Here is a 72,089-nt window from a genome sequence, read left to right as displayed (position 1 = left end):
CCCCACCACCGCACCCCCACCACCGCCCCCCCACCACCGCCCCCCCACCACCGCACCCCCACCACCGCCCCCCCACCACCGCACCCCCACCACCGCACACCCACCACCGCACCCCCCCACCACCGCCCCCCCACCACCGCCCCCTCACCACCGCCCCCCCACCACCGCCCCCCCACCACCGCACCCCCCACCACCTCCCCCCCACCACCGACCCCCCACCACCGCCCCCCCACCACCGCCCCCCCACCACCGCCCCCCCACCACCGCACCCCCCCACCACCGCGCCCCCACCACCGCACCCCCACCACCGCCCCCCCACCACCGCCACCCCACCACCGCCCCCCCACCACCGCACCCCCCCACCACCGCCCCCCCACCACCGCCCCCCCACCACCGCACCCCCCACCACCGCACCCCCACCACCGCACCCCCCACCACCGCCCCCCCACCACCGCACTCCCACCACCGCCCCCCCACCACCGCCCCCCCACCACCCTCCCCCCCCCCGCCCACCAACATAGATGTAGTCTCTGATATTGAGAAATTAATCTTATAACCTGAAAAGGAGCCAAATGAATTGATGTATTGTATCAGATGGTGTATCGAGACCACTAGATTTGACAAAATGACAAAAACATCATTCCACGTGTAACATGTTCTGATGCGATTTTGATCCTACTTCTGGGGCAGCTAATGAAAATCCCTGTGAATACCCTCTGGCAGTGGCTCAGTCACCAATGTAAAAAGTAGTGGTGAGAGGGGAATGCCTTGTCGACTGACCCCACGGATATTAAAATTACTAGATCTCACACCATTGACAAGAATCACCACTAGAGGACCACAATGGAGGACCATCACCCACCTAATAAAAACCTCCACTAAACCAAATCTTTCAAGGGTATAAAAAAGATATGGCCACTCGACCCAATCAAATGCCTTTTCTGCATCCAAGGAGTGCACTAATCCCTGAAATGACTGCTGCTGACACACTTGAATCATATTCAGTAGCCTCATGACATTATTGGAGGATCTATGGCCTTTTATAAAACCAGTCTGGTTATCTATAACATCTGAAGACAGCATAGTTTCCAATCTTAATGCAAGCATCTTGGACAAGATTTTAAAATCCGAATTTAAATGTGAGATGCGCTTACAGGAGGCAGATTCCTCTGTGATCTTCCCTTTCTTAAGGAGAAGAGAAATACTTACTTCTCTCAAGGAAGGTGTGAGGAAATCGTGGCTTTATGAGTAATTATACATGTCTAACATCGGCCTCAAGAATATTAGATTAGATTAGATTAATTTACAGTGTGGAAACAGGCCCTTCGGCCCAACAAGTCCACACCGCCCCTCCGAAGCCCAACCCACCCATACCCCTACATTTACCCCTTACCTAACAATACGGGCAATTTTAGCATGGCCAATTTACCTGGCCTGCACATTTTTGGACTGTGGGAGGAAACCGGAGCACCCGGAGGAAACCCACGCAGACACGGGGAGAATGTGGAAACTCCACACAGTCAGTCGCCTGAGGCGGGAATTGAACCCGGGTCTCTGGCGCTGTGAGCCAGCAGTGCTAACTACTGTGTCACCGTGCCGCCCAATTATTTGTAAAACGCACGAGGAAGACCATCAGGAGCAGGCACCTTCCCACTCTGCATCTGCTTCATAGCCTCCTGTATCTCTTGCTCTGTTACAGGGGCATTACGGAACGATGTCTGTTCAGATGTAATATCTGGAAGATCCAGGTTCTTAAAGAAAGATTCCATCTTTTCCCTCAAAGCATTCAGACTGGTACAGTTCAAAATAAAATTTCTGAAATGCAGCATTTATCTTTTTTAGAATCACATGTAACCATCCCAGTCTCATCCCTAATTGAGGTATTTGATTGGGGGGGCATTCTTTCTCCTGGCAAGATATGTTGGATACCTGCCCAGCTTGTCACCATTTATTTCACAAAAGAAAGTTTCTTCTTTGCTGTCTGCGTCAGCACAGAGTTCAAGGTGGACTATAAAGAGCTGTAACCTACTAAAGCATAGCCACTGATGGCCAATCACAATAAAACTTACCTGTTGTTTTTAGCTATGCTTCAAGCAGACATTGCTGCTCCCCCTTCTGTCATTTCTGACTGGCAGAATAACAAATAGTTATCCCCCTGGCATAAGCCTTTGCATTTTCCAAAGAATAGACAGGTGACTGGCCGCATACGAATTGGCGACTAAAAATACTTTAAATTCATTAAAGTAACATTCAATGAACTTACTGTCTTTAAGAATAAAGGGATCCATTTGCCAGTGCCGAGAGCCTGTAACTTTGCCCTTTACCTCAGTCTCTAAATATAATGCAGTGTGGTCAGAAATAGTAATATTTCCAATTGCAGAACGTTATTGAGTCCAAGTATAGTGCAGGGATTAGGAAAAGATCAATGCTAGTATGACTCTATGGTGGATTAGAACAAAATGTAATGTTCCTAACCAGGGGTGGAAACACCTCCAGACATCCACCAATCCCAATTCTGTACATAAGTCCCCCAGTTGCTTAGATTCGAAAGAAGGTATTGAGGGGCCTCTTGGTATTCTGTCCACTGTGGGATCTATAAAACAATTAAAGTCTCCCCCAATAATAATCTGCCATGGCACTAGAGCCACTAGTTTGGAGAATGCATCTATCAAAAATTTAAGGGGATGCGCTGGGAGATAATAAACATTCACAATACCATACCCTTCTCCATGTGTTGAGGATTTGAGAATGACCAATCGCCCATACTCATCTTTAATCTGATCTCGCAAGTTAAATGGAAGCTTCTTCCTAATGAATATGGCCTCTCCCCTACCGCTAGTATTGAAGGAGGAGAAATACACCCGACCAAACCCACCCTGCTGCAATTTCAGGCATTCCTGGTCATCAAGATGAGTCTCCTGCAAAAGGGTAATATCCAACTCTGCTTTCTAAGACTAGAAAGCACGTTTTTGTCTCTGAACAAGCAAAAAGTTCTCTCTAATATTCCAGGCACATCATTTGAGGATACAATTAACCATGACACGTCTAACAACATGTTAACATCGAAAAGGAAGAATTTGACTGATCAATTGCTGAGCTCAAACAAAAAAAAAGACTCATGAAGCAGAAAAAATAGAGAAACTAAAACTACTACATATGCCAAAAAATCCGACAAACTGAACACTTAGTGAGGGGTGTCCCACCTGCCCACAGGGGGCACTTACATATCTCAACAACATCTTCATAACTCCTTCTAGCTTGAGCTGCATTCCAGATTCAAGCCAAAAAAGGAAAGAAGAAAAAGTAATATTAACAAGGAAATTCAAAGTATGCTCTGCACCCATCCCCAAATATACATTAATACCCATTGATATCAGAAAAAAAATTCAACAACACTTTCTTTCAGAAAAGAAGAGAGAGAGAGAGAAGAAGAAGAGCCACTATTGTCCATATCCTTTAAATCATCCAGTCTATTTTGAAGCATCCAAGCATTTTTTCACTTTTTCTGAAGAGTCAAGGAAGTGCAAAGACCCATCATAAATGAAACAAAGGATACCTCAAGGAATACTGAATACCCAAGTTTCTCAGTCTTCTCTTGGCTTCATCAAAGGAGTCCCTTTTATGAATCACAGCTGCAGAAAAGTTCTGGAAGAACATTATCCTGGAACCTTTGTGAGTGAAGTCTTGTGGATCCTTCCACTTCATTCTGGAGGCCTCCATAACTTTAACGTTGTCCCTGTAACTGTGGAGTTGCACGAGGACCATGCAAGAGTGCTTGTCAAAACCGAGCCTACACACCGTGACCTGATGGGTCCTCTCAGCTTTCACTTGGCCTGATGCAACCTCCAAGCCAAAAAATCTGCAATAGTCAGCTTTCAAAGGAGCTCGCTGACTGATTGTCCTCCGCTCCCTCTGGCAACCCGATGGTGTGGATATTCTTCCACCTACCTCTCTTCTTGAGGTCGTCGACTTTTTCCAGTTCGGAAAGGAGCTGCTTCTCGAGAGCTCAAATCTGTTCCTTTGAAGAGTCGATTGCGGTCTCTGAAGCTGTGATCCTTCATTCAACCTTCTCGATTTGGCATCCAAGGCCTTCCACCTGCTCCTCGTGCTTGCCTACTGCAGAACTTCTCCTCGATCAACAACTCGATCATTTCTCATTGTTTCACAAACTCTGCAGCCAGGGTCTGATGGGTGAGTGACTCTGACAGACTAGTGGAGGGGGCTGCAGCTGCAGCCACGGGCATGTCCGACATCTCCGGTGAGTTGCCCGTGTGTTGGGTCTTATTCAAACCTTTACAATTTGTCATATTTCTTTAATACAACAGACTTTGTAAAAATTGGTAGAGGTTCTAAAGCTCTTTAAATGCTGATTTTCACAAAGATAACTTCAGTGGGGATAATGAAGGTGTTACTTTGCCTGAGTTGAGATGCTGAGCTCAGCAAAGCGGACCTTTCTGATCGCCACTATCTTGGATCCCCCAAGGTCCTTTTTCAATCGTTCCCCTCTCACCTTAAACCCTGTGCCCTCTAGTTTTGGATGCCTCTACCCTGGAAAAAAGACCAGGGCTATTCACTCTGTCTGTGCTCTGCATGATTATATAAACTTCTGCAAGTCACCCTCAGACTCCAGACCTCCAGGGAAATTAGACACAGCCTATTCAGCCTCTCCCTACCACTCAAAGCCTCCAATCCTGGCAACAACCTTGGAAAGCTTTTCTGAACATTTCCATCTTTCAATAGCCGTGAGACCAGAATTGAATGTGACTGAATTTTTTTGAAGAAGTAACGAATAGGATTGATGAATGCAGAGTGGTGCATGTGACCTATCTGGATTTCAGTAAGGCGTTCGACAAGTTTCCCCATGATATACTGGGGAGCAAGGTCAGATCACATGAAATACAGGGAGAACTAGTGATTTGGATACAGAACTGGCTTGAAAGTAAAAGATAGAGGGTGGTGCTGAAGGGTTGCTTTTCAGACTGGAGGCCTGTGACCAGTGGTGTGCCACAAGGATACGCACTGGGTCCACTGCTTTTTGTCAGAAATAGAAACGAGTTGAATGTGAATGTAGGTGGTAAATTTAGTAAGTTTGCAGATGACACCAAAATTAGAGGAATGGTGAACAGCAAAGAAGGCTACCTCAGAGTATAATGGGAACTTGATCAGATGAGCCAATGGGCTGAGGAGTGGCAGTTTGAATTGAATTTAGATAAATGTGAGGTGCTGCATTTTGGAAAGGCAAATCAAGGTAGGACTATCCACTTAAAGTTTAGGTGCCGGGAAGTGTTGATGAACAAAGAGGCATCTTGGCAGAAGGCAGCTCAGTACCACCTTTTCTGCACAATTAAGGATAGCCAAGAAAACCTACATTCCTCAATGAATAAAAGGTACCTTGCTCCTCTAAGTTGGTGTTTTGATGAGAGACTATTTCCACCAGAGAAATTGCAAAATTGAAACAAGTAATTTTTCGTGCAATTTCTTTTTCCAACCATGGAAGATCCAAACTGGAAACTGAAGCTGAAGAAACATTTCAGATAGCCAGTGTCAGCAGATTTAGAAATTATTGGGTTGCAGTTGCCTGAAACCATATCCACAGCTTACATCACACACAAAGTACACATGAAATCATGCACATTCTGGCCTCAGTAAATGGAATATTCATGAACGCGCATCCAGATTTATTGACTAATGTATACACTTCCATGAACTTACATTGCAGAATTTCCAAAGAAAAATTCTGTTTATGCAACATTTTACAAATGGGCACATTTGATAGCAGATACATTTCAATGAGTAAGAATAATTCCAAAGGATGGATCAACAACCAAAATTTAACACAAAATTTTAAAGGTGATGTCAAACATACTTAAAACATAGCATTCTTGAAAGAGAGATGACAGGTCGGAAGATTGATCAAAATATTTTTAAAAAGTAAAAAATGACCAAAAGACGAATGAGAAATTACTCCATCAGAGAAAGGGAACCAGAAATACAAAAACCAGAAAGTAAGTAGCATTATAAATCTTTAGAATGGAAAAGTTAAAGTGAGTTTTGGTTCTATAGAAAGTGAGGATGAAGAATTAATAATGGAAAATAAGGAAATAACAAACAAATAGAACAGATACTTTCCATTTGTCATCACAACCTGAGATAAAAGTAACATTGCAGGAGCAGGTAAAAATCAGAGAGGGAGGAACTCAGGAACTCAAGGGAGCAGAGCGATGTGGGGTTGTGGGGGAGAGAGAGAGAGATAGAGAGAGAGTGTGAGAGAGAGTGAGGAGAGGAGAAAGAGAGAGAGAGAGGGAGAGGGAGAAGGGACTGAGGAGAAGAGTGAGGATCGAACAGAGAGATAGGAAGAATAGGTCATTTATTTCCTTTCGGGAAGGGAAACTGCCACCCTTACCTGATCTGACTTACAGGTGACTCAGCACCACAGCAAAGTTGAATTTTAACTGTCCTCTACAACAGCCCCACATGTCACTCAGTTCATGGGCAGTTAGGGATGGGCAACAAATGCTGACTGTTAATGATGCCCACAGCCCATGAAAGAATAGGGAAAGGTAAGAAGCAACCAGTAGGCACTAGCAACAATCGTTCCAATGTTGGACCAAGGAAAAGGTGAATTGATATTGTGTGAAGCATGGTCCTGACGTTTTGAACTGTGAGACCCAGGGTTGATAATTTATCCAAGTGGTAAACAGTGAAACACTCAGACCCACGGAGTGAACTGGATTCATGAAGACAGGAGGATAAATGTCTGCAGGGTCTTCATAAATAAGTAAACATTTGGGACAAGGCAAACGAAGGAAGAAATTCTGTTGGTGCTGCATTCTACTAATCAGTGGACTCCCCACAACTTCAGAATTTGGAACCCTGGTCATTCTCAAGACAATCAAAGGAAGGAAATATGGGATTTCTTTTGTGAATGTATCCATTGTGATTATTACTCCTGGGAAGGTGCACTTCTCGCACACCATTGTTGTTATCTCAGAGCACAATATTTCAGAGAGAGCAGGTCTGTAAATGAACATGTACTTGGAGAATCCCCCTGCACCTCTTCTGCCTCACCTTCACTGTTGTCTCTCTGCTCCTCAACTGCTTTTCCTCCTCATACCATCAACTTGCATCCTCCTCTCCTCTTCCATGTCTTCTATCCAAATATATATCTGTTGTCAGAGCTCTGATTGTCCTACTCATCACACTCACCAGTTCTGCAAACATAGTGGGTTCTCTCCATCATTACCTCTTAGTCCAGCATTTCTTCATATCATCTGTTTTCTTTGTGATCATTTATTTCATATTACCACAATGATTGCATTTCCCCCAGCCTCACATGATGGCTTTCCCCTCCTTCCCACACTGTTTTTGGTGATTCATTATAGTGATCAGCCGAGTTAACTCCACCGCAGCATTTAAGAACTGTTGTGGCAGCAAATTTCAAATATCACACAAAACATAAAGAGGCATTTTCAAATATAATTGATAAAATAAATGATAGCATGAGTATAAATAATTATGTTACGTAAATTGCTAGGCTCCAGTTTATCTGACTTTGGATCTGAACGCAGCAAACCCTTGGCTCATCCTGTCTGAGGTCCGGACCAGTCTAAGACTCAGAAACAAACTACAACTTAACATCCTAGAGAGATTTGTCCTGGGATCAGAAAGATTGATATCAGGGAGATGTTACTGGCAGGTGGAGGGAGAAAACAAGACTGAATGGAGTCTGGAAGTGGTCTAAGGGTCTTTGGAGAGGACAAAAGGAAGTTAATTTAATAGCCGGTGTCAGCATTGAAACTATGCAGCTTTTTCCTGGAAAAGGTTATTTTGCCAACACCACCATCTTCTCGACCCCTCTCATCCCGAAAGTTCAATACCAAAATATTGGCGTTTTCCTGGATGGTGAGAATGGACAGGTGTCATTTTACAATACAGGCAACATGTCCCATTTCCACATTTTCACCTAAACTTTCAATGAGAGGATCTTTCCCTTCTTCAATCTGGGCTCTAAGGAATGTGGAAAGAACTCAGCACCACTGACAATCTGTGATATTCAAGATCGTTCACAGGTCCTGCATGTAATTCCACACCATCTTAATTTTCCCTGCCAACTATAAACTGATGGAGATTTATCTTCATCAGCCTTAAGTAAATACTTTATCTTTTTTGTAATAAACAAACACTGATTGACAACACACTGATCAATGCTGTTGGAAGAGTAAAACACAAACTGTGATAGAATAAAAACCAAAAGAACTGTGGATGCTGCAAATCAGACTCAAAAATAGAAGTTGTCAGAAAATCTCAGCAGGTCTGGCAACATTTGTGAAGATAAACAAAGATTTCTGGAAAGATGCTGCCAGATTTGCTGAGTTTTTCCAGCAACTTCTGTGTTTATGAAACAGTTGAGTTGTTTGCAAAGCCAGCTCTCAGAGGGACTCATAAAGCAACTTGTCGGTTCCTTACTATCAGCTGCCCTTGCATTTCTGGGTTTCAGAAGTCACAGATTTGGGAGGTGCTATCGAACAAGATTACCAAGGACAACCTACAGTTATATAATGCTTTCCATGTAGTTCAATTCATTCTGTACATAGAAGTCAAAGAGTCAGACAGAACAGAAATAGACTCTTTGGTCTAATTTGTCCACACCGAACATACATCACTGTCTGACCTTGTCCTACCTGCCAACATTTGGCCCTTAAAACACTTCCTATGCATAGAACCATCCAGATGCTTTTAAATGTTGTAATTGTACCTGCCTCTAGAGCTTCCTCAGGCAGTTCATTCCAAAAATACACTGCCTTTTGTGTGTTATCCCTCAGGCCATTACATAATTTTTTCCCTCTCACTTGAAACCTCTGTCTTCTTATTTTGGCCTTCCCCACCCAGAGAAAAGGAGATTGGTTAATTATCCTATGCAAGCCCCTTTTGATTTATAAACCTCTAGTTCTCCAGCTCCAGGACGGAGAAACAAGTCACTGATTCATGGGGTCATGCACATTTATGAATAATCCTCCCTGCCAAACTCTCTGGGTTTCCTTCCTCACTGGAGATCAGGGGCTTCACTGGATTTCCCTAGAGTGAAAGGTCTTGCTTCTGGACAGCATAGTTTTGTGCAGGGGAAATCTTGCCTCACTGTCTTGATTGCGTGTTTTGAGGAGGTGACAAAGATAATTGATGAGGGAAAAGTGATTGGAGTTATCTCCACCATAGATTTCTGAAAAGCCTTTGACAAGGTCCCTCAAGAGAGATTGGTACAGAATTTGAAGTCACATGATTCCAGGGATGAACTGGCAAGATCGACACAGAATTAGCTTAGTCACAGGAGACAGAGGGTGGCAGTGGGCCGGAATGGAAGGTTGTGACAAGTGTTTCCAAAGGGATCAGTGCTGGGATCTCTGCTGTTTGTGACCGACATAAACGATTTGGGGAAAATTGTGGCTAGTATAATTAATAACTCTACAGATGGAACAAAGATTGGTGTACATGCAGATCGTGAGGAGGATTGTCAGAAGATATGGCAGAATATAAATGAGATGGAGGCATGGAGAGAAAAATGGCAGATGTAGTTTAATCTGAACAAATGTGAGGTGATGCATTTTGGAAGGTCATATACAGGTCGAAACTATAGTGACAGAAACTTCGTAGGATTGATATGCAGAGGGATTTGGGTGTGCAGGTCCGAAGATCACTGAAGGTGGCAGCACACGTAGCCAAGGTAGTACACAAAGCATATGACCTGCTTGCCTTCATTGGAAGGGGCATTGAGTGTAAGGATAGAAATGATATGCAGCAGCGTTATTGAACTTTAGTTATGCCACACTTGGAATATTGCAGTTCCGATCAGCAGACTACCAGAAGAATGTTGATGCTTTGGTCAGAGTGCGAAAATGAATTTTTACCAGAATGTTGCCTGCTATGAGAGATTTTAGCAAAGACGAAAGGTTGGATTGACTGTATTTGCTTTTACTGAAATGAAAGAGATTGAAGAGTGACAGGAGTGAAGTTTACGAGATTGTGAGTGGCATGGATAGAGCTTTTTATTTCCCCAGGGTGGAGGTGCCTATTACTAGGGGACACAGGTTCAAGGTGTGGAGTGGGGTGGAATGGTGGATCTGAAAGAAATGTATGAGGCACGTTTTTTCACACAGAGACTGGTCAGTGCCTACAACGCGCTGTCAGAGGAGGAACTGAAAACAGACACAGTAGCAACATTCAACAAACACCTGGAAGAATACATGAATTGGAAGGTACTAGAGGGATGCGAATCCTGCAAGGAAAGACCATTTCAGTATGGAAGAGCCAAGTGTATTGGCGCAGGTTTGGAGGACCATAGGGTCTATTCCTGTGCTGTATTCCTCTTTGTTCTATTCCACAAAATGTCTGCCACCCCCACCTCGGCACATGAACCATCCCTCTTTCTCTGCCTCATGATCGTGGCTGTTCCCTGATGGGAAGCTTCCTGGCAGGGGGGGTAAAAAAAACCCGTCTGCAGACCCGGGAGCAACTCATTCTGCAGGCTTTGTGGCCATCAGAGTTTCTGCAACCACCCGCTCCAGGCATCACTTCCCTCTGCAAATACAACAAAGGAAGGTCCCGTGTGTGGGAACGACCGCGCAAGCGTATCTTACAATACAGGAGATAGAAGAAGTCCATTACCCTGTAGTATTATGGGTAGCCGGCCCACCATTGGAATCCGTACTGCAGCTGTGTTAAGACATTTGCTGTGATATCAGATAGACAGGTGTTTCAGAATTAATGAACAAACAGAGTCCCACACGTAGGAACAACTATGGTTGGTTCTCACACATAACGGCAACTATCGCCGGAACAATTCATTCAATGTTTGCTCAGTGATGCCCAGAAGGTCGGATGCTTTAGGGAGTGTTTTCTGTGAAGAACTGTCAATATCGCATTCTCATAAGTGTACCAGGGCATGCATTTTACTTATGCCAGTACATGAGGAAAGAGCAGGGAATCCTTGGGACACAGGCCACAGCTTCTTTATTAACTCCTTAAGGGTGAAGTTGCTGCCAGCATCGTCTTCTGTTATTGCCATTCTTAAAAGCCATGAGAAGATTCCATTGAACTCATTGTCGGTCTATTTGCTGCATTCCATTTTGATTATAGTGTTTTCAAATGATTTGTACACAGCCATAAGCATTTCATACTCAACCACTTTGATGTGTTTGTGGAGAAATCTGGAGGTCAGATTAGAATGGCAAGTTTCTCTTCTGAAAGGAAGAACATATTTTTACTTCTATTTTATTTACTTTTCAAATATGCAGCAAAATTGGAAAACATTACTTTGAATTAACAGAACTGTAGAAAGAAAATGGCCACTGTTTACAAAGAAACGACTCTTGCTGAATTTGCCTATAGTTTGCAAAACAAGAACACTGAATGGGTGAGAAATAAATGATGTTAATGTGTGGGAATATCGAAGCCATATAATTTCTCTCTACTTATTCATTTTTGAGAAAATTATACACAGTGACAATGGTTGTCAATGCCTGACTTTTTCATTGACCAGGAGGAGTGGTTTGGAGACAGATCAAATGGGAAACAGCTTTTGGATTATCGTGACCAGTTTTGCCATGCAAGAAAGAAGGGAGAATTTAACTTCTGTCGAGAAAATATTTGGAGACAGCTCTAACCTACATCTGAAAAGTACCAGTAAATCCAGCTTCTTTTTAAAAAAATATTTGTGGCATGGAGACATCGCTGACTTGTTAGCGTGTTGCCCTTGAAGGGACTTTATAGTGATTAATACATATGAATGGCTTGCGTGGCCATTTCATAAGACCATAAGACCATAAGACATTGGAGTGGAAGTAAGGCCATTCGGCCCATCGAGTCCACTCCGCCATTCAATCATGGCTGATGTGCATTTCAACACCACTTACCCGCAATTTCAGAGGGTAATTAAGAGATAACTAACTTGGAATTAGATGAAGGCGAGACCAGGTGAGGATGGCAGTTTCCTTACCTGAAGGATTAAATAGAGTCAGGTAGGATTTCCTGAAATTAATTTTATGGTAGGCAGCTGAATTCCAGCTTTTATCTGCTTTTTAAAATTCAAATTCCAGCACGCCCCCCCCACACCCCGATTTGAACCCTGGTCCACAGAACATGAGCTGAATTTCTGGATTAAGGGTCTAGTGATTATGATCACTATGTTATCGCTCTCCATTCTTTATATTAGCCATTTTCATCTACCATCTTCATTATGGCGTGGCAAGGTGGCTCAGTGGTTAGCACTGCTACTTCACAGCACCAGGATCCCAGGTTTGATTCCAGCCTTGGGCGACTGTCTGTGTGGAGTTTGCACATTCTCCCTGTGTCTGCGTGGGTTTCCTCTGGGTGCTCCAGTTTCCTCCCACAATCCAAAAATATGCAAGTCAGGTGAATTGGCCATGCTAAATTTCCCATAGTGTTGGGTGCATGAGTCAGAGGAGAAATAGGTCTGGATGGTTACTCTTCAGAGGGTGGCTGTGGACTTGTTTGGCCGAAGGGCCTGTTTCTACACTGTAGGGAATCTAACCTACCCATTTCTATAAACTACCTTTTACATATCCCGACTGAAGGAACAAAAGGAAAAGTTCCCAGAGTAGCGTAAACATTTATTTCAAATGATACAAATCTAGTCCCTTTTGTTTTCTAAATGTTGTTCCATGGCTCAAGGAGGTCCTTGACATTTATCAGAGGGCAATGAACCAGGCTGGACTCTCTGGTTTGGTACAGAGATGAAAATGATTCGGAGAGGCCTTTTGTTTATTTGTAAACAGATGAGACTTCAGGACAAAGCGGTCATGTTTTAGATGTGACCTGTCTAATGAAAGGGGACTGATTCTGTCTCCAACTGAGTAGTTTAGTTCAGTCTTAAACTGGTGAGAAGTTCAACAGAGAGCTGTTTGGAAACTGCCTCCCTCTCTCTCTCTCTCTCTCTCTCTCTCTCTCTCTCAAGCATGTGTTCCAATGAAACTGGGTTTGAAAGAGCGTTTGCTTGTTGAGACTGTTGTGTATATTTGGAACAGCATAATTAATTCTAGTTGGATAGGCAGACTTCTGTCGGGATTCTTTATTCTGTTCTTTGTATTTCATTGTGTAATTTTGTGAAGAATTTTTTTGGCTGTTTTATAATCTAGTAGTCAATCCAGCTAAATTAATCTGGATAATTTTCACTGCACACTTACGCAAACAAATTGCAAAGTTATGGTCTGAGCTGTCGGCTTAGTAATGGTTTGAGTGGTCTGGCTTAGTCCATAACACAAATTAGTGACTGATTATTAAATAATTGGGCGAATTGTTTTGTGGCATTTTCAAAAATAAGCATGGAAGTAAATGATAGCATGAATATAAATAACTATGTTTTTAAAATAAAAAAAATACATCTATTAACAAAAGTAATTGCTTTTCTTTTGCATATGACAACAAATACAAAACTAAACAATTCGAACCAATGTTAAGAAGCAAACCAACTAACTATGTAATAAATGATAACTAAGAACTAAACTAAAAAGGAAAATCTGAATAATTATTATATAATTATAATTACCATAACACAGCTCAGCGAAACTAAGCAATAGCCCATGATCATCAAATGCATAAGTTTATACATATTTATATGTTCGTAGTTCCTCCGCTCTGGATACAGATTCATTACATGGAATTGTCATGACTGTATAAAGGCTCTTATTGGTATGGCAGAAAAACCTGTACCCAGATCATCCAAAAAGAACCGCCACATCTTATAGAAAATCGCAGTTTTTGGTACACCATACTCGTAAGAAAGCCCAAGGTGAAGTGCTCCATGACCAGCTCACGCCAGCCTGCCGGTCCCAGACGATTTCTGACACCCACTCCAAGAGAATGTTCTTTCTTACACAAAAGTGAGGATAATGAAAAAGCCTTTTTGTGTGTGCATCCAATGAAAGTGAATTAACAAAGCTAAGAACAAGAGGTCCATCTCCATCTCCATCCCCATCCCCAAGGCATTCTCTATTTCACCTATCCCAGTGTTCCAGTGTGTCCGCAGTCTGTGGCAAAACCAAAGACAATGAGTAAGTGTGCCTATGCTCACTTTACATTTAGGCCACATTGGAGAATCTCCCACTTTAAATTTAGCGAGGCTGCCTGGCACCAAATGGATCCTGTGGGGAATCTTCAATTGCAGGACATGGGTCCTGTTGCCAATCGAGATCCTTCTTGCATTTTCCCAGGCATCCTCCCATTTTTCAGAAGAGATCTCAATGTCTAACTCCCTCTCCCATGCCTGACAGAGCTGTTCGGTCTCTTCCAAGGGACCCTCTCCCAACAGATAATAAGTGTTCCTCACAGATAATGCCCTCTTCTCCATGTCGGACCTATAAGGGTCAGTTAGAAGTATGGTCTCTTTTTGAATGAAATTTCTAATTTGAAAGCAATGAAAGAGGTCCCCACTGGGCAATTTATATTTCTGAGCCACCTGGTCAAAGGACATCAATGCATACCCTTCAAAATAATCACCCAGGCAAGACACGCCCCCTAGCTTCCCATAGTCTAAATCCAGAGTTCAGCATCACTGGCTGAAAGCCCAGCAGACCAAGTATGTGTGTCAAAAATGATGTTTTGGCCATATTGCCCTCACAATGATGCATTGCCCTCCACACCTTCACAGTAATTATGACTACTGGGCTATGGCAATATTCCATAACTGTTTTCATTTTGTCGAAGAACAGCATGCCAGTAAGGGGGCATCTTGCCTGAGATGCTTCGATGTCCAACCAAAGTGAGTGAGGGTACCCCCTGTCCCAATCATTCACGAAAGATAGCAATGAGATGAATTGAAGGTTTTTGATATCTGGGAGGCACACTTCTCCCTGTCTGTGAGGTAAATGCAATTTAGTCAATTTGATTAGGGGCCGCTTGTGATACCAGATGAAGGAACTGAACGAGCCATTGAGTCTTCTCAACATTTGCTTAGTTAAAAATCAGATGAAGCATTCGCATGGGATTCAACAGGTAGGGCAGGAAGTTCATTTTAATGTGGGCTATCCGACCTAACTAAGCACCTCCCATCTATGAAAGCCCTGCTTGATTCTGTCAAATAAATGGGCAAAATTTAAATGGCCAATCAAAAATAGGAATAACTAATATACCAAAGTAGAGAAGGCCCTCCTGCAACCATCTAAAGGGGATCCACCCTCAGGATCAGACACTCGCCAGAGACCGCCCATGGCCATGGTCTCTGATTTCGCAAAATCAATCTTATAACCTGAGAAGGCCCAAAATAGATTGAAGCATTGCATCAGGTTTGGCACTGAGACTGTTGGTTTGATAAGAACACAAGAACATCATCCGCATACAGCATGATCTTATGTGACTTCGTCCCCACTTCTGGAGCAGTTATCTTGGGATTCCTATATATTACCTCCACCACATCACCAATGTGAAGAGCAATGGTGACAAGGTGCAGCCCTGGCCACTGCCCCTACAAATATTAAAATTGCTTGACCATACACTATTGGTGAGGACTATGGCAAGAGGATCACTAAACAAAACCTCCACCCACCTGATGAACATCTTTCACAGGCAAAATTGCTTCAACATGTGAAAAAGATACGGCCCCTCGACCCTGTCAAATGCATTTTCTGCATCAAAGGAGATCACCAATCATCGTACCAATCGCTGTTGACATACTTGGATCATGTCAAATAATCTCCTGATATTATCTGTCGATCTGCCAACTTTTATGAATCCTGTCTCGTCTTCCTTCATCATGGAGGATCGTACAGTTTATAGCCTTAATGCCAGACTCTTAGATATGATTTTGAAATCGACATTCAGGAGTGAAATGGGCCTACTGGATGTACAATCTTCCAGTTCCTTCCCTTTAAGAATGAGAGAGATGTTCGCCTCTCAAAGATGATGGGAGGAGGCCACAACTATGTGAGTCATTAAACATAATACGCATGTACAATGTACTCACAAATTCCATATAGAGTTCACTGGGAGTCTGTCAAAACCCAGCGCCTTTCCATTCTGGAGGTGCCACACAGTCTCCTGCACCTTTTGCTCTGACAACAGGGCATTGAGGAGAGACTCTTGTTCAGAAGCCACTCCCAGAAGGTCCAAATTCTTAAATGAAGACTCCATCCTGACCTGCCCACTCTCAGAGCTGTCAGATTGGTATAATTCAGAGTAAAGTTTCCAAAATGCTGCAATAATTCTTTTAGAATCGTAGTTTAAATTTCCAGTGTCCTCCCTGATCAAAGTAATGACTTTGGTGTTTTTCCTCACAAAGTATGCTTGGTACTTGTCTGGCTTATCCCCATGCTCAAACAGCCTTTATCTTGCAAATGTAGGCTCCCTCTTGGCTGTCCATGTGAGCATGGAGTTCAATGTAGCTGGAAGCGCTGTGATCCTCTGCCGTATAACCAGCGAGATCTTGTCAAAGTCGGCCTTTTCAACTACTTTCAGATGCATCTCAAGCAAGTGTTGCTGCTCACCTGTCTGCCACTTCTTACTGGCTGAATAGGAAATATCCAACCCCCTTGCATAGGCTTTAGCTTTTTCCCAAAGAAGAGATGGGCTACCTGCTCAGGCTGAATTTATATCTAAAAAAATCCCTCAACTCAGTAGAAACAAATTCAATAAACTTGCTATTCTTGAGGATAAAGGGTCCAGTTGCTAGTACCTTGAGCCTACCACAGTATCCTTACTCTTAATCATAAAATACATTCGGGTGTGATCAGAAATAGTGATACTGCCCATTGTACATGATGCCACCAAGCCCAGATGTGCTGTGGGAGTCAGAGAAAGATCAATCCTGGTATGGCATTTATGTGGATTCCAGAAGAAGCTGCAGTCCTTGCCAGTAGGGTGAAAGTGCCTCTAAACATCAGCCAACCCCAATTCAGCACATGAATCCCTTAATTGTTTACATCACAAAAAAGATATTGGCTGGCCTTTGGGCAATCTACTCACAATAGGGTCTATGAGACAACTGAACTCCCCTCCTATGATGATATGTTGAGATGCAAGGTTAACCAATCTAGAAAGTGCATCTGTCAAGAATTTAAGTGGTTGGACAGGTGGACAGTAAACATTTAAGATCCCATATTCTTCCCTATGTATCAAAGCTTTATTACAAATCTCCTGTGAGTGTCTTTAATACCCTCTAATCACATAATTGGGGGTTCTTTTTAACTGAAATGCCCACCCCTCTACTCTTCATATACTCCGCTTACCGATTCTGTTGCAGCTTCAAAGTGTTTTTCGGCATCATTCAAGTGTGTTTATTGTAATAAGGCAACATCCATCTTCTCCCTTCTAGTGCTGGAAAGTACCTCCTTTCTCTTGAGAGGCATATGACTCCCCTTAACATTCCAATGGACCACTTAAACATATCCTTAGCCATAACCTTCTATAGCACCATTTAAACTCCATAGAGAGGAAGAATATGAACGACCAATCACTGAGCTTTAATGCAAAAGAATTTTAAAAACCCAAAAACTGCAGACTAAAATAACTGCAGCCCATAAATCTACAAAACTTACAAGAACTATATGTAGCAAAAACAGAAATACAAAAAATTGCCAAAGGCATTGTTTGGAGGAATTTACCCCAACACACCGCCACCCTTCAAAAGGGGAACTTCCACATCCTCCAACTCTACGAACCATCCCGACCGTCCCCCCAACTCCTACCAACTAGGGACATGCCACATATACCGACAACTTGGTCGAGAAAAATAAAGACCAACCAAGAGCAAGGCTAGTACCTTAGACAAGTAAACTAAAAATAAATATGTCACCCATCCCTTAATATAACTGAGAGATTAAAGATAAATACTCTCTCTATCCCAGACATCATTTCACACAACTTATTAATTGAAAGAAGACTCCACAAAGTCTTTTTGAAAGAAGAACAAACCTAAACAGCTCTGTCCTCTGTGCCTATTTGGCCATTCGACTTAAGTCAATGTGGCAAAAAATTCTTTGCTTTCTCTGGCGTGTTGTAAAAAATGGATGGATTCATTATGATTGATCTAAAGCACTGCTGGATATTTTGAAGAATAGTGGTCCCCAAACTCTCAACCTCCTCTTGGCACCATCGTAAGATTTCATTTCCAGATCATTGCCACTGTGAAGTCTAGAAAAACACCTGACCCTGGAGCCGCCATATACCAATGCCCTCGGCTCCCTCCCATGGGTTCTCAAGGCTTCCATGACCCTCTGCTGGATTTTATAATGATGGAACCTTACCAGGACAAGATGTTGGCGCTGATCCACACCTGGATTTCATGCCGTGATCCAGTGGGCTCTTTGATTTGTTATCCATCCCTTCTCAATATGCAAACCAAGGAATTCCCAGGAACCACTTCTTGAAAAACTCCACGAGCCACTCACTTTCTGTCCCTTCCGTGTGCCACAATGTGCAGGTTCTTTCTTTGCACCTGTTTTTGAGATTGTCTACTAGATCCAACAGACCATGAACCTGTGTTTCCAGGTCTTCAGTTTGGTTCTTGCAGGAGTCAGTCTCTGCCTCTACCCCTGCAGCTCAGTGCTCGAGTTCATCAGTCCTTTTCCCGAAGTCTTGCAGCATAGCAAATACAGGAGCCAGCTTCTCTTCAAGTACTTACCTGGATCTGATTCCCCAGATTCACGACATTGTGAGATTTGGCCAGCTCCTCAACCAGGGTCTGCCGAGGAAGCAAGCCTGCTTCAGTGGGCTGGGCTGTGACCCCAGTTCCGGGAGAGCTTCCTCCTTTTCTCGGCATTCTGGAGCAGCAAGGATAAAGGTCAGTCAATTTTTCAGGTTTCTAGCTCCTTTACTATGTTTTTATTCGCAGAAAAGTGCATGGGATGGGTTCTAGCTCTCTCAGGTTGTTGGTGCAGCATGGAACACAGCAAATGTGATCCTAACAGGATGCCACCATCGTGAATTCCCTAACCATGTTATTTTAATTACCCCAGTTCCAGCTTCTCTGACTCTGGATCTGAATACAGTGAATCCTTGACTCATCCTATCTGAGAACCGGACCAATGTGAGACTCAGAGACAAACTGCAACGCCTCCCTAAGATCCCGGAGAGGTTTGAAAACTGGCCCTTTGTCCTGGGATCAGACGGATTCATATCAGGGAGAGGCGGAGATGAGAAACAAGACGAAGTGGATTCTAGGGGTGGTCTGGGAATCTGTGGAGAGGAAAAAGGAAATTAGACTGAATAGCTTGACACAAGCTATTGGATGATGCAGCTTTTCCCTGGGAAAGTTTATCTGGTCAACACCACTGTCTTCTTGACCCCGATGATTCTGAATATTGGCATTTTCCTGGACCATGAGAGTGGACTGGTGTCATTTTACATTGCCCATCTCCACACTTTCACCCACACATTCAAGGAGAGGTCTTTCCCTTCTTTAATCTGGCATCTAAGAAAGGTGGAAAGAATTCAGCACCACTGACAATCTGCGAGATTTAAGATCACTCATGGGTCCTGCATGTAATTTCACACCATCTTCATTTCTGACGCCAGCTACAAACTGATGATGATTTGTCTTTGTTAGCATGAAATGAATACTTCAGCTGTTCTGTAATAAAGAAACATCGAATGACAACACATTGATCAATGCTGTTGGGAGAGTTAAACACAAACTGTGATGGAGTAGATTAGATTCTCTACAGTGTGGAAACAGGCCCTTCATTCCAACAAGTCCATCCGCCCCTCCGAAGAGAAACCCATCCAAACCCATTCCCCTACCCTATACTTCCCCCTGACTAAGGCACCGAACACTGCTGACAATTTAGCATGGCCAATTCACCTGAACTACATATCTTTGGATTGTGTGAGGAAACCGGAGTACCCAGAGGGAACCCATGCAGACACATGGAGAATGTGCAAACTCCACACAGACAGGTGGGAATCCAACCCAGGCCCCTAGTGCTGTGAGGCAGCAGTGCCACCCACTGAGCCACTGTGCCGCCCATATGAAAAGAACTGTGAATGCTATAAATCTGAGTCAAAAATAGAAGTTGCTGGAAAAACCTCTGCAGGTTTGGTAGCACTTGTGATGATAAATCAAAATTAACAGGTCGGGAAAGATATGGCCAGACCTGCTGAGTTTTTTCAGCAACTTCTACACTTATTTATGAAACATGATGTGTTCTGTGCAAAGCCAGCTCTCAGAGGGACCTCAAAACATTACATGTAATGGGAGCATCTTTAATATGTGTCAATGGTCTGATGTTTGGATTGCTTGGTGTTATATCTTCTCCACCTGGAGCTTACATCAAACATGGTCGTCAAAATCAAGGCACAAGCTCAAAGTTGCAACTGATTGCAGACTAGGAGAGGTAATTGCTTTTGATAAGTCAGCAGAAACAATAACAGATTAACTTGGGAAAGGAATGTAAATAGTTAGAACTTGGAAAAATTCAATTCAATGCACAGTAAGAAATATGGAAAGATGTGGACATCACGGGGTAGGGCTGCATTTGTTGCCCATTCTCACAAGCTTTTGCGAAGATGGAAGAAAGTAGGTTGTTTGAGCTGGTGCAGTCCTTGGCATATGGAGACATGCGCAGTGTTGATTACTAGATTTTGATGCACTGACATTTGAGGAAATGCCAATACAGTTCAAAATCAGAATGACACTTGTTTTTGAGGGCAACTTGTGGGTTCCTTTACATCTGCTGTCCTTGCATTTCTCGGGAGAAGGGGTCACAGATTTAGCATGTGCCACTGATTAAGATAACCAAGGAGAATATACTGTTAGATAATGCTTTCCATCTAGTTCACTACATTCTGTACAAAGAAGTCACAGAGTCATACAGAATGGAAATAGACCCTTTAATCCAATTCATCCATGCCAACCATACATCTCAGTCTGACCTCATCCATCTGCCAAGATTTGTCCCTCAAATCGCTTCCTATTCGTACAATCAATTGATGTTGCAATTATACCTGCCTCCAGAACTTCCTCAGGCAGTTCATTTCAAACATGCACTGCCCTTTGTGTGTCATCCCTCAGGCAATTTTATAATATTTCTGCTCTCACTTGAAACCTCTGCCTGCTAATTTTGGCCTCCCCCACTTAACGAAGAAGAGATTGTTTCATGACCTTATCCATGCCCCTCGTGATTTTATAAAACTGTAGTTCTCCAGCTCCAGACTGAGAAACAACTCATTGATTCAAAGGGGTTATGGGCATTTATGAACAATCCTACCTGTCATCCTCTCTGGGTTTCGTTACTCAGCAGAGATCTGGAGATTCACAGGATTTCCCAGAGTGAAAGGTCTTGTTTATAGACTGCATTGTTTTGTGCAAGGGAGGTCTTACCTCACTAACTTAATTGTGTGTTTTAAGGAAGTGACAAAGATGATTGATGAGGGAAAAGTGGTTGTGTTATCTACATCATAAGCTTCTGCAAAGCCTCTGACATGGGCCCCAATGCAACTGGTGGGAAAGGTAAAGTCTTATGATATCAGGGGTGAATTGGCAAGATTGATACAGAATTGTCTTAGTCACAGGAGATGGAGAGGAGCAGTGGAAGGATGCATTTTAGAATGGAATGTTGTAACAAATGGTTCCAGAGGGATCAGGGCTGGGATCTCTGCTCTTTATGGCCTGCATAAATGATTTGGAGGAATACTCTAATTAGTAATTCTGCAGATGTAACAAAGATTGGTGCTGTTTGAAGATAGTGAGCAGGATTGTCCGAAGACATAGCAGAATATAAATCACATGGAGGCATGGGCAGACAGATGGCAGATTTAGTTTAATCTGGATAAATGTGAGGTGTTGCATTTTGGAAGGTTAGGTACAGGTAGGAAGTATAGTGACAGACACTGAGGAGGACCGATATGCAGATGGATTTGGGGTGCAAGTCCATAATCACTGAAGGTGGCAGCACAGGTAGATAAGCTAGTAACAAAAGGCATGCTTGCCTTCATTGAAAGGGGCATTGAGTGTAATGATAGAAATGCTATGCTGCAGCTTTATCAAACTTTACTTAGCGCACTCTTGGAACGTTGCAGTTGGAATCACTATAATGTGGAAATAGACGCTTCAGCCCAACAAGTCCACAACCACTCTCCGAACCAAATCCCACCCAGACCCATTCCCCTACACTATTACTCTCCAGTTAACCTTGACTAATGCACATAACCTACACATCCCTGAAAACTATTGGCAATTTAGTATGGCCAATTCACCTAACCTGCACATCTTTGGACTGTGGGAGGAAATCGGAGCACCTAGAGAAAATCCAGGAAGAGACAGGGAGAATGTGTAAGCTCCACACAGACTGTCATCCGAGGCTGGAATTGAATACGGGTCCCTGGCACTGTGAAGCACCAGTGCAAAACACTGAGACACAGTGCTGATCACCAGGTTACCAGAAGAATGTAAATGCTTTGCTCAGGGTACAGAAAGGATGTTCACCAGAATGTTGCCTGGTATGAGAAATTTTAGCTGAGAAGAAAGATTAGATAGAATGTCATTTCACTGAAATGCAAGAAGTTGAAGGGCAACACAAGAGAAGTTTATAAGATTGTGATTGACATGGATAGTGTGGAAAGTTTGAGGCTTTTTCCCAGGATGGAGATGTCAATTACTCGGGGGCACAGGTTCAAGGTATGGAGTGGGGTGGGATGGAGGATCTAAAAGGGATGTGTGAGGCACGTTTTTCACACAGAGAGTGGTGAGTGCCTGCAACGTGCTGCCAGAGGAGGTGGTGGAAGCAGACACAATAGCAGCATTTAAGATACACCTAGACAAATATATGAATAAGAAGGTAGAAGAGAGATATGGATCCTGCAAGTAAAAGCAAATTCTATTTGAACATCAAACATAGAAAAGTACAACACAGACCAGGTCTTTTGGCCCACGATGTTGTGCCAAAGTTTAATCCTAATGTAAAATATCATAATTTAACCTATATCCCCCTCAACTCACTGCTCTCCATGTGCCTGTCCAGCAGTCACTTAAATGTCCCTAATAACTCTGCTTCTACCACTATCGCTGGCAACGCATTCCATGCATTCACAACTCTGTGTAAAGAACCTACCTCTGACGTACTCTCTATACCTTTCTCCTAATAATTTAAAATTATGACCCCTCGTGCCAGTCAATCTGCCCTGTGGAAATTCTCCGGCTATTGACTCTATCTATGCCTCTCATTATTTTGTACACTTCGATCAGGTCACCTCTCTTCCTCCTTCTCTCCAGAGATAAAAGTCCAAGCTTTTTAAAATTTTCTTCATAATGCAAGCCCTGCAGTCCAGGCAGCATCCTGGTAAATTTTCTGTGCACCCTCTTTAAAGCCCCTGTGTCTTTCCTATAGTATCGCGACCAGAACTGGACACAATATTCCAAGTGTGGTCTCACCTGGGACTTGTAGAGCTGTAGCAAAACCTTGCAGCTCTTAAACTCAACCCTCCTGTTAATGAAAGCCAAAACACCATATGCTTTCTTAACAACCCTATCCACTTGGGTGGCAACTTTGAGGGATCTATGTACTTGCACACCCAGATCCCCATGTTTCTCCACACTATCAAGAACCCTGTCTTTTATCCTATATTCAGCATTCAAGTTCGACCTTCCAAAATGCATCACTTTGCATTTATCCAGGTTGAACTCCATCTGCTATTTCTCAGCCGAGCTTTGCATCCTGTCTATGTCGCACTGCAGCCTGCAATAGCCCTCGAAACTATCGACAATAACTGCAACCTTTGTGTCATCTGCAAATTTACTAAATCACTCAACTTCCATGTCCAAGTGATTTAGAAAAACTACAAAGAGCAGAGGCCCAAGACGAGAGCCCTGCGGGACCACACTCAACACTGACCTCCAGGCAGAACACTTCCCATCTACAACCACTCTCTGCCTTTTGTCTGCCAACCAATTCTGAATCCAGATAGCCAAATCTCCCTGCATCCTATATTTCCTGACTTTATGAATGAGCCTACCATGGGGAACCTTTTCAATTGCCTTGCTGAAGTCCATTTGCACCACATCCACTGCTCGACCTTCATTGACATGTCTTGTCATCTCCTCAAAGAACTCAATAAGATTTGTGGGGCACAACCTGCCCCTCACAAAGCCATGCTGACTGCCTTTAATCACACTTTGCTTTGTCAAATAGTCATAAATCTTATCTCTCCGAATTCTTTCCAAAACTTTGCTGACCACAGATGTAAGATGGTCTGTAATTGCCAGGGATTTCCCTATTACCCTTCTTGAAAAGAGGAACAACATTTGCCTCCTTCCAATCCTCCAGTACGACTCCCGTGGGGAGTGAGGAGGCAAAGATCTTCGCCAGTGGCTTAGCAATCTCCTTTCTCACTTCCCGCTTTATCCTAGGATAAATCTGGTCTGGCCTTGGGGACTTACCAATCTTAATATTTTCCAAAGTTTCCAGCAATCTTGATCTGGTTAAGCCTGTATTCCGGTATTATGGACGTCCAAAATGCATTGGCGTAGGCTTGGAGGACTGAAGGGTCTTTCCTGTGCTGTATTGCTCTTTGTTCTATCACACACAATGTCCCCACCCTAAAACTACCTCCCCACTCGGGCACAGAACTATCGTCCTTTCTCTGCTCCACAATCGCGGCTGTTCCCTGATGCGGCCTTTCCTGGCAAACAGGGTGAAAGTAAAACCGTCTGCAGACCCGGGAACTACACATTCTGCAGGCTTTGTGGCCTTCGCACAGAGTTTCTGCAACCACCCGCTCCAGGCATCGCTGATCTCTGCAAATACAACCAAGAGAGGTCCGAAGTCGGGAGGCTCTGCGCAAGCGCACTGTATCTTACAGCGCAGGAGATAGAGGGGATGCACATTCCCGTGATCTCATGGATAATCAGCACGTCATTGGAAGCCGGATATGAGCTGCAGTTACACATTTGTTATGACATCATAGAATTGGGTGTCTTGGAATTCGTGGACAAGTGGAGTCCTACACGTAGTAACGACTGTCATGAAGTCTCACACATAATGGCAATTATCGTCCAAGCAGTTCCTTTAATCACGTTCGCTCAGTGATGCCCAGAAGGTGGGATGCTTTACAGAATCTTTTCTGTGAAGAACTGCCAAGGTCGCATTCTCATAAGTGTTCCAGGGTATGCATTTTACTTTTGCGAGAATATGAGGAAAGAGCAGGGAATCCTTGGGACACATGCCACAAACTTTTTAAAATTCATTACAGAGTTGTTATTGACACATGCCACAGGAAGTTATTACCAGGGGAGGTTTTTGTTATTGCCTTTCATTATTGCCTAGAGAAGGTTCTGTTAAACTCATTTTGTGTCTATTTGCTGCCTTCCATTTGAATTTTAGTCTTTCCAAGTGATTTGTACACCACCACAGGCAGTTAAGACTGAACTATTCCATTTTCATCCATATGTTTATGCAATGACCATTTCAATGCCCTCAATGTTATCAAGTCTGCTGCTGTTGCCGGCAGTGCGTTCCACACCCTTGTTAGTCTCTGAGCACAGAAACAAACTCTGACATCTGTGCTGTATCTATCACCCCTCAATTTAAAGCCTTGGTCACTTGTGCTAGCTAGTGGAAAAAGGCTCTCACTGTCCACTTTATCTGACCCTCTGATTATATGTCACAATTAAGTCATATCTCAGCATTCTTCTCTCCAATTAAATTTGCCTCAAGTCCCTCAGCCTCTTCTTAAAAGACCTTCCCTCCATACCAGGCAACTTCCCAGTAAAACTCCTCTGTATCCTTTCCAATGTTTCCATCTCATTCCTGTAAAGTGGTGACAAGAACTGTATGCAATGTTTCAAGAGCGGTCACACCTGAGCTTTGTACAGCTGTAGCATTACCTTAGAATAAGAATTAGAATCCCCACAGCATGGAAACAGGCCTTTTGACCCAACAAGTCCACACCAACCATTCAAAGAACAAACCAACCAGACACTTTCCCCTATACTTACCCCAACGTAATCCATCTAACCTAAACGTCACTGAACACTATGGGCAATTTAGCATGGCCAATTCACCTAACCTGCACATTGGATTGTGGGAGGAAACCGGAACACCCACAGGTAACCCACGCAGATATGGGGAGAATATGCAAACTCCACATACACAGTCGGCTGAGGCTGGAATTGAACCTGGGTCCCTGGCACTTTGAAGCAGCAGTGCTAACCACTAAGACACAATGCTGCCCTACCATGGATTGGAAACTCAATCCCTCTACCAATGAAAGCTAACACACCGTATGCATTCTAACAACCCGATCAACCTGGGTGGTTACTTTCAGGGATCGATGTACATGGACACCGAAATCTCTCTGCTCATGTACACTATCAAGAATCTTACCATGAGCCCATTATTCTTTATTCCTGTTGTTGCTTCCAAAGTGAATCATCTCACAGTTTGCTGCGTTAAAGTCCATTTGGCACCTCTCAGCCAAGCTCTGCAGCTTATCTATGTCTATGTGTAACCTGCAAGAACTTTCACACTATCCACAAATCCACTGACCGTAGCCTCATCTGCAAATTTATGAACACATATTTCGATGCCCTTATCTAGGTCATTTCTCAAAATGACAAACAACAATGCCCCCAAAACAGACCATTGCAGTACATCACTAGTAACTGAACACCAACATAAACATTACCAACATCCTCTGTCTTCTTTCAGCTAACCAATTTCTGATCCAAAACACTGAATCACCCTCAATCCCATGCCTCTGTATTTTGTGTAATAGCCTACCATGGGGAAGCTTACCAAATGCCTCACAAAAATCTATATACACCACATCACTGCTTTACCCTCATCCACCTGTTTGGTTACTATCTCAAAGAACTCAATAAGGTTTGTGAGGCATGACCTACCCTTCACAAAACCGTGTTGACTATCCTTAATCAATAATTGATTATGAATCCTATATTTTATCAACTTTTCCAACACTTGACCCACAACCGAAGTAAGGCTCACTGGTCTATAATTACCAGGGTTGCCTCTACTCCTCTTCTTGAACAAGGGGACAACATTTGCTATTCTCCAGTCTTCTGGCACTGTTCCTGTAAACAATGACGATGTAAAGATCAAAGCCAAATGCTCTGCAATCTCCTCCCTGGCTTTCCAGAGAATTCTAGGATAAATCCCATCTGGCCCAGGGGACCGATCTATTTCACACTTTCCAGATTTGCCAACTCCTCCACCTTGTGAACCTCAATCCCATCTAGTCTAGTAGCCTGTATCTCAGCATTCTCCTTGGAAACATTGTCTTTTCCCGGTATGATTACCAATGAAAAATATGCATTTAGTGCTTCCCCTATCTCTGCAGACTCCACACAACTTCCCACTATCCATGATTCCCCTAATTTTTTGTTCCTTATACAGCGATAGAAAGCTTTAGGATTTTCCCTGATCCTATATACCAACAACTTCTCATGTCCCCTCTTGGCTCTTCTTAGTTCTCTCTTCACGTCCTTCCTGGTTAATCTGTAACTCTTAAGTGCCCTAACTGAGCCTTCACGTTTCATCCTAACATCCACCTTCTTCATCCTCTTGATGAGAGATTCAACTCCTTTAGTAATCCACGGCTCCCTCACTCGACCACTTCCTCCCTGCCTGACAGGTACATACTTAGCAACGACATGCAGTAGCTGTTCATTGAATAAGCTCCACATTTCAATTGTGCCCATCCCCTGCAGTTTTCCTCCCCAGCCTATGCATTTTCAAACTTGCCTAATCGCATCAAAATTGTCTTTTCCCCAGCAATAACTCTGCCCTGTAGTAATACCTATCCCTTTTCATCCCTAAATTAAACATAACCAAATTGTGGTCACTATCACCAAAATGCTCATGTACCTCTAAATAAAACACCTGGTCAGATTTGTTACCAAATACCATATCCAATGTGGCCTCGCCCCTTGTTGGCTTGTCTACATATTGTATCAGGAAACCATTGGACAAAAACTGGCCATCTAAAGAACTCTAAATCCCCTTGCTAAATGTTTTATATTTGGTTTAGTCTGTTGGTTTTTTTGTACATGTCAGATATAGTAATTTCAGCTCATGTTTTATTTTAGGTTTTTTGAATCTATTTTGTCTATACTCAGCAGTTGGTAAGTTGAATTCTTCCATTTTGGAGACTTAATGTTAAAAAGGGTCATGGCTAATTGTGTCCTCAAGTGGTGTACTTGGAAAGACAGAGGGATCCATTTGCCAGTTAAACAGAAGAAGGTGCTTTCTAATCTTTGAAAGGAGAGGCTGAAAATTGCCATTTTGCAGGAGACTCATCTCAATGATAAAGAACATTTGAAATTACAACAGGGTGGGTTTATTGGGGGAGTGGAGTACTTTCTCTTCCTTCATATTAGGAGCAGGGGAGACCCATATCATAAGGAAGCATCTTCAAGTTAAGTTGTTAGAACTGATTAAAGATGAGTACAGCCGGTTTATCATTTTTAAGGCCTCAATACACGGAGAAGACAATGATATTTTGAATGTTCATTGGCCCCAAGCACACCCTCTTAAATTTTTGATTGATGCATTCTCCAAACTGATATCTCTTGCACTGTGGCAGATTATGATACAAGAAGACTTTAATTGCCTCATGGATCCCAGGGTGGACAGAACGCCTAAAGGCCCCTGAACACATTCTTCACAATCTAAACAATGAGTGGATTTATGTATGGAATTGGGATTGATGGATGTCTGCAGGAGTCTCCGCCACATGGGTAGGAACTTTCCATTCTTTTCTAATCTGCACAAGTGTCATACCAGGATTGATCTTTTCCTAACCCCTGGATTATCCTCGGATTCAGTAATATCCTGGAAAATTGGAAATATCACTATGCTGCAGTATACTTAGAGACTGAGATTTAGGGCAATGCTGCGGGCTCTCAGCACTGGCGAAAGGATCCCTGTGTTCATGGCACAGTAAATTCATTGAGAATTTCCTCAGTGAATTTAAGGTATTTTTATCCATCAATTCAGATACGACCAGTACCCCACCTACTCTTTGGGAGATGGCTCAGGATTATGTCAGGGGATTAATCATTTCTTACTCTGCCAGTCAGAAATGACAGAAGGGGAAGTAACAAATCCTGCTTAAGGCACAGTAAAAACCACTGAAAAGGCACATTCTGATAAGCCATCAGTGTTAAGCTGCAGTGGGTTATGCCTTTTTGGTTCATCTTGAATTCTGTACTTGCACACACAGCAAGGAACGAACTTTCCTTTGTGAGACAAAGACTATTTGAACGTGATGACAAGCAAGGCAGTTATCTCGCATATCTTACCAGGAGAAAGAATGCCCCCCAATCCATTACCTCAATGAGGGATGGGACTGGGATGGTCACTTATGACTCTAAAATGATCAATACAGCATTTTTGAAATTCTATTTTGAACTAAAGCAGTCTGAGCATGTGAGGGTGGATGGGCTAAAATTGCATCTTTCTTTAAGAACTTGGATCTTCCAAGTGTTACTTCTGAACAGGCGTCTTTCCTTGGTGTCCCTTCAACAGTACAAGAGGTGCAGGAGGTTGTGAAATGGATGCAGAGAGGGAAGGCACCTGGCCCTCACGGTCTCCCCAGCAAGTTTTTCAAAGAATTTATAAGTACACTGTCGGGACCAATGTTAGACATAGAGAATTATTCATACAGCCACGACCATCTCCCGCCTTCCCTGAGAGAGGCTAACATCTCTTTCATTCAGAAGGAAGGGATGCTTTCAGAGGAATGTGCCTTCTATCGTCCCATCTCAATTCTGAATTCTGATTTTAAAATTCTGTCTGAAGCTCTTGCATTAAGATTGCAAACTGTGCTGCCTTCCATCGTTAAGGATGACCAGACTGGTTTTATAAAAAGCCCTAGATCCTCTAATAATGTCAAGGGGATGCTGAACATGATTCAAGCTTGTTTGCAGCATTCAGTTCAGTGATTAGTGGTTTCTTTACATACAGAAAGGTCACTTGATTGGGTCAAGTGGCCTTCTCTTTTTTATACCTTTGGATTGGGAGAGGTTTGTATTTGGTGGGTGAAGGTCCTTTTTACTCATACTCTGGTGGCAGTTCTCATCAATGGTGTGAGATCTAATAATTTTAATATTTGTCGGGACTGTCAGCAAGGTTGCCTTCTCTCACTTTTCACATTGGTGATTCAGCCGCTGGCAGAGGCAGTCCGTCGGGATCAGAATATAGCTGCCCTGAAAGTAGAATCTTAATCGCGTAAGATCTCATTATACACAGATGATGTTTTTGTTTTTTCTGTCGAATTCAATGGTCTCTGTATCTCATCTCAAACAATATATCAACCCAGTACCTGCTTTTTGTATTATGAGATTAATTCGTCTAACCTGAAATCTATATCTGTGAGGGGGCTGGTGTGGTCTTATGAGAACATCTGAGGTGGAGGGTGAATCACGGTTCCCCTTCAAATGGTCACAGGGGTTTTGTTTATTTTGGCATCTTTGTTATTTTTGTCTTTGATCAGTTGCTTAAGGCCACTTTTGCCCATTTGCTTGACAGGATTAAGCAAGATCTTCACCAGTGTGTGGTGTTTCCAATATATTGACTTGGCTGGGTAGCTCTTATCAAAATGAATGTTCTCCCCCTTTTGTTATACACTATACAAACACTCCCCTTCATTCTTCTGAGTGAAACATTCCAGAGACTTAATGAATGGTTAAGCTCCTCTGTTTGGTGCTGCAGGTGACCTCTTAACAAGCTGTCTAAATTACAGTTGCCTCATGAGTTGGAGGGGATGTGGATTTCCCTGATATTCAAAGATACGAATCAAGTTCCCTTCCATCTTTTATCAGTAACTGGGCTTGTAAAGACTAGGTGTCAATATGGCGAGACATTGAGACCTCCCAACCAAAATGTCCCCTCATTCTCCTGTATTCTTTGACAAAATGAAGATGGTCACGGAATATTGCCATAATCCAATAATTATCAATACAGCGAAGGCATAGAGGGCAATGCAGCAGAGGGAGGTTAATTTGTCCAAAACGTCCTTTCTTACCCCTATAGCTGATATGCCAGGTTTTCAGCCAGGATAATGGGCATCAGATTTAAACTCTGGGCAGCTCAGGGAATCTCCTGTCTGGGTGATTGATTTGAAGGTGAAATAATGATGTCCTTTGACCAAATAATTCAAAACTATGGCCTTGAAGAATTTTGAATAAAATTGTGTGTAAAACTTAGTGCTCTCAGAGTTTGGGAGTTAATGTTTTACTGTGCTGAGACATTCTATTTATTTATTTATTTATTTATTACCTTTACTGATTTGCTTATTTTGCACATGAGAATAGTTATGTATTGTTTGTATTTTTTTCTCTCTTTCGCTGTTATATTCATATAGAGTAATGCTACATTCCTCTTGTTGGTTTGTTAGTGTTGTAATTTTGATGTAATTTTGTAATTTTATAAAAATTCTTCCTTTCAATCAAAACATCTATGTAAAACAATATTACAGTGGTATGAAAAATGCTAGAATCAATGAAAAGAATGGAACCGACACTTGGGGGATGACAATGATCTACTTGGAAACTGCATGATCTCTGAATAGAAAATCAGTTTTTATGAAGCTGTGGATTTTGTTTTGAAAATGTTATGAATGAAATTGATAAAAGAGAGCAGATGGAAACAATATCCTAATATTTCTTGGAGGCTTTTGTCAAAATCCACCAGTGGAGATTGTTTTAGTAAAATAAAAGCATATTGAACTGGAGGCAATATATTGAGGTGCATTCAGAATTGCTTGACAGACAGAGTAGGAATAAACAGGGCTTTTTCACATTGTCAGGCTGTGACTAGTGGAGTACACAAAGATTAGTAATTGGACCCCATCAATTCACAACATTTATCAGTTATTTCGAGGGGAGTATCAAGCATAATATTTCAAAAGTTGTGACCGATGCAACGCAGTGTGAGAATTTTTGTTGGAGAAAGGTGTAAGTCAGGATTAGGAGAATTGGGACAGGATTATTGAATTGACAAAAAAGCACAGAAGATGGATATAACATGATAAATTGTGAAGTTACCCCTTTGGTGGCGAAAGACATAAACAGATTGGTTTTAATTGGTAAGAATTTGGAATGCCTAGATGTATAAAGGGATGTAGTCTGTGTTAATAAGTCACTGAAGTCTAACTTGTAAACTCAGCAGAATGCTTGATTGATTAATAGAATGTTAGCCATTGTTGAGAGAGTTGTTGAGTACAAGAGTACAACATAATATTGCCATAGATAGAGACAGTCTTGTATCCTGCTTGGTGGGGTTGATAAAGCATGGTGCTGGAAAAAGCACAACAGGTCAAGTGGTATCTGAGGAGCAGCGTAAATATTTTGGGCATAACCCTTCTTCAGGCATGTGGACGGTGAAGTGGGCTGAGAAATAAATCTGTGAGTGGGACTGGAGAAAGGCTGTGGGATGGCGATAAGTGGGCAAAGTTAGGGGGTGATGATGATAGGTCAGTGGGAAGTGTGGAGCCGGCAGATGGGTAGATAGATGGACAGGTAAGTCAGTTCAAAAGGGTGGAGCTGAGTTGCAGGGTAGGATCTAGGATGGGGAGGGGGAGAGGAGATGTATAAACTGGTGAATTCAATGTTGAGACTGTGTGGCTGTAGGCTCCTGAGATAGAAGATGAGGTGTTCCCCCTCCAGTTGTGGGTGGCCTTGTGTAGGCAGTGGAGGAGGCTCAGAGTGGACATGTCATTGGGAGAGTGGGAGGAGGAGTTGAAGTGGATAGACACAGGAAGTTGGGGTTGGTTGGTGGGTATGGGCCAGAAATTTCCCTGGACTGTTCTGTGAGTTTGAGCTCGGTATACGCAATGTTGGAAGAGACCACATCAAGAGCAACATTGCAATAAACTAAATTCAAGGATATACAACTAAATCTCTGCTAGATTTGGAATTGACATTCGGGGTCTTGGATTGAGGTGGGGGGATGGGTTGGTGAGTGGTATGGGCACAGGTTTTGCATACTTTCAGTGGTAAGGAATAGTTCCAAGTTCAGAGAGGGTCTTGGTTTGGATTGTAGGCCTGACAAGGGACTTGTGGAGGGAATGGTCCCTACGGAATACACATAGGAATGGGGAGGGAATTACATTGTTGCTGGTGGGATTTGACAGTAGGTGCAAAACTGGCGGAGTATGATACACTGGATTGTGGTATGTGAGAACCAGGTATCAGTGCTGAGTTGGTCACTGGAGATGGACATGTGCAGGAAGGGAAGGTAGAGGTCAGAGATGGTCCAGGAGAATTTGAGATCAGGGTGGAAGGTAAATGAACTGCTCAAGACCCGAGTGAGACAATAGACAGTCTTGTATCCTGGTTGGTGGAGTTGGTGCTGGAAAAAGCACAACAGTTCAGGCAGCATCTGAGAAACAAAAGAGTCAACATTGATATTGTCATTGATGTTGACGAGGACATGGTGCGGGATGGTACCAGTGTAGCTATGGAAGAGGGACTGTTCTATTACCCTACAAAGAGGCAGCATTGCTGAGACCTATGTAGGTTTCCATAGCCACCCCTCTGGTTTGTAGGATGTGGGAGGATTTAAAGACAAAGTTGTTAAAGATGAGGACCAATTCTGCCAATTGAAAGAGAGTGTCACTGGATGGCTGGGTCAGCAGGAGAGCCTTTGGGCTTTCCTTGTGGGAAATACCGGTGTAGATGGACTGGATGCCCACAGTGAAGATGAGGTATTGGGGCCAGGGAATCAGAAGTCAAGGAGGAGGTGGATTGTGTGGGTGGTGTCTTGAATGTATGTGGTGATATCCAAGACAAAGTCAAGCAGGGATTTACTTTTATATCCTCAAACCTCATTTACTGCAACCATTGCTCTCAAAGTAGTCTGCTCTACACCAGAGAGACCGAGCACAAACTCATGGAACAGTTTGTCTCTCATCCTTCCTGTGGCCATCCACTTCAATTCCCCCTCCCACTCTCCTGATGACATGTCCATTTTGGGCCTCCTCCACCACCAACACAATGCCACCCAAGCACTGGAGGACAATCACTTCACCTTTGGCCCATGGACCCAAGATCCACATGGCCTCAACAATGAAATCGCCAGTTTCCAAATCACCCCTCCCCCTACCCCATCCCAGATCCAACATTCCGAGTCAACTCTGCCTCATGACCTGACCTACCTGTCCATTTTCCCTGTCAACTATCCGCTCAACACTTCTTGCCGACGTATCACCATCACCTCCAACCTTCCCCCATCAATTGCTATCCCACCTCCCTTTCCCCAGCCCCACCACCACTATTTATTTCTCAGCCCACTTCCCTCTCCGCAGTTCTGAAGAAGGGCTATGCCTGAAACGTTGACTCTCTTGCTCCTTAGATGCTGCCTGACGTGATTCCTGACCTGCTCTGTTTTTTCCAACACCACACTTTGTCAACTCTGACTCTCCAGCATCTGCAGTCCTCACTTTCTCCTTGTTCCTGGATGGTGGAATTGCCTTTTGAAGAGAGATGAGAAAATTGGGTTTGTATTCTGCAGGATTTTGAATATTGAGAAATAATCCCATTTAAATGTGACAGGGTATATGCAGGATAGTTGTTTCTTGGATAGATATCTACAAAATATAAATGGAGATGGCCCTTTTCCTGGAGATGAATAGAATTAATTCTCACTTAGATTTAAATATGATTAATAAAAATATATTTATAATTTTCAGATTTTGTATGGTGTGGGATGTGGGAGAAATAATGCTACTTCTGCAATTCCATTTTACAAAGTAAATGAACTCACACCAGTGTGTTATTGTTTTAGCCAAGAGCTGAGTCAACAAGAATGGAAACTATGTGGAAGAAATACATAATTGTTTTTGTATTAGCTAAAATTGTATGCCAGAATGAAACGTGACTGCAAAACAATGGCAGATATTATGGGCAAATAGATAAGATGTTGTGAGGGGTTGAAGTTAAGCTAGATACGCTTGTACAAACAGGAGGTATACACATCTGTTTCCCACTTTTACAGAGACCCAGGAACAAACCCTAATTAAAAGGGTCATAGGGATTGGTATGGCCACAGGGAAAGGCACAGATGGAGGGGGTAGATAAAGATGAAGAAAGAATATGCCTAACAATGACCTACAGCGGGATGAGGTCAAACGGCCTTGTGAGGCCAGAAATAAGCATTTTGTCACAGACAAGCCCGGATAAGGCAAGAGATAAACAGGGGTAATGGGGGCCGGTCTTAGGGAAGTGGAAGATGTAAGAAGGGGAGGAGCAATGTAAAACAAAAGAAACCAAATTATATAAATATTGTGTATGAATTGAATCTGGGTTGTGTATATCCTCTGCCTTATAGGCACTGGACATCACACCCACTTGGAAGTGTGAAATAAATGACACTACTGATTCAGATCTTGTCTCGGACTGAAATTATTGAAGTGAGTGAGCTTTGTTTCTCACATATGGGAAAATGGGGATTGGGTGTGTGAGAAGTATTGTAGTGTTCAATTAGTCCATGATAGCACTAAGTGCCTGAACACACGTAATGTGTTGAATGCCTTACTTCTGTTCCTTTTTCCCTATTTCCTACAGAACCTTTCAGTGAACATTTATGAAATTCCACGTTTGCTTCAGTTTTGTAAACTACTTACAGCACCCATGTGGACTTTTTCAATTTGAAACAAAGCTTTAACAGATGAAGAAGAAATGTAACTTGCAGTTTATGTTAAGTGGTAGTTCCTTCTGGAATGGCTGGCTGCTTTCCAGGCCTCAGTTTTGATCCTCTTGGTCACTGCTGGGAAGGCAGTTGTCATAGGCTCCTAGCTGTAAAAATACAAATTGATCGACAGTGTGGTCAAACAGCAAGGGATTCTGGGCACATTGGTCAAGTAAAATTCTGAAGTCACAAACATGGACAACGGACACAGTACAAATGCAGCAGTCAGGTGCTAATAATATTAGCATAATATAAAAGGCAACAGTTACCCTGAACAGAATATCCCCAACAATTTATCCACCAAACAAAGGAGGGCCCAGACACAGAAGCACCGGGTCCTACTGCACAAAGAAACAAACAGCAGCAAGCCATCCAAATGATTAACAATGTTTCAAACTGTTAAATGAGTGTCACTGATTGGCCAGAACTGTAGAAAGTTTCAGAAAACTATCCAAAAACGTATCAAAACAGAGTTCACCTGCAAACAAAGCTCTTGACACCTTCTGGAGACCTTTTGAGGAGACCAGCAAGGCAAGAGGCTGAGACCATCTGACCATCCAGAGAGAGAGAGAGAGAGAGAGAGAGAGAGAACAGCATTACAGACCCAAAGACAAAGCCAGAGAGTAAGCAATTGTGTCAATCCACAAGAGACTTGGGTAATATTGTAAGCTTAAGGTGTCAAATAGGATTGGAAACAGAATGTTACTATTAAAGTTTATTCTAACTTGTTGCCTAATAAAGTTGGGATTGTTTATATTACTACTAGCTTGTGTTCATAGTGATTTGGGAGAAAGTGAGGACTGCAGATGCTGGAGATCAGAGTTGAAAATGTGTTGCTGGAAAAGTGCAGCAGGTCAGGCAGCATCCAAGGAGCAGGAGAATCGACGTTTCGGGCATGGAGCCCTTCTTAATGATTTGACCACTTCAGTATTTTGGAACACCTGTGCAAGTTCATTCATCACATTCAGGTTGAAGTTGCCTCACTATTTTTAAGGTGGACTAAGAACTGCAAACTCTCCAGGATTCCCAATCTCTATTCCTACAGCTTGCGATTTGACTCACCAAGTGAGGATGATGTGACCTGACTCCTTCCTCTTTCCAGAGTCTGGTTCAATGAACACCGTTGATTACAACTTGGTTGGAGCTCAAAGTGATTGCATGGCTAAGTAGTGAACTCCAAAGGCATGGACTTTGTTCTGGTTTGTGGAGGCATCTGGTATTCCAGGGTTGTTCATATGTCTGTTGGATTTGTATGGCATGGAGCTCGAGGGCACCCCTTCATTGACTGTCCGAACAGATGACATTGCGTGGGTAGGTTCTGAAATCCCACGTGTGGCCATGCACATGAGCAGCTTACAGGGAATTCATTCTTCTCTATTCCAATGATCACAGGCTCAATCACTCAACCCCTCTTTCAAGACAGTCCTTCCAAACATGGTAACAGCAAAATGAAACTTCTCTGTACTGTCTTCAATGCCAGTAAATCTTACCTTAGATAAGGAGCCCAAAGCTATTCATGTAACCCAGCTGTGGTCTGGCTCGTGCATTATAATCCTCTAACAGAACTGACCTACTTTTATTTTCCATGATCTTTTAAATAAATACCAACATCTCATTTGGCTTCTCTAACACCCACTGAAATCGATGCCAGTTTTCTGTGATACATGAATGAGGAATCCTAAATCCCACTGTTCAGTAGCTCTGAGGGGAGAGGATCCAGCAGAGGTTTACAAGCATGATTCTGGGATGAATGTCCTGCCATATGCGGACTCTGGGTCCTTACTCATTTGTGTATAGAATGACGTGAGGGGGTCTGATTGAAACGTACATAATTCTGTGATGCCTAGATAGAGCTAACATTGAAACGATGTTTCCACCAGGAGGAGAGACTCAGACATGAGGGCACAGCCTCAGAATGAAGGGATGACCACTCAGAACTCAGATGAGGAGGTATGCATTCAGCCTAAGGGTGGTTAATCTGTAGAACTCATTGCCACAGAAAGTTGTGGAGACCAAGTCATTGAGTAATTTTAAGACAGTGATTGACAGGTTCCTGATGAGTAGGGACATCAAGTGTTATGGGGAAGGCAGGAGAGTGGAGAGGGAAGGAGAATGAATGCAGGAGTTGAGAAATATATCATCCACAATTGAATGGCATAGCAGACTTGATGAGCTGATTGACCTGATTCTGCTCCTGGTCTGAAACTCCAGTCAACTCTGCCCTAATTTTTACTGAATGGCAGAACAGGGTCAAGGAGAAATGACCTGCTACTACTGCTGGTTTGTATGTTTCTATGTTCATATCAATTAACTCTTGAGGCTGGGCAGACCCTTCATTGAGCTGTACTCGAGGTTTGCCCAGCTTTGAGACACATAGGCAGCCGAGCTGTTCCAACTGATTTGCATTTGATGTTTCTACACAATCGTGTGACTGTGATTAAGGGTCGACGCACAGAAATTGAATTGTTTAGTTTTAAGTAAAACAGATCAGTGCTGCAGCACATTGCATATTGTGTAAATAATTGACAAATGGTTCAACTTCAAGAGAATATTTGTCACACATACCTGTTATTTCTGTGGATCCTGTTAAACCTTTTGTTGTCCCTCTCATTGAGTGGACCCTGTGCGGAGCAGTGGATAAAGATGTGGCAAGGCTGAGTAAATGACAATGGAGACAACATCTGGTGCAATGCTAGATTGAGATGAAAACATCAGCCCAAGGTCACCCGGTGGGAGAAGAGAAATTCCCAGGGCTTAACCCTCAGGTCTGCATTCACAAGCTTAGCCAAGGCTCCAGGTCCATGGTGTGGCTCGGGTACAGATGACAGAGGCAGTGACGGTGATGTGTGTGGTTCCAGGCCAGGTCCCTGCAGCACCAGCAGTGGCTTCACAGGTGAGATTGGCCCAGCATGAACTCATGGCAGCAGCATTGGTAGAGGTGAGATGGCGCTGGAGTGTGGTAATTCTTTGTTCCAGCAGTGATGGTGTGGTGAAACATGGTTGCGGTCGTGTCATCAGTTTAGCAGCAGGGACTCGAGGCATCGGGGTGGAGGAGCTTGTATCCAGGCCCATGTCTGAGCTAGAAGGGGAGTTGTTCCAAAGACCACCTCACTTTACTGAGATAAGTTTATGAGATGAATTTATTGTTTTATTTTTCTGGTTTTATATTCTGCACTTTGGTTTACTTTCTGTGTTTAAAGATAGGGCCATCATTGACAACATTAAATAACATTTTTCACTGCATTTGTTATTAATAGCCTTGACAAAAAATCAAATCAAATGGTTGGCCTGTGTCTTGTTTCTGATACATTGGTCCCTTCAAGGTGTTTGAGTGCAATTTGCATGAAGTCATCTTAAATCTGGCATAAATCTGGACAAATTATCCTTTTTTTTACTTATTTAATTCTTGCAGTCAGATTTTCCACTACAAAATTAAATGATTAAATTTCTGGATGCGGTTAGCCTGGATTTCTGATCTGATAATCACATTACAAGTTACTGCTACCATTTTGTTGAATGCAATAGCAGTTTGCCGACACAATGGTTATATTGTAACTTGAATCTGAAATTAAAATAGTAGTCTTATATGCATTTTGTTGCTCATTTTGGATTGTATGACATTATTGATGTGTGAATAATCTTTTATTCCTGTTGTGTCCCAATGCTTTACTTGGCTTTTTCTCCCTTCTTTACCTTTATTGGCAAAACACCTTGCCCTTTATTTGCAGCTATCCTCTTTTGTTGCTGCTGAATGTTGAAATTTACCAAACTGGGAATCATCAACATGAGTTACAGCTGACCACTCTGAACAAACACATTTCAGCATTTTGGGCTACATAGACATTTCTTGACTTTCTCTATGACTATTTCGCCAGTTAATTTCTGTTCTATTAACTAAAATAATGCATGGGTTTAACTATTGTTTTTATTCATAAAAAAGTATTTAAGTATTCAAACTATTAAATTTAGGCACTGGGATGGCAGGTTGCAATTGTACAAAACATTGATGAGGCCACTTTTGGAGGACTGTGTATGGTTTTAGTCACCCTGCTTTTGGAAGGATATGACGACAGTGGAGAAGGTTTAGAAAAAGTTCACAAGTAAGTTGCTGAGACTGCAGGTTTTGAATTATTAGCAGAGGCTGGATAGACTGGGACTTCTTTCACTGTAGCATTGGAGGTTGAGTTTCATAATATCAGAAGGAGCACAGTTAAGGTGAATACCAAAAGTATCATCCTGTGGATATGGGAGTTTTAAACTAGAAGCATATTTTTAAAGGTAAGAGGAGAAAGGTCTAAAAGGAGACTTTTCACACAGGAAGTGGTGCATATGTCCCAGTGGACTACCAGAGTAAGTGACAGATACAAGTACAGTTAGAACATTTAGAAGATATTTAACAAGTGCATGAAGAGAACATGTTTACAGGTACAGGGACCAAACACAGGCAAATGGCACGAGGTTCGTTTGGGAAACTTAGTTGGCATGGATGAGTTGAACCAAAGGGGCTGTTTCTGTGTTCTTTGTTTTGATGATTTACTGCCTCACTGACTCTATCATTCTTTTGATTCTTGTCATCTTTTGTTCTTAAACATAGATTCTTGTTCAGTTTTGCTGCAGCATTTTTGATTGAAGACTCTGTGCCAGGCAGACCAGTGATCAGGATACACTTCCCCAACCTCAAGTAAAATATAATACAGCAATTTGAAAAGGCTGCATGTACAGTGTACTTTATCATGCTGTCATAAAATTACATATCATATTTGTAAGTCAGGGGTTATTTTCACTGAAGTGGACAGTGATGGGAAAGAACATTAAACCAGAAATAAATTATTTTTTAACTCCACCATAAATATTTTCATGGGGAGAAATATTATGTGTGGATGCCCTGATCAATACAATGAGTTGCACATCATATCCAATACAGATAGTCAAATCAGTCTCACACCACATAAATGCTGGAAAGGCTGAAGTCCTGTTTACTGTTTTAAAAGCATCATATGAGTTTCCTTCTTTTCAATTTTATGACATAATATTGACCTTAATGTGACAATATTTACATGTTAACAATAAATAATAATTTATACATTTATAACTATAAATAACAATATTCATGGTATTCCTGATGAAGGGCTTTTGCCGGAAACGTCAATTTTACTGCTCCTCGGATGCTGTCTGAACTGCTGTGCTTTTCCAGCACCACTCCAATCGAGACTCTGGTTTCCAGCATCTGCAGTCATTATTTTTCTCTAACAATATTCATAGGCCTGTGCCAATCTAGTTGACTTTGTCAGCGTTATTTTACCATGCAAGGACATTGCTTCAGCATGATGAGATTTCCAGTGAAATGAAATTGACAGGTTTATCACAATTATAGACATTAACACGAAAATGATGGAAACACTCACTGGGCCAGGCAGCACTTGCTCATTGCCTGAGTCAAAACTGAAGAGAGCCAAATATCACAGCAGCAGCTGGTTTTCCTCCTCCCATTCCATCCTACTGAAGGAAATTCAGAGTCTCCCTGCTGAAAACCATAACACCAAGAATCCCCACCCCTATGAAGAAGGTGAGAATTTGGGAAGTTTGAATGTTCACAGATGTTCATTCTTTTACTTGCTAAAAAGACATATGTATTGCGTGCTGGGCCATCCTCATTGCCCTTGAGAAGTTGGTCAGCTCTCTTCTTGAAACACAGCAGTGCATGTGCTGTAGGTAGACTCACAATACCCTGAGGGAGGGAATTCTTGGGTTTCCACTCAGCAACAGTGACAAGTTTCCAAGTCAGGTTGGTGAGCGATTTGGAGCTAATTTTCAGGTGGTTGTGTTCCCATGTATTTGCTGCTTTGCCATTCTAAATGGAAGTGGTCGTGGGTTTGTAAGGTGCTGTCCAAAGCTTTTTGGTGAATTTCTGCAGTTCTGCTTGTCAATAGTACACACTGCTGTTACTGAGCATTGGTTATGGAGGCAGCAGGGTATTTATTGATGTAGGCCAATCAGGTGGCCTGCTTTGTTCTGGATAGTGTCAAGCTACTGGGGTGTTGTTGGAGCTGCACCCACCCAGGCCAGTGGGGTGGATTCCATCACACTCCTAGCTTGTGCCTTGCAGATGAGTGACAAGCTTTTGGGAGTCAGGAGGTGCATGACTTCACACAGTACTCTGAGCCTCTGACCTGATCTGAAAGCCACTCCATTTATATGGTGCGGCCAGTTGCACCTTTGGTTAATGGTAATCCCTGGGCTGTTGTCAGCAGGGAATTCAATAAAGGCATTGTATGTCAATGGGCAGTGGCTGGATTGACTCTCATTGGAGAAGAGGTAAAAACACGATGAAGGGCTTTTGCCCGGAATGTCGATTTCGCTGCTCGTTGGATGCTGCCTGAACTGCTGTGCTCTTCCAGCACCACTAATCCAGTATCTCATTGGAGAAGGTCATGACTCGGCATTTGTGTGGCACAAATTTGAATTCACACCTGTCAGCCCTAGCTTCAATATTGGTCAAAGTCTTGCTGCATTTGTACATGTGATGTTTCAGAACACGCAGAGTCATGAATAGTGTTGAAGATTGCACAGTTAGCCAGCATACAAACATCTGACTTTATTACTGAGGGAAAGTCACTATGAAGCAACTGAAGACATTCATGTTCACGTTCATCATCTCCTGTGCCAGGTAATCAGTGGTACTTTTGTTTCCCTCCATCCCTGATTGCCACAGATTCCAGGGTTCCTTGATACCACACTTGATGAAATGTCATGATTTGGACACCCTGATGAAGGAGCGGTGCTCCGAAAGCTAGTGTTTCCAATTAAACCTGTTGGACTATAACCTGGTGTTGTGTGTTGTGTGTTTTTGAACTTTTATTGATGAAATGTGGCTGTGATGTCAGGGACCTTCACACTCACCTCACCATGCCAGAATAAGACAAACTTCTGGTAACTTAGAGAACGTGGCATCTGTTGCAATTTCCCTTCCAATCCCTCATCACTCAGCCTCCATTAGTTCCTCAATCATACTCGGGAGAAATGATTTGTTGCCCCTCAGGAAAGACTCCCCTCAGCCCAGTCTGAGAACCACTGACTGTTTCATCTCCAACACCGTCATGTAGCGCCACCTCCCGCCTGTGGAGCAACATTACAGGCAGGAAGGTCCCCGGGTTCCTGCAGCTCACAGCTCATTCTACCCTGTCAGTCCCTCTCTACAATTGAGCTTCTATTTGTTTCTTCTCTCCCCCTCCCTCTTTCCCCCAGACTGAGACCGACCCCCATCAGTTTCCAGCTGGCAGGAGGCAGGGGGACGGGGTGAAATTATGGGATGGACCTGTCAGTGCCCTTTAATCCCGCAGTTTGTCAGCGGGGCGGAGATTTCCCGTCGTCATTCCATTCCGGATTGAAGATGGGAAAGATCCTCTCAGTGAAAGTGTGGGTGAAAGTGTGGAGATGGGACATGGTGTCCGCATTGTAAAATGACACCTGTCCCCCCTCATAGTCCAGGAAAACCCCGATCTTCCGGGGATTCACACTCGGGGAGAGGGGGGTCTCTCAGGGGGAGGTGGCGGCGAAATAACCTCTTCCGCGAATCAGCCACACAGTGTCTCTTTGTTATGAATCCCTCTGGTACCAGGACACAGGGACAGGAATCAAATCTCTCCGGGGAGTCAGGGAGCGGCTGCCGTTTGTCTCCGAGTCTCACACTGGTCCGGTCCTCAGACAGGATGAGCCGGGGATGGGCTGTGTTCGGATCCAGAGTCAGAGAGGCTGGAGCTGGGGGAAGAGAACAAATAACACCGTCAGAGAGAGTGGGATGAGTGTTGGAGCCGAGATAAGGTGTGTGTGAAAAGGGGGAGTTTGGAGGAGGGGAGGGTCAGGGAAAGGGGAGTGAATGAGGGAGAATGCAGTGAGTGATGAGAGTGGAGGAATGAGTAGGAAGGATGTGTAATGCGGATGGATGGGGAGGGAGGAAAGGTGAAAGAGAGAAAGGAAAGGAGATTGAAAGGTGGTATGAGAGAGAGGGGTGTGGAGAATGAAGGCGAGCCCAGAGTGGGGTGGGGAATGGGAGGGTTGAGCCCAAATAAATCAATTCACTCATCTTCCCAGAGCGCAATTCGACCGCTCCACCCAGCTCCTCACTCTCCCCGCTCCTGCTGCTGCTGCTGCAAAATCAGTCTGCCTCCCGGTTGGAATACAGACACACTCTAACCTCACACCTTTCAGGCAGTGTCTGAGCTGAAATGCCAATTTTTAAAATAAAACTTAAAGTTATATGGGAACTGTGACTTGAATCAAATTCTCGGATTTGCATATGAATCGACCGAAACCTGCAACCCGTTTTAAGTGATTAAAGAGTTAACAGAAATCGAGGTTTGCTCAGTACATCGCAACATTTGTGTGACATTTTCTTCTTTTACAAAAAATTGTGTCCTGTGATCCTGCCCCAGTAGCTCCCTGACGAAGGAGCAGCGAAAGCCTGTCCTTCCAGATAAACCTGTTGGACTGTACCCTGGTGTTGTGTGATTGTTACCTTGGTAATTCTTAGTGTCGTGAAGGACGATACTTAAACGTAAGAGTCTTACAGATCGGATCCCCAGACAGACTGCCTCCTTAACTGTCATCTCACTATCTCGATATCTAATACTTTGTGTTTGAGGGCGAGCGGGTGCAATCATTCACACAATCCAGTTCAGTGATCTGGATCTTACACCGGGTTGCTCCAGACCGGATTTGTAATGGGCAGTGAGTTCAGTCGGCAGCAAAATTTAGGGAAAACTCGCTCCCCGCCCATCTTCACCCCCCCCCCCTCCCCCACTATCTCTCTCTGTCTCTCTGTCCCTCCCCCAAGGGACAGCATTCTGTGGGTCTTCACCCTCCCGTCTAAGGTTCAAGTTCAAGTCCCGGCTCAAGTTGTGTTTCTTCTTCAGTATATGCATGTTTGAATATATGGAGGATCAAGTTTAAAGTAACCATTGTTTGTACTGAAATTCATCGGGAAATCGATCACCTGAACCTGCGCAGGAACCTGGGAGCGGTTTAAATCAGGAAGCGCTAAGGTTGATCATGGCTTCCAGACGGAAACTTCTCAGACTGACCGAGAAGACAATTTGTCCCATTTGTCTGGATTTCTTCACCGATCCGGTTACACTGGATTGTGGACACAACTTCTGTCGCTCCTGTATCACTCAGAGTTGGGAAAAGAAGGAGGCAAACTCCTGCCCGGAATGTAGAGAGGGGTTTCCGGAAAGAAACCTCAGGGTAAATCGGGCTTTAGCGAATCTGGCCGAGGAGGCTCGAAAATTAAAACTGGATCCGAAAGAGAAGGAAAGTAAACCTCACTGTGAGAAACATCAGGAAGATCTGAAACTGTTTTGTGAAACTGACAAGAAATTGATCTGTCTGATTTGTAGAGATTCGCGGGAACACAAAACTCACAACTTCCGGCCGATAAATGAGGCTGTTGAAATCTACAAGGTAAAAGAGAGAATACTTTATAATCTGCGCGTTTCATCACATATCGAACACCTGACCTAACACATCTAACTCTGCAATTTCTCTCCCCATTCTAGAATAAACTGAAATCTTCCTTAGATTCTCTCACAGAGAAGAAATCGGCGGTTCAACAAACGGAACTGACCCAGAAACGGAAGATTTCCGAAGTGAGGGTGAGCTCTCCCTGTGCTGATTCTCTGGGATCTGGGTTAGTTTTGTTCCCTTTATCGCGGGACGTTAATGAGGTTTCACATTTCATTTGGTAGGAACAGGCGAGCAGTCTGCAGACCCACATCACATCCGAGTTCACTAAAATGCACCAGATTCTCACTGAGAAAGAGCAGCGTTTACTCAGAGATCTCAGGGAAGAAGAGGAGAGGATTGTAGAACCAATGGAGAAAAACCTTCAAGAGATTCAGGAGTATTTAAATTCTATTGAGCAGAAACTCTCAAAGTTGCAGAGTCAGATGGAGCAGAAAGATGAGCTGATATTTCTGAAGGTGAGGGATTATATTCCAGGTAAGGTAATGGAGCTTTCACCCAGTTACAAAAAAGTATGAATTGTTTTATTAATAAAGAAATTTACAAGAAAATATAGAATCCAATCAATCTGTGACTGGAGTATTGCGATGCTGTCACTGAATGAAACTCTTCTACACTGTCTGATGCATTACTTCCAGGAATGGGTGGTGATCTTAACAGTTGCTTAGTTATTATCTCCATGCTCCGTGTTCCCCAAGTTTAATTATCTCTTGGAATTCCCACTGTAATCCAGTTCCAATTCCATGTGTGTTTGTTACAGTGGGAGTGTGAGAGTCACTGTGTCCGTGAGCGAGACTGATGGCTAGTTCCAGTTTATTTTACCCTCTCCTCAATCTTCCTTCCAAAATGTATCACGTCACACTCCCGTGTTGTGTCTGCTCATTTCAGCAGCGTGTCTGTCTCCTCCTGAAATCTGTTACTGCCATCCTCACTGTTTGTGATTCATTTCTTTCAGGAGGAAGCTTATCGGAAGAGAAGGTAGGACATGCTCTTCACTGAAACTCTGCACAATTTGCTCAACAATTTAGTGACAGGTTATTATGGGGCTATTTCCTGGTTATTGTGGCCGCTTTAAAGAGTCATTTATTGGGCGGCAATAACTCCAGTTATGGTTCATACACAAGCGTTATTCTAAAAAACGTTTGTTACAGATTTGAACCTTATTAGATTTTATAAAACTGTTCTGCAATATTGTAAACAATGACAAGATGCATGTAAATGATGCGACCTGGTTCTCAGGCTGGAAGTGATCACTGTCCTGATTTGGGTTGTTTGTGTCACCCTGACCTTCTTTCTGACCATGAGAGAGACATTCAGCTCACATTTCTAGTGAATGGCCATTCCTGTTCCTGCATGGCTCCTGACCAACCCCAGACGGTCAGAAGGGAGAGTTTAAAATACATTATGTTCTTGCCTTTAAAGAGTACAAACTTGCTGTTTAACGTTTTGACTGCAATACTTTTCTGTGTTTAAAGAGCACCTCGAACGTCTCGAGCTGTTTCACAGGAGCTTTCGGAAGTGAATAAAATCAAAATGACACCGATATATGAATCCAGATGATTGGTGCAGGATTTAGTGCATCTTAAAGGAGGAAAAAGGAATAGAGAAATGGAGAGGCTCTGGGAGGCAATTCCAGAGCTGAGGGTCTTGGCACTTGAAGGTCCAACCTCCAATGGGGGGAGCGACAAATCAGAGATGGTCAAGAGGCTGGAAGTAGAGGAGCAGGATTCTCAGAGGGTTGCGAGACCCATATGTTACACAGTTAGACAGGAGGCATTTAGTTGTTAAGTTTTTTGTGTCTGTTCCACAAGCTCTGCTTATAATATTGCAAGGGGATGGGGAAAATGTATACCATCTCCTGAGGTGTATGATGTCCCTGTAACTAATCTGTTATCGGGACACGGGCCTTTCTCTGGACCTGGGTGTTTTCCAAACCTTTTCCTTTCATTATCAAATTCTTGTTCAATCAGTTACAAAAATAAGATGAATATTTCACTTTTTCTAGCCCATTCACTCAAACATGAACAATGCTGAAAGCTTGAATATTTAAATTATTCCATAAATATTCTAATGAAGCAGCATTTCTAATGTCACCTGTTTAATGTTTACAGGATTAGTGATGAAGTGAAGACACTCTTAGCTGCTGATGGCTCTCTGTCTCTCGGACAGTTCACTGTCCCTTTACTCTGCACAGTCTGGAGAGAAATGATACACACCATTCACCCAGGTAAACATGTGTATTCATTTTCCTGATGATAAATCCAGTTGTGCAGGGGTTTCCAAGGCATCTTCAAATTAGAACATAGAACATAGAATGGTACAGCACAGAACAGGCCCTTCAGCCCACGATGTTGTGCCAACCACTGATCCTCATGTATGCACCCTCAAATTTCTGTGACCATATGTATGTTGAGGAGTCTCTTAAATGTCCCCAATGACCCTGCCTCCACAACTGCTGCTGGCAACGCATGCTCTCACAACTCTCTGTGTAAAGAACCCGCCTCTGACATCCCCTCTATACTTTCCTCCAACCAGCTTAAAACTATGACCCCTCGTGTTAGTCATTTCTGCCCTGGGAAATTGATAGTTATAGAATCAAAGAGATGTCGAGCACAGAAACAGATCCTTCTGTCTGGCTCGTCCATGTCCAGGTTATGCTAACATAATCCTGTCCCATTTTCCAGCAATTGGCCCATATTCCTCTAAACCCTTCCTATTCAAATACCCTTCCAGAAGCCTTTTAAATGATATAATTGTACAATCATCCACCAGTTCCTCAGTCAGCTAATTCCACGCACGCACTACCACCTGCGTGAAAAAGTTGCCTCTCGGGTCCCTTTTATGTCTTTCCCCTCTCACCCTAAACCTATGTCGTCTAGTTCTGGACTCCTCATACTAGCGGAAAGACCTTGTATCCTATCCATGCACTTCACAATTTTATAAACCTCCATAAATTCACTCCTCAGCCTCCAATGCTCCAAGGAAAATAACCCCAGACTATTTAGCCTCTCCCTGCAGCTCAAGCCCTCCATCCCTGGCAACATCCTTGTAAATCTTTTCTGAACCCTTTCATGTTTTACAACATCCTTCCGATAGGGAAGGAGACCAGAATTGCATGCAATATTCCAAAAGTGACCTAAATAATGTCCTGTACAGCTATACTATGACCTCTGAACTCCTAAATTCAGTACTGTGACCAATAAAGGAAAGTGAACCAAATGCCTTCTTCAGTATCCTATCTACCTGTGAGTCTACTTTCAAGGAGCTTTAAGCCTGAATTCCAAGGTCTCTTTGTTCAGCAATATTCCCGAGGACTTTACCATTAAGAGTAAAAGTGCTGCACTAATTTGTTTTACGTAAATGCATCACCTCACAATTCTTGAACTTAAACTCCATCTGCCACTCCTCAGCCGTTGGCCCGTCTGATCAAGATCCTGTTGTAATCTGAGGTAACCTTTTTACTACACCTCCAATTTTGGTGTTATCTGCAAACCTACTAACTCTACCTCCAATGTTCACATCCAAATCATTTATATAAATGATGAAAAATAGTGGACCAAGCACAGATACTTGTGGCAAACCACTGGATACAGGCCTCCAGTCTGAAAAACAATCCTCTACTGCCACCCTCTGTCTTCTACCTTCGAGCCAGTTCTCTATCAAATGAGTTGTTCTCCTTGTATTCCATGAGGTCTAACTTTGCTAATCAGTCTCAATGGTGAACCTTGTTGCATGGCTCAGTGAAGTCCATATAGATGACGTCCACCACTCTGCCTTCATTAATCCTCTTTGTTACTTCTTCAATAAACTCAATCAAGTTCGTGAGACATGATTTGCCATGCACAAAGTCATGCTGACTATCCCTGTTCTTAATTCCAAGAGACTCTCCCTGGAAACATTTTACTTGCTGTGTTTCATTTGGATCAGTGTCTGGAGCCATCAGCTCTGTGTATCAGAGCAGTGAAGGGTTCTGTCTAACCAGAGGAATAGAGCATGGAACCAGGAATTCTAGAGGAGACTGGACTAGCTCCATCTGGAGTGACATTGGAGGAACAGTTTTTATCACAATATCAGATTAGATTAGATTACTAATTAGGAAGACGTAGACATTAAACAGCCAGTGTTAGTGGGCACATGTCTAACAGGGATTGCATGAGAAACAAAAACAGAAGTTGCTTGAAAAGCAGAGATGTTGGCCAGAGAACAGGGCAGTGTGTTAAAGTGGCAGAACTTAGATGTTCTGGAAAGTGGTCACCCAGTGTATGCTTCGTTTGCCCAGTGTAGAGGAGACCACATTGCGAGCAGAGAATGAACTAGACTAGACAGTGTGAAGTGCAGGTAAAGTGCTGCTTCACTCAGATGGTGTGTTGGGCCCTTGAATACCGAGGAGAGAGCAGGTAAATTGGCAGGTTTTGTACCTTTGGTGGGGAATGGGCTAAGGACTGTACGATAAGTGGGAATAGAGCCCAAAGACACAGAAGAGCATTTGGACAGTCAAAAGAATTGATAATAATCTGGCTCAGAGGGTGAGTAGCTGTTAATGGGGATGGTTTTTGTCGAACAATGAGTTGTGTGTAATAGCAGACACTGCAAAATGAGGCCTGATCTGTCGGGAGTTAAGGTAAGAATATGAGAGAGCTCAGACCTTAAAATAATTGAACTCAGTATTGAATCTGGAAGTGGAAAATGACGTGTTGTTCTTTTAGTTTGCGCTGAGCTTTGCTGAAGCACTGCAGCAAGCCGAGACCGAGATGTTGGCCAGGCAACAGGATGATGTGTTAAAGTGGCAAGCAACTGGAAGCTCAGGGTCTTTTTTACAGGCAGAATGCAAGTGTTCAGCAAAGTGGTCACCCAGTCTATACTTTATTTCCCTAATGTCGAGGAGACCACATTGTAAGCAGTGATTGCAGTAGATTAGATCATGTGAAGTGCAGATAAAGCTCTTGAATATTGAGGAAGGAGGAAGTAAATGGATAGGTCTTCCACTTTCTTCAGTTGTAGGGGAAGGTGCTATGAGGCTATTGAGGGCTGTTGGGAGTGAGGGAAGAGTAGAACACGATGTCCTGGAGGGAACAGTCCCTGTGGAAGGCGATGCACTAAATCCTGTGGAATATGTGTCTAATGTAGCATCTTGCTGGAGGTGTCAGAAATTGTGGCTAATGATCTTCTGGATGTGGATGTTGGTGGGATTGTAAGTAAGGACAAGGGGAATCTTATGTTGCAGGAGGGAAGAGAGGGAGTGAGGGCTGAAATGCCAGAGATGGGTTGGACTCAGTTGAGGGCCCTGTCAACAACAGTGCTGGGGAATCCATGGTTCAGGAAGAGGGTGGATATTTCAGAGGCTCCCTTGTTTAAGTTAGCACCCTCGGAATGAATGCAATGGAGATGGATTAACCAGGAGAATAAAATGAAATCTTTACAGGAAGCAGGGTGCAAGGATGTACAGTCTAGGTGACTGTGGGAGTTGGTGCGTTTATAGTGGACACTGGTGGCCAGTCTATCTCCAGAAATAGAAACAGAGATGTTGAGAAAGAGAAGGGAGGAGTCAGAGATCGACCAGGTGAAGGTGAGAGTGGGGTGGAATTGGAAACAAAATAGTTAAACTTTTCCAAATCCAGACGAGAGAGGGAGGTAGCACTGATTATACTGTCAAGAAAGCCTTGTGGTTGGGGTCCAGAATAGGAATGGACCAAGGAATATGCCACATACTCCACAAAAAGACAGGCAAAACTGGGGCTGATGTGGGTACTCATGGCCACCCCTCTGACCTGAAGAAAATGAGGGGAGTTAAAAGAGAAGCTGTTGACGTTGAGGGCGAGCTCAGCCAAGCGGAGGAGGATCTTGGGGGGGATGGGGACCGTTCAGGCCTTTGTTTCAGGAAGAAATGGAGAGCCCTTTGACCATCCAGGTGGGGGATGGAGGTATAAAGGGATTGCAAGAGACTCTCCCTGGAAACATTTTACTTCCTGCAAACTGAGAATTTTGGAACTGGCGTAAAATGTCAGAGAAATGGCGGATGTAACTGAGCAGGGACTGGAGCAGGGCACACACGACTAAGTCATGGTAGGGAGTGATGAGTTCTGTGGGCGAGGAGCAGGCAGAATGAATGGGCCTGCCAGCACAGTTCTGTTTGTGCATTTTGGGAAGGAGGTAGAAGTGACCTGTACGGGGCTGGGGCACTATCAGCTTGGAGGCAGTGGTTTTGTGGGCAGATCCCCAGATGAAATGAGGTTGGTGACCGTCTTTGACACAATGGCCTGATATTTTATCATGGGGTCACAGGCTAGGGGCTGATAAGGAGGAGGTATTTGAGAGGTATCTGAGCTTCTGCAATGTCGAGGTCAGTCTGCTGACTACTACAACACCACCCTGATCAGCAGGCTTAATAACAAAGCCAGGGTTGGATCTGAGAGCACAGAGCACACTGCTGCCTCCCTGTCTCATCCGGAATTGGAAAAATTTATTAAATTTGTTTGCAACTTCCACCCCACTCTCACCTTCACCTGGTCTATCTCTAGCTCCTCCCTCCTCTACCTCAACATGTTTGTTTCTATTTGTGGAGATAGACTGGCCACTAATATCCACAATGAACCCACCAACTCCAATAGTTACATGGACTGTACATCCTCCCACCCTGCTTCCTGAAAAGACTCCATTATATTCTCCCAGTTACTCTGCCTCCGTCGCATTTGTTCTGATGATCCTCAACCAATGGTTCCCCAGCACTGTTGTTAACAGGGTCGTCAGCCAGGTTTGACCCACCTCCTGCACTTTAGCCTTTACCACCTCTCTTCCCTCCGCAACAGTGATATGGTCCCACTTGTCAGTACCTACAATCCAAATAGCATCCACATCCAGGAGATCATCAGCTGCCATTTCCGCCACCTCCAGTAAGATACCACCATTAGACAATACATGCCTCCCCTCCCTTGACAACCATATCATTTGGGACACCCTAGTGATTTCCAATAACACCTCAGAGCCTCATGGCACCTTCCCCAGCAATAGCTGAGGTGCAACATCTGTCCGTTTACTTCCTCCTTCATCAGTTAGTAACCATGGTCCCAAACATATCTTCTACCTACCTGCACTTCTCACAATCTAGCCTACTGCATTCGCTGCTCACAATATGGCCTCCTCTACAATTAAATGTAGACTGTGTGATTACTTTACAGAACACTTGCATTCCATTTGCCACAAAAGACCCTGAACTTACAGTTGCCTTTTAACACACCACCCTGTTCCCTGTCCAACATCTCTGTCTCAGGCTTGCTGCAGTGCTCCAGTGAAGCTCAATGCAAGCTGTAAGAACAGCACTTCATTTTCCACCAGGGGACTCTGCAGCCTTCCAGACTCAATGTCGAATTCAATAACTTTGGGGTCTGAGCCTCACATGACCTTACCCCACCCCACACAACCAGGCTTTGTTATCACAGAGTCTGCCATGACACACAAACCATTGTTAGCCACGAACAGTGTCCATCATCTGTCAATCACCCTCCTAACCAGATCATTATCAACTCCTTTGTCTGTTTAACTGCTCTTTTGTTTGTGTGGGGTCTATGCCCACTGTTGTTTACTCTTTACCACACATCCCCCAACCTTCTGCATATAAACCAACATTTTCCTAGCGACCATCAGTTCTGAGGAAGCATCACGCGATCTGAAACACTAACTGATTTTGCTCCACAGATGCTGCCAGACATGCTGAGCCTGATAAATATCTATAGGTTTAATATAGTCAAATGTTAAACAAGGCAGAGATATTTATAATCTTCCATAAGGGGTGGGTGAAAAGCCAGCTTGCATGTAGTGAGGCTGATAGAATCACAGAAATCATCCAGTGTGGAAACAGGCTATTCAGCCCATTGAGTCCACACTGACCCTCTGAACAGCATCCCACCAGGACCCAACCCCTCACCACATCCCTGTAACTGTACATTTCCCATGGCTAATCCACCTAGCGTGCACATCCTTGGACACAATGGGCACAAGCTGCACATCTTTGGACTGTGGGCAGAAACCTATGCTGGGTTAGAAGAATTTGCAAACCTCACACAATCACGTGTGGCTGGAATTGAACTGAGCTCCCTGGTGCTGTGAGGCAGTAGTGCTAATCATTGAGCCACTGTTCCAATATTAAGACTAACCACATTAATCAAGCAATAAACCCAATGTCTACTTCAAGAAAATTGATCAGAGGTCCAATTCAGTATAAGGATTGTGATTAAGTGCAATGTTCTTGGTCAATTTTCCAAGGGTTTGGAATATGAGAATGTGCTGGGTGGTCTGACAAGAGTGAGCAGGTATCTAGGAAACTGCTATCACTTCCAGGTGAGAGAAGGGTATGCTTTGGGATGTTGGGAAATTGGGGCCAAGTGGAAAACAAAGGAGCAATGAGTAACCATGTGAATAATTAACTAAACTCCTGGTAACACGGAAATTATTACAGAGTAAATATCGTCTGTGTGCTCACTGTATAGCCCAAAGTGTTTCTGTACCATTGAAGTGTTTTTGTGGAATATTCACGGTCGTAATGTAGGATATGAGAGAATCAATCTGTGAACAGTGAGCTCACAGAAAAGCATTGCGATGATGAGAAAGCTATCAGTTCTGATGTTATTAGTTGTGATGTAAAAATTCACCGACACCAAAGGAACGTATGCATTGCACTTTTCCTAATAGTGATGCAGGAGATTAAAAAGAGGACCTTGAGGGTAATAATATCTGGATTACTACTGCTACCATGTGCTAGTAACAGCAGGAATAGGAGGATAGGGTAGAATAATGTATGGCTGAGGAGCTGATGTATTGAGTAGGAATTCAAATTTTTGGATCATTAGGAACTTTGCTGGGGTGGAAGTGACCTGCATAAGAAGGATGAGTTGCACCTGAATTAGAAGGGAATCAATAGCCTGATGGAGAGATTTGCCAGTGCCACTCAGGAGGCTTTGAACTAGTAAGGGGGGAGGGGTGTGATGATGGGACTCAAAGAGATGGTGAGAACAGAAATAGAACTGAGGCTGATGTAGTTGAAAAATACATCAAGGTAGGCAGCAGTACATAAGAGAATGAGGTAAAACTGAGCAATTAAGCTGCATTTATTTTAATGCAAGAGGCCTGACAGTTTGGGAACATGGGATTGGGATCTCATAGCATTAGTGATGAAACATGGCTCAAGGCAGTGGCATTTTTAATTAAGTATAACATGATATCTATACTTCAGGAGGATATTCCTGGAGACCATCGTGGGAAGTTATATTGGGGTAACTAAGAAATAAGCAAAGGATGATTACCTCATTGGGATTGTCGTACAAGCCCTCAAACAGACAGTGGGAAATTAGGAAGCAACATGGAGGGAGACATCCGATAGCTGTAAGATTAATACTGTTGTAATGATAAGGGATTTTAACTGTCCAAACACAGAATGGAAATGCTGATGTGTTAAGGAATTGGATAGAGAGGAATCTAAGTGTGTCCAAGAAAAATTTCTTATTCAATATGTGGATCACCTGTTTTCCCTGCAGGTCTGGAGGCTGAGGGGTGATCTTATAGAAGTTTATAAAATCATGAGAAGCATGGATGGGGTAAATAGACAAGGTGGAGGTGGGGGAGTCCAGAACTTGAGGGCATAGGTTTAGGGTGAGAGGGGAAAGATTTGTAAGGGAAGTAAGGGGTAATCTTTCCACTACTGCATGTGTGGAATTAAGTGCCAGAGGAAGTGGTGGAGGCTGATACAATTCCAACATTTAAAAGCCATTTACATGGGTATATTTGAATGAAAGCGTTAGAGCGATATGGGCCAAGTGCTGACAAATGGGACTAGATTAGTTTAGGATATCCGGTCGGCATGGATGAGTTGGACTGAAGACTCTGTTTCTGTGCTGTACATCTCTGTGAATCTATAACTCTTTAAAGAAAGAGCAAAACATGACTTTGTCTTGGGAAATAGGGCAGGGCTAATGACTGAGCTGTCAGCAGTGGGACACTTTGGGGCAAGTGATAATAATTCCATTAGTTTGAAAACAGTTATGGAAAATGATGGACCAAAACTAAAATTGAAGGTTCTAAATTGTAGTAAAGATCCAGAATTTGATGGTATTAAGCAGAAACTTTCAAACATTGATTGCGGCAAACTGTTCACAGATAGAGGGAGATAACGGGATGTCAGAGACAGTATGTTCCAATTAGTGAGAATTGCAAAATTGGCAGGACTAGAGAAATTGAGGCTCTGGTCAAGAAAAATAGGGAGGCATTTGCCAGCTATTGACAGCTGGAATGGAGTGAATCCCGTGAGGTGTATAAGAGCAGTAGTTGTATAATTAGAAGGAAATCAAGACGGCAAAAACAGGGCTTGAGATAGTTTTGGTGAATAGCATTCAGTGAATCCAAAGAGATTGTACCAACACTAAGGGCAAAATAATAACTAGGGAGAGAATAGGGCCCCTTACAGATCAAAGAGGATGTGTATGTATGGAACTACAGGAGATGGGTGAGATGCTAAATGAATATGTCATGTCAGTGTTTTGCTGTGTAGAAAGACTGGAAGTTAAGGAACTAAATAGTGATGTCATGAAGAGTCCATATTACAGTAGTGGAGGTGCAGATAAGCACCTGGAACCTGATCAGATTTATAGAGTCATAGAGATATACAGCACAGAAAAAGACCACTTGGTCCAACTTGTCCATGCTGCCCAGGTATCCTAACTTAATGTAGTCCCATTTGCCAGCAGTTGGCCCACATACCCTCGAAATGCTATTCATATACCCATCAAGTTGCCTTTTAAATGCTGTAATTGTACCAGTCTCCACCACTTCCTCTGGCAGCTTATTCTGTACACACACCTCCATCTGCACGAAAAAAATTGCCTGTTAAGTCCCTTTTATACCTTTTGAACTTTGTAGGAAGCTCAAGATGAGATTGCAGGGCCCATTGCTGAGATATTTGCATCATCAATCAGCAAGGGTGAGATGAGGCAATATGGATTCTTAATGTTGTGCCATTATTTAAGAAATGCGGTAAGGTAAAGCGAGGTGATTGATGACCCTGACGTCATTGGTGGGTAAGTTGTTGCAGGGGATTCTGAGGGCGTGTTACCATGTATTCGGAAAGGCAATGATTACCTTCATGGCTTTGAGATTGGGAAAACATGACTCACTGATGTGATTGAGATTTTTGAAGAGGTCACAAAGAAGATTGTCCTCGCGCTCTGTCTCTTCCCTCACTCTCATTCTCCCTTCCCCTTCTATCCCACAATGCCCATTTATGTCAGTTCCCATTACTGTCACTCTCACCCTCAGCTTTATGCTCTGTTTCACTTCACTCTCCCTTCTGCCCCACACTCCAACCTTACCTCTCCCCTCCACCTGGCTCTGCTACTCCATTGATGTTCCCTCTATATTAGTTCCCAGCTCTAAATCCCCATTACTCCAAATCTCACTGGTTAATAATCTCATGTTCTCCCCTACCACTCTACATCACCCTCCCTCCTCATATTTATTCTTACTTTCCCTTCTGGATATCAATAATACAAGGCACTTCACATCAACACAATTAACAAGAAAATAAAATAAAGAATTGTGGATACTGTAAATATGAAACCAAATCAGAATCTATGATAAAAACTCAGCAGCTCTGGTAGCACCAATGGAGAGAAAGCAGAGTTAGGTTTTCTGATCCAGTGACTCTCCTACAGAAGTTGATGGTGCCTGGAAAAAGGTAGTAGACTTGCTGAAAGTAGGGTATCCAGGTGGAAGTGTGGGGGGAGAGTTTGTCAAGAAATAAAAATAACATCAGTGGTGACAGAGCCCAGAAGGAGAGAAAGACAGTCAGACAGACAAAGGGATGAATAATGGTGAGGCAGGGAGACAGAAAATATGACACTGGGGACTATAAGGAGGTGAAATAGGGCTGGCTGCACTGAAAGTAGCTCATGTCATGATAGGGCCTGGGGTGTCTCCATTGGTAAAGGACATGGAAGAAGGTGTTCAAGCCCTAACATTATTGAACTCAATACTGACTCCTGAATGCTGTAGTCTCCCCATGTAGGAAATGAAATCTCAGAGAAGTGCAAAAGCAAAATGTTAATAATATCAGGGAATTCAGCTTCCCCATGATGAACTGGGACAGGCAGATTGTGACGGGCTGAAACAGCACAGAATTCTTCAAATATCTCCCCTTGATCTTCTTAAGGCAGTGTACAGAAAATCCAACAGGAGACAGGGCAGGGCTGGAACAGCTGAGATTCACCAAGATGTTGCCTGGGCTAGAGCGTTTCACCACGGAAGTCAGACTCGATCGGCTGGGGATGTTTTCATTGTAGCAGAGAAGGCTGATGGGAAAACCTGATAAAGGTGCAGTAAGTTATGAGGATTACAGTTTGGGTTGACAGGAGGGTAATAACAAGTACATAGATTTAAGAGAAGGAGCTGGAGTTTTCAAGGGGAATTAGGATAACATTTTTCCCCCAGATGGCAGTCGGCATCAGGAACTCACTGCCTGAAAGGAAACGGAAATCTTTGCAGAATTTAGAAAATTATTCAGGTGGAGTTATACAGTCATAAAGGATGGAAACAAACTCTTCCATCCAATGAGACCACACTGATCCGATATCCCAAACAGACCTTGCCCCATTTGACAGCATTTAGCCGATATCCCTCCAAACCCTTTCCTATTCATATCTCCATCTAGATGCCTTTTAAACGTTGTAATTACACCCACCTCCACCACTCCCTCTGGCAGCTTATTTCATACACACGTCACCCTCAGCGTGAAAAATCTACCCCTTGGGTTCTATTTAAACCTTTTCCATCTCACTTTAAACTAATTCCTTCTAGCTGTCGAGTCACCTAACCTGAGGAAAATACGTTGGCTATTCACCCTATCCATGCCTTTCATCATATTATGAACTTCTATAAGGTCACCGCTCAGCCTCCAACATTCCAGGGAAAAAAGTCCCAGCCTATTCAGCTACTCCCTATAACTTTTTTCAAGACATCAATATTTATTTCCCCAAGTTCCCTCACTGCTGGAAAATGGAATAGACATTGAGAGGCTCTTGATGACTGGCACGGTGGGCGGCACGGTGGCACAGTGGTTAGTACTGCTGCCTCACAGCGCCAGAGACCCGGGTTCAATACCCGCCTCAGGCGACTGTGTGGAGTTTGCACGTTCTCCCCGTGTCTGTGTGGGTTTCCTCCGGGTGCTCTGGTTTCCTCCGACAGTCCAAAGATGTGCAGGTCAGGTGAACTGGCCATGATAAATTGCCCGTAGTGTTAGGTAAGGGGTAAATGTAGGGGTATGGGTGGGCCGCACTTTGGCGGGTCGGTGTGGACTTGTTGGGCCGAAGGGCCTGTTTCCACACTGTAATGTAATCTAATCTAATCAAGGTCACAAGGTGCTGAAGGACCTCATTTGATGCTGTATTACTTGCTAGCTAATGTAGATTGGTTAGCTCAGTTGGCTGGACAGCTGCTGTGTGATACAGGTAACAGTAACATGCAGGTTCAATTACTACACTGTGAAGATCCTGTCTTCTCATCTTTGCCCCTTCAATACAGGATGGTGCCACTGACAATAAACTCAGCACCAGCCTTTCAATCTCTCTCAGATCAGAGAGCACCCTCTGGGACGATGACAGCTTCACTTGATTTTTACTCTTATTACTCAAGAAGCGGACTCTCTGGTTCTCCCTATAACTATGAGATTTTTTTTACTGCAATGTTCAGTTTCTCTCGACATAAAGGTTAACCTCCCATTAACCCTCTAAATTACTCACTGTTCCTGCAGACTAACGTTTTCTGACTCAAACGCTCATTCCGTAAATTGCAATTCTGCAGGTATTCTCTGTTTAAGTGATGCTGATTTTAAAAATTCTTCCTTGTGAAGACTCCTGTCCCCCTCACATCACTCTGGCCTCATTCTTGCCTTCCCCACATCATCTCCTCTCCCACTTCAACCTCACTTACTACCTCTAACAAAGCAACACCTTTTAATAATGCCCCACCTCTTAAACTTGTCCTTCATTTACCCCTCTTTGTCACTCTCCCCTCCACCACTCCATCCTACACCCCACTTCCTCCATGCTCCGATGTCAATCACACTCCCCTTACCCCTCTTCCTCCTCACATTTTACACTCATCCTGCACCGACATCAAACACATCACTCCCCTGGTCCTCTTACCCTCATATCCACTCGTACTCACTCTCCCCTCTCACTCGCACTTCCCCTCATTTTCTCTTCCAGCCTATTCTCCAATTACTCTCCCACCTCACTCCAACTCCCGAACACTCACATCCTGACTCTTCACTCTCCTGTTATGGATCAGGCTAGAATCCCTCAAAACATTTCAAGAAGGTAGCCCAGACCATAACATTTCCAATTGTTTTCTACAGATGTATAGTGGATATTCCAGGAGGGATGCAGATGGCCCAACCACACACTTTTAAACAAAGCAGTACTTATTTACACATGAACTAAAGAAAACCAAATTTAGAATAATATAACTATTTAAAAAAAACTAGTCGACTCTCTCGCAACTTAATGATGCTGTTCCAAATATTTGCAACATCCTTTTGGCAAAAAGAGGAAACATCAAACTCAGATTCTTCCAGGAGAGATGTCAGACAGAGAGAGGATCAGCATGGAGTTGTTTCTTTGATTAGCAGCTTGCAAAAACCAGAATAAACCCAAACTGAGCTGGTAGAAGTGGCCATTCCCCTTTCATTGTACAAGTGTTTTTTTTAAACTTGAAAGCCTTTTAAAGCCTGAAGCATTATCTGCTAACTATAATCAAATTGACCCTAAAACCCATAGAAACCAGGTACATGGGAACCGATGCATTTATGGCCCCTCTGACAAAAAACAAGGACAACCTAACCTTGTTAAAGGTGCAGCATCATCACACCCCTCACTCACACAGACACTCTCTGCCTGTCTCCACACATTTCCCTTTCCCTCTCTCCTCCCCTCTCCCTGGTTCTCCTCCTCTGAGTCATCCTCCTCATTTTCATCCTCCTTCCCCATTTCCCCCCCGGCTGCCAATTTCCCTGTCCTTATCACTTACACTCTTTGTCCCCTCCTCCAGACTCATGAACGTGCACACAGCCCGTCACGCTCTCCTCAGGTTCCCTGTCCCTATCCATCACTGCATTCTGTCTCCAGACAGGCCCCATTTTCCTCACCCTCCCTCCCCATCACTCTTCCATGGATCTCAGTCTCCACTCCTTACCTCTAAGCAACATTCCCTCCTGATGTCCCACCCCACTCTCTCCTGCTCTCATTGTCTCCCTTCTGCTCACTACCCACTCCCATTTCTGACACACCTCTTCCAACCCCCCCCCCCCCCCCCCCCACTTCCTCTCTGCCCTCCTGCATATTCTGCATTCACTTTTCCCTCTCATACTCTGTCCCCTCTAGCTCAGCTTCCCATCCCGGTCACTCTCCCCTCGACCTCATTCTCCTCTTGGTTTGTACCTGCCATTAACTGTCCCTTAGCCCGATAGACCATGGTCTCACTGCATTCTCCACCTTCCATCCCACTCACCTTCACATTCCCCATATCCATTTCTCATATCAACCTCACTCTGCTCTCACCCTCTACCTCACACTGCCCCTCACCCCTATCTCACATTCGCCCTCCCCCTCCACTGCATTCCTTCATAATCACTTCACCAATTCCCCCACTCCTTACTCTCCCCTCCCTTTTAACCTTGCTTCCTCACACTCCCCTTCCCCTTCAGTCTCACCTCCACCTCTCTCCTCCTCCACCTCATCCTCATATTCACTCATCTCCACCACATTCCACAGACATCAACTTCCGAAACCTGACCCCCTCCTTCCTTTTAATTCTCCAACCTACATTCCCCTCATCTTTACTCTCCTTTCCCCCTCACAGACTCCACCTCATCCTCCAATTCACTCACCTCCAGAATCCCCACAAGACCTTATTTTGTTCCCCTCTAGCTTCCACATACGGACTAAATCCTAGTACTCTTAACATTCCCTCCCTTTTCTATACCCTGCCAGTCCCTGCCACTCACTCTCCTCTCCCACTCTCTCATTCCTCTCATGGTCAAAAGGAACCTGCATTTCTCCCCTCCAGCTCAGCCATCTCTTCCTTTTCATTCTCACCTCCCTTTCTCTCTTCCCCTCACTCATTGCATCTCCATCCCTCAACCTTCCCACTCACTCTCTCAATCTCCAAATCTCAAATGTCCACTTATTTTGAAGACCTCGTGTCCTCACACTCTCGTTCTATCCTGTCACTCACTTTCCTTGACCCCATCCCAAACAGTCCTTTCCCCTCACAAAACCAGTACACTCTCTCCCACATCCTTACTCAGCATCCACTCATTCCCTCCTCCATCACTTACCGCATCTCTTTACTATCCCATTTCATGCCCTAAGGTTAAAAACCTTCCCTCATTTTCTCCAATTCTCTGTGATGCCCCCTTCCCTAAACCCTCCCTTACAAATGCAATCCCACTTTACCCACCCCCAGTCTTCCCACTCCCTTTCTGCCCATCACTCCTGCCTCCCCTCACTATCCCTATTCGCACCCACACATATCACCTCACTCTCCCCTTCCTCTTGCATTCACCCACCTTCTTCCTACTGACCCCTCCTGCTCCAGTCACCCTTTCCCCTCACCCTCATGCTTCCTTCGTTTTGTTATTGCACTCCTCCCTGTGCTCACTTCCCCATTACTTTGCCCTCCTCTCATTCTCCCCTTCCTCTCACTCTCCCTTCCCTGTTCCTACTCACCCGCTCTCCTACTCACTCTCCCCTCCTAATTTGTGACTTCTTTCTGGACCTAGCCATCTCCCCTTCCATTCCATACCCCATCCCTCTCTCTTAGTTTCTCCTCTCCCTCAAACTGACTTCTCACACCCTGTCCATACCGTTCACTCTCCGGGGAGTCAGGGAGTGTCTGCTCTGTGTCTCCAAGTCTTACACTGGTCCAGTCCTCAGACAGGGTGAGCCGGGGATGCGCTGTGTTCGGATCCAGAGTTAGAGAGGCTGGAGCTGGGGGAGAGATCAAATAACACCATCACTCTCTCCCACCTCTCCTGGACCCTTCACTCTCCCCTCCCCCAACTGGGCCCCACCATCTTACACTCCCCTTTACTGTCCCACACTCTCCTGCTCTCCCCTCACTCTCGGTCTCATTCCCCAACCCCTAGAACTGCTTCTCCCTCCACGTCTGCCACACACTCTGCCTCTCGCTCCCCCCCACACTCTCTGCTTCAGTTTACCCTCCCCAGCTCCCTCCTGCCACTACCATCACACTTCATATCCACACAATTCGCCCTTCTCCCAAATCCTCCTGACTCTCCAGATGATGCTGCATCTTCCAACCTGCTGTCTCCCTCCCCAGCCCTCATTTGACTCCTTCTCATTGCTCTCACCTGAGCACTTAACCCTCCAATTGCTCATCCCCTTCTAAGATCCCCCTCATTCTCCACACCTCTTTTTCTCATACCACCCCTGCACTCTCATTTATCTCCCACCTCTCCATATTTTATCCCACATCTCCTCACGCTCCCCCTCTCTTTAACCTTCCTCTCCCTCCTGCGATAAGGTTAATGTTAGGGTTAGGGTTCTGTTCTTCATTTCCCCACTCACTCCCCTCCAAGTGAGTCCTCTCACCTCCCGTCCCTCATTCCTTCCTCCCTAGCCCTCTGCCTGAACCATCCTTCCTCCTCATTCCTTCACTCCCCACACTCACTGAACTCTCCTTCACTCACTCCTCTTTCCCTGACGCTCCCCTCCTAAAAAATCCCCTTTTCAGACTCACCTTATCTCCCCTCCACACCTATCCCCTTCTGTCACTCAGCCACTCACTACCTGCTCCCCTCAACCTCCTTGGCCTCTCTCTCCCTCCCTCTCTCTGATGGTGTTATTTGATCTCTCCCCCAGCTGCAGCCTCTCTAACTCTGGATCCGAACACAGCGCATCCCCGGCTCACCCTGTCTGAGGACCGGACCAGTGTAAGACTCGGAGACACAGAGCAGACACTCCCTGACTCCCCGGAGAGATTTGATTCCTGGCTCTGTGTCCTGGGATCAGTGGGATTCACATCAGGGAGACATTACTGGGAGGTGGAGGTGGGGGAGAAGACCTGGTGGTGTCTGGGAGTGGCCCGAGTGTCTGTGGAGAGAAAAGGGAGGATCAGACTGAACCCCGAGAATGGATTCTGGATTGTGGGGCTGTTTCCCGGCTGTGGTTATTTAGCTGCCACCTCCCCCGCTGACACCCCCCTCTCCCCGAGTGTGAATCCCCGGAAGATCGGGGTTTTCCTGGACTATGAGACTGGACAGGTGTCATTTTACAATGCGGACACCATGTCCCATCTCCACACTTTCACCCACACTTTCACTGAGAGGGTCTTTCCCATCTTCTGTCCGGGAGGGAATATTGATGGGAAAAACTCCGCCCCGCTGACAATCTGCAGGATAAAAGGTCACTGAAATCCCATAATTTCACCCCATCCCCCTGCCTCCTGCCAGCTGTAAACTGATGGGATCGGTCTCAGTCTGGTGGAAAGAAGGAGGGGGAGAGAAGAAACAAATAGAAGCTCAATTGTAGAGAGGGACTGACTGGGTAGAATGAGCTGTGAGCTGCAGGAACCCGGGGACCTTCCTGCCTGTAATGTTGCTCCACAGGCGGGAGGTGGCGCTACATGACGGTGTTGGAGATGAATCAGTCAGTGGGTCTCAGACTTGGGCTCAGGGGAGTCTTTCCAAGGGGGATTCCAAACCATTTCCCTGCAGGGTCAGTGGAGTCTTTCCAGGGGGACTGGGCTCAATCCCAATAAAATGTCAGAATGATCTTCTTTGGATTTCCACCATGTGTCAGTAATGTGTATCCCACAAGTGATTTAATAATATTAAGAACTGTCTTGTTGTGCTCAGGTCTGTAAATATTGCCCAGAATGTTACTGCTCTTTCAAAAAATTTGGAAAATTTGAAAACTTCAGATTTGATGGGTGAACCGATCGTTTATGTCAAGATCAGATCATATTTAACCATGTTTGAAACCGTTCAGTTGGTGCAAACTGCAATGCAGGTGGAGCCACAGTTTTCACTTCTTTCTGAGTTATTGCTCTCTCAGCATTATCTCCTGTGAAATAATCCTTAAGTCACTCCAACGAAAATGTCTTTTTGATAAAAGCCATTACTCTAGCACTCTGTGCATGGAACCTATTCAGATTTCTCAATGTTTATGTTTATGTAATTCTAACTTATATTGGAGTGCAGGATCAAACTTGAAAATAGTTTCTTCAACCAAATCAACATCTGTGACTCACTAGAGTGAAAGCAAGGTTTCTTTAAAAACTACTTCATCAATAAATCCAAGCGAGTAAACCTGTTGTCATTTTATTTGTAAATTTCTCCAGAATATGTATCCTTATACCTCGCATTCCAACTTCATCTGGATTGTTTTAAAATTTACTGTTTCGAGTCAATGGAGTGTTAGTTGCCCGGAAATGATCCCAAGTTTACTCGAGACATTCAGTTGTTGCTCCTTTTGGTGGGGCCTTTGTGTCAGAGATTGTTAGAGTCCTACAGCACAGACTGGCTCAAACTGGTCCATGCCAAACAAAAGGTCTATCCACACTTATCACATTTCCCTGCACTTGGCCTGTAACCTTCTAAACCTTTCCGATTCATGTATTTCTCCAAATTTCTTTGAAATGTTGTTAATATACCCATCTGAACCATTTCCACTGGCAGCTTATTCCGCATACAATCCACCCTCTGTGTAAAAATGTTGTCCCTTTTATTATTTCCCCTCTAACTGGAAACTGATGTCCTCTCTTCCTTGATTCTGCAACTCTGGGTAAAAGACTGAGTGCATTCACCTTGTCATTGCCTCTCATGATCTTATTCACTTCTGTAAGTATCCCCTCCTTAGTTTCCACTGCCCTAAAAAGTCCTCGTTTGTCCAACCTTTCCCTAAAACTCAGACCCTCGAGTCCAGGCGACATCCTTGTAAACTTCTTTTGCACACTTTCCAGTTTAATACTTCCTACAGCAAGGTGACCAAAACTGAACCCAATAATCCAAGCGCAGTTTCACCATGTCCTGTACAACTGCAACATAACTTCCCAACGTCTATACTCAGTGCCCTGAATGATGAAGGCCAGTGTGCCAAAAGCCTTCTTCATTGTCCTGTCGACTTGTGACTTTCAGAGAACTGTGTGCCTGAACTCCAAGTCACTCTGTTCTACGACACTCGTTAAGGCCCTAACATTCATCATGAAACACCTACCTTGATTTGACTTTCCAAAACGCAGGACATCAAACTCATTTATATTAAACTCCATTTGCCATTTCTTGGCCCATTTTCCCAGCTGATCAAGGTTCTGCTGCAATTTCTGACAACCTTCCTCACAGTCAACAATACCGGCTATTTTAGTGTTATCTGAAAATTGTCATGTGGTGGGCAGTGGGAGTGTACACATGTTTCAGACAGTGAAGCTGTAAAGGCACATGGATAGAGTATTCAGCCGGTCCAAGTCCAGTCCCTTTTCCTCTCCTGCCCTGCAATATTGTTTTTACAGTCAAACTTCCATGTAATTTTGTAGTACTCTCAGTGGTTAAGTTTCTTAACATAAAGTGTAAATGTAAAGCCTCAGCAGTGGTGAGATTAACCTCAGTGGGAAATGTTAAGGATAATGTTCAACACAGTTAAGCAATTCTGGATAATTGAGGAAAGCCAGTGTGGGTTTGTTCAAAGCGAGTGATGTTTAATTGAATTGATTGAGCTTTTGACTGAAGACACAATTAGGATTTAGAGGAAATTTGATCCTGGAATTGAAAAGGCTTTTGAGAAATTGTCACATAAAAGATTTAGAAGTATAATTGAAGCCTGTGGAATGAAATGCAAGTGATAACATGAGGTTGAATTTGACTGGGTGGCAGTGAATGAGGAGTTTTGAGATGAGGTTAATTTTACAGTAAGGTTCTATGTCAGTCTGTTCCAGGAACATTGGTGTGGCAGCATCTGTGCAGAGAAAACAGTTTCCCCATCACTTTGTGTTTTGTTTCTGATTTCCAGCATTTACTAGGTGTGCTACAAACTTCAATTTTCACTGCCAGGGTGCGCTACAAAAACTGAAATTGCTGGTGAGAATCAGCAACCTGGCAGTGTGAGTAGAGAGAAAGACGAGACAACATTTTAGGTCCAGTGACACTAATTCAGTTTTTCGAACAATTTTTATTTTTGTAGGATACCTTGTGATTGGCAGTGAAACACAAATTCTTCCAGATCATTTCAAAGGGTTGATGACTTAGGTTTCAAGTAGGCTGAGGCAATTCCATGTTAGCTTCTTGAATGCCCTTTTACATTGCAGGGCTGTGCCTCTGTGGTGAGAAAGGGACTGTGAAGCCTGTCTAACCCATCACAGAAATCAACATGTTTCTACACCCTCCCACTGGACAGACACAAGCAGATCTGAACAAGAGTCATGCTGGATTTGAAACATTTCTCGCATCTCAGCTGCTGCCGGACCTGCTGGGTTTCTCCAGCATTCTCAGTGTTTGTGTGGAATTTGATGCTGCAGAGGGCTGTTGAGGCTGGGTCATTCAGGATATACAAGGCTCAGATGGACAGATTTTTAATGAGGAAGCGAATCAAAGGTTATGGAGTTAAGGGCAGAAAGTCGATTTGAGAATGATCAGATTGGCCATGATCTTATTCTCTGGCAAAGCAGAGGAGAAGTCACATCTGACAAACTTCATTGAGATGTTTGTGGAAGTGACAAAGAAGTTTGATGAGTGCAATGGAAATGTGTTTTTCTGACTGGAGATCTGTGACTAGTGGTGTTGTGCAGTGACCTGTGCTGAGATCCTGTACATTAATAATTTGGAAGAGAATGTAGGTGGTCTGAGCTTGCAGTGTGTGACATGATCGTAAAAACTCAGACTGACAGTTGAGTGCAATACTGAGGGAGTGCTGCAGTATTGGGACTGCACTCTGACAAATGACACTTTGATCTAAACCTCATGTAGGGATGAATATAAATAAGATCTCATGGCCAATATTTATCTCTCATTCAACATTAAAATGATTTGATGACCTGTTCACATTGCTGTGTATGGGAGCTGCTCTGTACAGACTGGCTGCCTTATGTTCCACCTTCCAACATTGAATACAATTCTGAAATACTTCATGGACTGTAAGAAGCTTTGAGATGTCATTACAAGCACTTTGCAAATACTAGTCTTTTTTATTTGAGGTATTCAATCGGGTATTCAGGAGCTTGACATGGTCAGTATACCATGTTATCACTTGTGATGGTGATTAGGAGTTATAAATATAAGACAGTCACTAATATATCCAGATGACAGCTTTCCCTCTGCTGACCATAAGCTGCAGCAGCAGAATGAGGTCATGCACCAATCGAGTTTCCTCCAGCATTTGATCGTGCTGATATATTTCTCAGTCCCTATTCTCCTGCCTTCTCCCTGTAACCCTGGTCCCTTTACTAATCAAGAACCTATCTATCTCTGTCTTAAACACTCTCAATGATTGGGCACCACATCATTCTGCAACAATGAGTTTGACAGATTAAACACTCTCTAGCTGAAGAAATTCCTCCTCATCTCAGTTATAGAGTCAAAGAATCATAGAGACGTTTAGCATAGGAACAGACCCTATGATCTAACTCGTCCATGCCAACCAGGAATCCGAAATTAATCTTGTCCCATTTGCCAGCATTTGGCCTGTTACCCTCTCAACCCTTTCTATTTATTGACTTATCCAAATGCCTTTTAACTTTTTAATTTTACCAGCCTCCACCACTTCCTCAGGCAGTTGATAACACATTTCTTTCTGAAAACATTGCCCCTGAGGTCCTTTTTTTTAATAGATATTTTTATTGAAAGAGGTAGTTTTTTGCATAATTATAGAAGTACAACCACAATAAGCCCACAAAAAACACTACTCTATATCTAAAACAAAAAAAAAACAAGAAACAACAATGCAAACAAAACACAACTATTCTCATGTGCAAACTGAACAACTCAGTGAATGTAATAAATAAATAAATAAAACAGCTCAGCACAAGAAATATCAGTTCACAACCTCTGAGAGCATTGAATATTATGCATGAATTTATTTGAAATTTTTCCTTCAAGGGCATCAAGTTCACTAAATCAGATCATCGTGGCAACACAAAAGCATGAGTTAAGATGACAGATAAATCTATATTCCAATCATCCAAAATGGGCCGCCATTTCTTATACAAATGTTCAGTTTCTCGGTGTACCATATTTGTAAGAAATTCCAAACGAATATGTTCCTAATTAGCTTACGCCAAACCAACAGACCCGGGGGGTTTACAGAGATCCAACACATCACAATTATTTTCCTTGCACAAAAAGTGAGAATATTAAGAAGATTTTTTTCCCATGAGCGTCTAAAGAAGATAAATTAGGGGGGGCCAGGAGAAGAGAAATAGGGTCCCTCTTCACTTTGATCCCCAAGAACCTCTCTATTACTCATGCCACAACCCTCCAGTATCTGCCTGAGGCAGGACCACAGACAATGTGTGAGAGTACCGATACTTATTTTACACATTGAATGCTTCTTCCACTCCCTCTGTCTCTGGGCTTACTTTTTCCATCAAGTCACGTGACCACCCTCCAAAGACCCCTTCTCCTACCTCCAACACACCCCATCCACCTGGACACCGTGAGCTGGTCTGTTACCTACCCGTGATCTCTTTATTTCAAACTGCCGCTGAGACATTGACCGCTTCAACCTGTCCACCCCCAATACCCACTCCAACCTCTCACCCACGAAATGCGCAGCTCTCCACTCCCTACACTTCAACCCCAACATCACCATCAAACCTTCAGGCAAGGAGGGCACAGTGGTAGTTTGGCATGCTGACCTTTACACTGCTAAAGCCAGGTGCCAACTTGAAGACACCTCCTCCTACTGCCTCCTCGACTACGACTCTCCTCCCATCACCAAATCATCATCTCCCAGATCGTACACAACCTCACCACCTCAGGGGATATCCCATCCACAGCTTCCAACCTCATAGTTCAGGAAACCAACACTGCCCGGTTCTACCTCCTACCCAAGATTCACAAACCTGACTACCCTGGCCAACCCATCATCTCAGCCTGCTTCTGTCATACCAAGCTCATCTCTATGTACATTGATACTGTCCTATCCCCCCAGTCGAGGAACTCCCCACATGCATTTGGGACACCACCCACTCCCTCCACCTCCTCCAAGGACTTTTGTTTCCCTGGCTCCCAATGCCACATTTTCACCATGGACATCCCCTCACTACACACCTCCATCCGTCATGACCAGGGCCTCCAAGGTCTCTGTTTCTTCCTCTCCTGGTATCCCCACCATTCCCCTCCACTGACACGCTCATTCATTTGGCTGAACTGGTCCTCACCCTCAATTTCTCCTCTGAATCCTCCCCTTCCTCCAGCTGAAAAGGATAGCCCACATGGGCCCCAGCTATGCCTGTCTCTTTATCAGTTATGTGGAACAGTCCATCTTACACAGCTCCACCAGCACTATTCCCCACCTTTTCCTCCATTACTTTGTGGACTGTTTCAGCACCATTCCCATGAGGAGGTTGAACAGTTTGTCAATTTCACCAGGACATTCCATCCCGACCTCAAGTTCACCTGGACCATCTCAGACACCTCCACCTCCTTCCTGGACATCTCCATTTCCATCAATGGTGACTGACTCAACACAGCCATCTTCTACAAACCCACAGCCATCTGGACTATACCTCCTCTCACCCTGCCTCCTGTAAGAGCGTTATCCCTTATTCCCAATTTCTCCACCTCCACTGCATCTGATCCCAGAAGGACCAGTTCCACCACAGAACACACTAGATGGCCTCCTTCTTCAAAGACCGCAGTTTCCCCTCCCACGTCGTCGATGATTCCCTCCAGCGCATCATGTCAACTTCTCGCACCTCCGCCCTTGAACCCCACCCCTCCAACTGCAACAAGGACAGACCCATCCTGGTCCTCAGCTTCCACCCCACCAACCTCCAGATACATTGCATCATACTCCGTCTTTTCCGCCACCTACAAACAGACCCCACCAACAGAGCTACATTTCCTTCTCCACCCCAAATGCATTCCAGAGAGACCATTTCCTCCGTGACTCTCTTCTCAGCTCCACGCCCACCATCAGCCCACCCTGCCCTCCTGGAACCCTCCCCTGCTACTGCAGGAATTACAAAACCTGTGCCCACAACTCCCCCCTCTCCTCTGTCAAAGGCCCCAGAGCAGCTTTCCACACTATCAGAGTTTTACCTGCACTCCTACACATGTTATTTACTGTATCTGTTGCTCCCGTTGTGGTCTCCTCTACATTGGGGAGACAGGATGCCTATTTGCAGAATGCTTCTGAGAACACCTCTGGGACATTCGCACCAACCAACCCCACTGCCCCATGGCCAAACACTTCAACTCCACCTCCGCCAAGAACATGCAGGTCTTGGGCCTCCTCCATCACCACAACTTAACCACCTGACGCCTGGAGGAAGAAGGCCTCATCTTCCACCTTGGCACCCTCCAACCCCACGGCATCAATGTGCATTTCACCAGTTTCTTCATTTCCCCTTCTCCCACCTTCTCCTAGACCCAGCCATCCAACTCAGCACCGCCCTCATGACCTGTCCTACCTGTCAATTTTCCTTCCCATCTATCCGCTCCACCTTGCTCTCTCACCTATCACCATTACTCCACCTTCATCTATCTATCGCACTCTCAGCTATCTTTCTGGTAGCCCCACCCCCCTCCCGTTTATCTCTCCACCCCCTTGGCTCACAAGCCTCATCCCTAGTGAAGAGCTTTTGCCCGAAATGTCGATTCCCCTGCTCCTCAGCTGCTGCCTAACCTGGTGTGCATTTCCAGCACCACACTCTCGACTGTGAAAGGGCAATGTCCACCCTCTCCTTTCTGAGATTCGAAAGCACCTTTTTTCTCTGCACTGGCAAATGGCTCCCTCTAATATTTTAGGTACACCATTTGAGGAGCCAGTTGGCTACGATTCCCTGTAACAACAGTTGAACTCCAAAAAGGAAAACTTCTATTGACCATTTGCTGAGCATAAACAAAAAAAAAATGAATGAAGCCTAAAAAATACATAAACTAAAACTACTACAACAAAAATACTTGTAACTACATACACAAAAAACCCAACAACTAAACCTAATATCAGGCAACTAGTGAAGGGATCTATCCCTGCCCACAAGAGGGACTTAAATGTCCCAAAAACACATTCATAACTCCTTCCAGCTTGAACTGCATCCCAGACTCAGGCCAAGAAGAGGAAGATAAAGAAAGCAACATGAACAAGGAAATTGAAAGTAGGCACTCTACCCATCCCCATATACCTTAACACCCATTGATATCAGAACAAAAAAGTTGACAACACTTTCTTTAAGAAAAGGTGACAGAGAAAAGGAAAACAAAAAGAGACACTATTGTCCACATCCCTGAAGTCATCCAGTCTATTTTAAAGCAGCCAAAAAGTTTTTTCACTTTTTATGAAGTGTCAAATGAGTGCACAGACCCATCATAAATGAAATGAAGCATCGCTGGATACCTCAAGGAATACAGGATACCAAGGTCTTCTGTTGGCTTCATCAAAGGACTTCCTTTAATGAATCACAGCTGCAGAAAAGTTCTGCAAGAACATTATCCCAGAACCTTTGTGAGTTCATGCCTGTGAATCCTTCCCCTTCATTCTGGAGAGTTCCATAACTTTAGCTTTGTCCCTGTAACTGTGGAATCGCACCAGGACCACATGAGGGTGCTGATCTGAACTGGGCCTATACACTGTGACCCAACGGGCCCGCTTAGCTTTCACCTGGCCTGTTGCAACCTCCAAGCCAAGAAACCACAGCAGCCAGCTGTCAAAG

The 72,089-nt window shown here is 43.9% G+C and overlaps 1 protein-coding gene across 2 annotated transcripts; it reads left to right on the top strand.

The window, feature by feature from the left end:
- Window positions 1-44,436: 44,436 nt before the first annotated feature.
- LOC140455316 (zinc-binding protein A33-like) lies at window positions 44,437-64,521 on the top strand. Of its 2 annotated transcripts, none has more exons than XM_072550096.1 (6): window positions 44,437-45,104; window positions 45,200-45,289; window positions 45,389-45,622; window positions 46,120-46,142; window positions 47,276-47,391; window positions 63,086-64,521. In XM_072550096.1, the coding sequence occupies exons 1-6, from the start codon at window positions 44,694-44,696 to the stop codon at window positions 63,634-63,636; spliced, it is 1,425 nt and encodes a 474-aa protein (XP_072406197.1). In that variant the 5' UTR covers window positions 44,437-44,693; the 3' UTR covers window positions 63,637-64,521. The 2 variants fall into 2 exon arrangements, with proteins under 2 accessions (XP_072406197.1, XP_072406196.1); XM_072550095.1 differs by having other exon boundaries at window positions 44,438-45,104; window positions 45,200-45,295.
- Window positions 64,522-72,089: the final 7,568 nt, after the last annotated feature.

This window comes from Chiloscyllium punctatum, chromosome 30 (assembly GCF_047496795.1).
Source record: "Chiloscyllium punctatum isolate Juve2018m chromosome 30, sChiPun1.3, whole genome shotgun sequence".
Lineage (NCBI taxonomy): Eukaryota > Metazoa > Chordata > Chondrichthyes > Orectolobiformes > Hemiscylliidae > Chiloscyllium > Chiloscyllium punctatum.
This window is presented reverse-complemented; position numbering and strand designations above follow the sequence as displayed.

What these genes read in the sequence shown, in the direction of transcription:
- LOC140455316 (XM_072550095.1), top strand. Translation starts at nt 44,694, where the DNA reads ATGGCTTCCAGACGGAAACTTCTCAGACTGACCGAGAAGACAATTTGT. An exon ending in GGAAGATTTCCGAAGTGAGG is followed by an intron (nt 45,296 to 45,388) that starts GTGAGCTCTCCC and finishes TTCATTTGGTAG; the next exon opens with GAACAGGCGAGCAGTCTGCA. An exon ending in GAAGCTTATCGGAAGAGAAG is followed by an intron (nt 46,143 to 47,275) that starts GTAGGACATGCT and finishes TAATGTTTACAG; the next exon opens with GATTAGTGATGAAGTGAAGA.